Genomic DNA, 58,120 nt, shown 5'->3' on the forward strand with positions numbered 1-58,120 from the left:
TATAGCCTATAAGGCTGTGACCAACCGCGCTCATTGCAAAACTTGTCTAGGCCGGTTAAGTAGGGCTGTGCAAAAAAATCCGATATTTTATATCCGATCTGGATCAGATCCGCTCCGATCCGTAAAAATCGGATATCCGAAAATTCGGATCGGATACGGATCGTTATTTTAAAAAATCCGAATATTCAGATCGGATATCGGATCGGGAATGTTAAAAATTCGGATATCCGAATCCGATCCGGATTTTACAAAACTACGTCGTTTTGACTTTTGAGTGTAACAACTAACAATAACCCTAAGTCTAACACAATGTCACAATTAACTCAATTACTCAACTCTGTCTCTCTCATTCATCTCAGTCTCTCTCGGCTCTCGCTGGAACTCGAAAGTTGGAAGCCTGTCTCTCACTCTCTCTCACTCTCAGTCTCTCTCGCTGGAACACGGCAACACGCAGTCACGCACAGCACAGACCTCACACACTCTCTGTCTCTCTCACTCTCAGAGTCTCAGTCTCTCTCGGCTCTCGCTGCCTCGCTGGAACATGCAGTCATGCACAGTCGCACAGACCTCACAGTCTCACACACAGTCACTCAAACTCTAAGACCAGATCTCAGCTCAGTCTCTCACTCGGTCACGCTCTCTCGCTCAACTCTCTCGGTCTCTTTCGCTCGAACACGCACAGCGGCCAGTGTCTCTCGCTCAACTCTGTCAGATCTCAGTCTCTTTGAAGATTGAAGCCCCAAATCGATCGTAAGTTAATTTCTTTAGAATTTAGAGTTACTGAATTTTGTTCATGTCATATATCCCTGAGGCTACAATAAATATTGAATCTACAAATTTGACTACAATAAAACTTTGTTTTTATAATTTAATCTTTATCACCGAAAAAAAGTATCTGGGTATTGTAGTTTGACCCCTAAATCTAATCCACTGGAGAATTTTCCTGGCTTTGTTTATTGTGGAAGGAAGCATGGTTGGTGATAGAAAAGTAGAAAAGGAATATTATGAGAAACTGAAAATGTTTTAATTTGGTTTGTTTGAGATGCATTGTTTGCTTGCTTCACCGAAAGGTGAAGTGCTGACTGTTGAGATAGGAACAAGTTAACAACATCTCTTTTAGTGTTTAACTTTATGCTTAAGTTAAATTAAGTAATGGTGTGATAATAACATCTCTTTTAGAGATAATTTCTATCTAAATCTTTAGCTTTCTAACAAGAATAATGCATGTATTAGTGAACTAATAAGCACCATATTCACATTTAATTTGCAATCCTCGAATCAAAACTGTCACATGTTATTGAGCATATTTTCATTTTCAGTATATTGATTTTGTTGTTAATCTTAAAAGTTGTTTATTGAAATGGTTTATTTGTTTTGTTTTGTTTTGTACAGGAGGATGATGACGAGTAGTTAAGGGAGACAAAGCCATCTGATATGAAGATAAGCATAGCAATTTAGGCAGTTGGTCAATTCAGCTATTTGTTTTAATAATTTGACACATCAGGTGGAGCCTTACGCCCAACAATTTCATATTTTCATGTTCTTCCTGCTGCGCGATTTGATGGCATGTTGGTCCAAATCTGCTGGTGTTAGTGGCTCAAAATCACAGTCTAGATACAATGGTCAATCTGGTAACAAGAAACCATGTGTGAGGCGAGTAGGATTTGGCAATGAAGATTTGAAGATAGCATAGTCATTTAGGCTGTGACAGTGTTTGGACAATATAAGTTAAATGTTTTATGCTTCATGTTAATTTTTTTAGATACTTTTATCATGTAATTGTAAGGGAATTATAATTTCAATTTTATTTCTAGAATTATTTGATTTTAAAAAGAAAATAGTTAAATTCGGATCACATTCGGATATCCGGTTATCTGATACGAATAATCAGATATCCGTAAATCCGGATATCCACATAATTCGGATCAGGGTATAGTATGATCCGAAAATTCGGATCGGATCAGAAAATGCCATATTCGGATCGGATATCCAGATTTGCACACCCTTACGGTTAAGGACTAAAGTGTGGGGCGAATGACATCTTCCCACCCAAAGTTTGCCCTAAATATAATTTTCTAGCCGAAAAGTTTCAAAACAACAATTACCCACTTTATGTTAATATCTATTTGTTAAGTTTAACTGAAGAAGGATATGATAGTAAATTCAAAAACAGTCAAACGGTAATTATGTGACTTTTTCCCCTATATATAAAAAAAAAAAAAAAAAAAAAAACCCTACTCTCATCTTCTTCTCATCTCCCCATCCAACCAAACTGCACAACCAACGCGATTCCGACCAAATGGGATTTGGCCGGAATCTAAAAAGCAATGGTGAATGCGAGGCCATCACCCCATTAAAGAGTGCTTAAATGTTTATGATTCTTCTATGATTTTTAATTCCACATTTTATTACTAAAGCTAATATGATAGAAATATTCACTGAAAGTTTTAATCACTTTACCAAGTTGATTAAACTTATGCGAAATGGATTAATCTTGTTCATTTTGTGCTTATGGGTTGCTCATTCAACATCAACACAAACAAAAACATTCATGGCATAATGTAAAGCACGCAAAGCAAATTTACATGGTTCAACAACTTGCCTACATCCATGGGACCAGGTCCAGATGAAGCTAATCCACTATGATAAACATTTATAGTTCAATTACAAAGCCAAAGTTAAACATTAGTTGAAAAACATTTCCTGTTATATCAACACTTCAAACTTCACCCTTTGGTTGCACTTCGAACTACCACAACTAACTTCACTCCATGAGACCGCCTGGTCAACCTTGAGCACCTTTCAAGGTTCAACACCGAAGACGCACTTCAGCTCCAAAAACTTGAAACTCCGCTAGGCATCACCAATGGAACAACGTTCTAGCCATGAAAAAAACAAAGTATAACAAAGGTGTTTGTAAGCATAGCTAAGCATATGAAACCTAATTCAAAACAAAAGAAACCTCAAAGAATATGCAGAGAACTTTCAGAGGTATATTTAGGCTTAAAATAAAATGCAATGGAAAAGATGAATATAAAGAAACTTGTGCACCAATGCAAGGAGACAGCCAGCCAACATGTTCTTTTTGTGTTTAGCCATTTTGGGAAAGTTTTCATCAAACTTTCTAGGGACCACTATAAAGCAAAACGAATTTTCCTATCCACCTAATGAGCTAATTACAAGTGTACAAGGACCACTTACACATGTCTCAGACGAGTATAAAGTCCTAACATCAAATGGAGACGCAACATGTATACATAAAATCTGGCTGGGCAAGTGTCATCACACGGACACTTAGTGTCATGACACCAGAAAAACATAAAGCGATTATGCATTAACAAAGTGATTTTGCAACATCAAAAATCATTCTCACCACACTGAATTCATAATTTGACAAAAATACTTACGTTCATAATTTTTTTTTTCATGATTAATAAGCATAAATGGTCTTGTTGGTTCTTGGAGTCAATGGTGTTGAGGTTTGGATTTGAGAGTAGAAGAGTAGTATAAACATCCCTTGCATGACTTTCCTTTGTTGTGATTAATGTTATTACTTTTATTATTTGGGTGGTTTTGATTTTCAAGAGATTTTCCTTCTCCTTCTTTTTCTTCCCCCATTGTATTGATATCTTTCATTTTAGGAAAATAATATAGCCACCGACGGTAGTGCACCGAATTTGTGCACCGAATGACGTGACAAAATCCTGACCGTTGATTAATTTTAACTGGGAGCTCCACAGCGTCCTGCAAGCCTGACGTGCGCTTACCGTTCTGACGGGAGCAGGTCACCCCCATCACGTGATTTCCCACGTCAGCCCTTGATTTCCCAGGCATAACAGAAGTCCCCTAGTTTTTAAGATTTGAGGATCAAACCTTGGAAACTAAGTCATGCCGCGATTGGAGGCCCTGACCATTCCGACCTGAATGAAAGAAGCTCGGGATAGGACCTTTTGCGAACCTGACCTCGCGCAAACCTCGTTCGAATGACCTGACAGCCATTGCCCAAGTGTCCTGACTTCATCGGGCGTTCCTTACTGTGCCTTAGAGATGGAGATTTAATGAGGTCGTTTCTGCGCTGACAGGCGCTTTGCGCGTGTCAAGCGTCTGCCAGGCGCATTAAATGTGTGGTGTGCTGATGCGTTACTGCTTTGGCAGAGCATTAATTGCATGACACGCCCGAAACGACAACCTTCATCACAGCAATAAATGCGGCGTGGGGCGCATTTAATGCGGAGAGAGAGAAACGTCGTTTTGATTCCGAAGGGCGGTAAACGCCGGTTCGTAGTCCATATAAAAACCCAGATTTTCCAGATGAGGCCACCAGAATCGCATTTGCCTCAAGCAAGAACTCTCTGCAAACCGGAAGCCTTTCTTTTCCGACTGACATCTTTCTGATACCTGAAGCAAGAACCGTCCACGGTCACATCCCCCAAAAGGTAAGGGTTTTTTGTTCCCTCTTTTTTTTTTTTTTTTGGTGGTACAATGGCGTTGCGTCATCTGATGTTTCATCAGAGGCGCGACGATGGAGTCGGGTTCCTGCCGTGAATGGCGGCTCGAATCTCTGTTAGGTTTTAGGGAATTTGCTCCAAGCCGCCGTACGGGGCGACGTACGATGGCTAAAATGACCTTCTGTCTGTCGGTGTTTCAGACTGTGGAATGGAACCCTCAGCGTCCAGATCCAAAGAAGGAGCTAATTCGTCTTCGCGGGATGTTCCCGTGGACAAATCCCTTGAGGTCTTCTCGGTTCTCACCTGAGAAGAATTCGAGAGGATAAAGAAACAGTTCGGAGTCTGCACGAAGGTGTTCCTCGACGCTACCCGGTCGTCGCGGCATCCCTCTGATGGCCTGGCTGCGATCTTCGAAGAGATCTTCAAAGGTGGGCGGATGATTCCTCTCTACCCTTTTATTAGGTCGGTCCTGGATCACTTCGGGATCGCACCAATGCAATTAACGCTAAACGCATATGTCATCGCAGTTGCGATCTACATCGCATGCCTTGAGAGCGGCTTGGGCGAGCTAACAGCGGTGGAGCTCGGCTGTTTGTATTACCTCAAAAGGAGTAAGGACAAAGACTCCTACTACTTGTCTCGGCGATCTACCATCGCCGAAGGGATACATAGCTATCCCAGCAACACGGGGGCCTATGAGACGAAGTTCTTCTTCTTCTGCTACGACGGCTACTGCCGCTTTCAGAAACCAAGTAGGTCCCTCTTCGCTAGATTCATTAATTGTGCGCTTGCTTTTTCTAACGACCTTCATTCTTTTGCAGTTAACAAGACGACCAGCCTGGACCTGCTCATCGAACCGAACAGGATCGTGTCTTTTGGGGTTCTCCCTAAAGAAAACTGAGATGCGAGGAAGCTCGTGACGACCGCGAACTTGCAGAAGTATGGTTTTTTCAACGACCAGGCATCTTTAGAGTCCCCAAAATGTAAGTTGCACACTGATTCCTTTCTGGTCGTGGAATAATTTTTGTTTAGTTACTAACGCACCTGCATGCAACGACCATGCCTTTGAAAGTGTTCGAGCAGCCCCGGCGAGCACCATTCAACTTCCCTCGATTGAGGAAAGAAAGGGGGGCTGAAGTTGCTCGCCCCACAGCGGTACAACCGGTGTGAATTGCTACGCCTTCCCAGTCCCGTCCTGTCCTGAGTAAGAAACAACCAGGACAGAACAGGTCGCTCAGCCACCACCTGCTCGCCCGAGGCAAAAGGCTCCAGCCCAGCGGTCGAAGAAGAGGAAGCAGATTCAGGCCGACGAGTCAAAGACCAAATCTGAGGAAGAACCACTAAGATCATGGCGGGACGTCAAAAGGAGGTCGGGCAAGGAACCTATAGACGAGATGGTTGCTACCGACAAGACGAAGGACACACCAGTGCTGGATTCGTTGGGGAACCTGCCCAAATACCTACAGTCGATAGTCTACTCTCTGCTTAAGTGTGGGCTATCGGAGTCATATGATGAGTTCGCCGATACGGGTGATGACTTGATGACCACGTCGTTCCAGCATCTAAGCAAGGTAAACGAACTGTTCTTAAAGTTTGTCTACCATTTTCATTCTAACTCACTTCTTGTTCGCATGCTTTGTTTGCCATGAGGATGTCCATGGAGAAAGCTTGGCTGGGGGCCACAAAGGGGCAAATGATCTGAAAGAGGAGATCGCGAAGCTCAAACAGAGCCTGGCGACCGTCGAAGCAGAAAGAACGCAATCGTTTGAGGTGGCGAACAAATACTTGAACCAAAAGGAGGCCACTATGCGGACAGTTGACTTCCAAAAGGTGAAGCTCGAACGACGTGCAGACAAAGTAAAAGAGCTTCAAAGGACAACCGCTAGGCTCTCCAAGGAAGTCAGAGAGAAGGACCAGGAGCTCCAGACGACCTTAACACGGGCTCAGCGAGCAGAACAAGAAAGGGAGGCCTCCAAAAAGGAAAGGCTGGCTCTCGAGGCCGAACTCCAGGAGAGTCGGGGAAAAATTGCTTCCCTGACTGAAGAAATACGGATCCAGTCAAAGAAGATCGAAGATAAGGCCGCCGACTGGGCGATCGGGTCCATTTATACCCTGCGACCAAAGAACCCATATCTGGATATGTCCGACCTCCCAAAGGGGTGGCAAGAGACCTTGTAGATTTTGGCGAAGGAAGATGATCAAGCAGCAGCAGCAGCAGCAACTGCCCGAGGATCTAACCAGGCAGAGGGTTTGGGTCTTGCTTCGAAGGATCCCCCCACGGACCAGGCTTAGTGCGATGAGACCGACTCCATAGGAATTAATAGGGTCTTGAACAATTTTTGTTGTACATAAATGAGATACGCTTTGTTTTCAATCGCTGTTCGCTTAATCATACATGAGTGCAGTTTACAGTTCAGTTTGTTTACATAGGCAATATTACATGCGAATTGTTACAAGCTAACAGGATAATATCCTACAATAAAAAGGAAACTAAAAATCAAAACCTAATTTACAATAAGCACTGAGTTCGCGATTACTGATAGCATGGCCGGAGGTGCTCAGCATTCCAAGCTCGGGGTACTTTGGAACTGTTCAGCCTTTTGAGATGGTAAGTCCCCGGTCTGATCACCTTGTCAACCCGGTACAGACCTTCCCAGTTTGGTCCTAATACCCCCGCGCTTGGCTCTCTGGTTCCGAGGAGAACTTCTTTTAGCACAAGGTCACTGACCTGGAAGTCTCTTCGCTTGACCTTTGAATCAAAGAATCTCTTCGCACGCTGCTGGTAGGCTGCTATCCTTAGTGAAGCTTTGCTACGGTGCTCCTCAACAAGATCCAGGCTTGCTCTCATAAGTGCTTTATTTTCAACCTCATCATACAGGTCTCTCCGAAGAGAACCAGTTCCTACCTTTATAGGAATCATTGCTTCGCAGCCATAGGCTAGCGAAAAAGGCATTTCTGAGGTGGAGGTTCTTGGAGTTGTCCTGTACACCCATAAGACTTCGGAGAGATCGTCGGCCCAATTTCCCTTGGCTGCCCTAAGTTTGGCCTTTAGAGTGTGCTTGATGGTCTTGTTGACAGCTTCAACTTGGCCATTTGCTTGTGGTCTGGTGACTGAGGCAAATTTTTTATGGATGCCCAGCTCATCGCAGAACTGCTTGAACTCCTCGTTATCGAATTGCTTTCCATTATCCGAAATGAGAGTGTGGGGAATTCCGTAGTAGCACACTATATTCTTTAAAACGAAGTATTTCAGCTTTCTGGTTGTGATCGTGGCCAGCGGTTCAGCTTCCACCCATTTTGTGAAATAGTCTACCGCGACCACGGCATACTTAACCCCCCATTTTCCGACTGGCATGGGACCAATAAGTTTGATCCCCTACATGGAAAATGGCCAGGGGCTAGACATCGTTATCAGCTCGTGGGAGGGGGCTCGCTGAATGTTCGCGAACCGCTGACACCTGTCACACCTCTTGACAAAATTGTGCATATCTTCTTGGATCCGGGGTCAATAATACCCTTGACGAACAACCTTGTTCGCAAGAGATCGAGCAGCTGTGTGATTACCGCAGATCCCTTCATGAATTTCCCTCATGATGTAGTCTGCTTCTTCCCTGGTTACACATCGGAGGAGAGGGGCACTGAATCCTCTCCTGTACAGCTGGTCCCCGATGAGTGTATAACGAGCAGATCTTGCTCGCAGGACCCTTGCCTCGACCTTGTCGTCTAGCAAGGTCCCATCCTTGAGGTACTGGAAAATGGGAGTCATCCAGGAGTCCGGTTGAGTCACATTTACGGCCTGTTCGGTTGAACTGATAGTTAGAGCATCGACAAACCGAACAGGAATGCTATCTGGAGCTTCTGAGTCCAACGATGAGGCTATCTTTGCTAGGGCATCCGCTACAGAATTTCTATCTCTGGGAATCTGAGTGATTTCAAAGTGTTTGAACGACCCAAGAGCGGCCTTAGCTTCTTTCAGATAGCGGACCATGTTTTCTTCCTTGGCTTGATATTCCCCTAAAATTTGGTTGATGACCAGCATGGAGTCGCTGTAAACGCTGATCACGGTTGCACCCATTTCTTTGGCAAGTCACAACCCGGCGAGCAGGGCTTCATACTCAGCCTCATTGTTGGTCGCTTTAAACCGGAACCGGAGAAAACCATGAATTCGAGTCCCTTCGGGGCTTACAAGAAGAAGACCCGCACCGGCTCTTTTTCTGTTTGATGACCCGTCGACGTAAAGGTTCCAAGTCGACAGGTTCTGAATACTTTCCCGGATGGCTTCGCCAGGCTGTTGCTCGCTTGGAAGATAGGAAAATTCTGAGATAAAGTCAGCAACAGTTTGCCCTTTGATGGTCGACCTGGGCTTGTACTTCAGGTCGAAATGGCTTAATTCCATGGCCCATTTGAGCAGTTTACCCGAGACTTCAGGTTTCTGGAGGACCTGCCTGAGCAGGTAATTAGTCATTACATAGATCGTATGGGTGTGGAAGTAAGGTCGCAGCTTTCTGGATGCATTCAGCAGAGCATAGGCTAGTCGCTCCATTTTTGGATACCGCATCTCAGCATCCGTCAAACGCTTGCTCGCATAGTACACTGGCCATTGTGCCTTTTCCTCTTCCCGTACTAGAGCTGCACTGACCGCGAACTGAAAGACAGACAGGTAGAGGAGCAGGATTTCTTGTGGAAGAGGCTTAGAGAAGAGAGGTGGCTTCCCGAGGTGTTCTTTTATACTCTGGAACGCCTGTTCGCATTCGGGAGTCCATTCGAATTTCTTATTGGCCTTCAGAACATTGAAAAATGGCAAGCAGCGGTCTGATAGCCTCGATATGAAGTGACTAAGTGCTGTTATTCGCCCATTTAGACTCATGACCTGTTTTTTGCTGGTCGAGCTCTCCATATCGAGCAGAGCTTGAATCTTCTCGGGGTTTATTTCTATCCCTCGCTGATTAACCATGTACCCCAGGAACTTTCGTAACGATACCCCGAATGAACACTTGAGAGGATTCAGCTTCATTCTGTACAGTCGGAGGATATCAAACCTCTCAGCGAGATGTGCAATGTGTTTTGAGGCGACCTGGGATTTGACCAGCATGTCATCCACATAGACCTCCATTGTTTTTCCGATCTGGTCGGAGAACATTTGGTTAACCAATCGCTGGTAGGTTGCGCCAGCATTCTTAAGGCCGAAAGGCATAACTTTGTAACAATACAGCCCCCAGTCTGTAATGAAGGACGTATGCTCCTCGTCTGGCCCATACATCGGGATTTAATTGTATCTCGAGTATGCATCCATGAAACTTAGCAGCTCGTGCCCCGAGGTGGCATCCACGAGCTGATCAATTCTCAGTAAAGGGAAGCTGTCTTTCGGGCAAGCCTTGTTGAGGTCACTGAAATCAACGCAGGTCTGCCACTTGCCGTTTGGCTTCTTTACCAAGACCGGGTTGGTGACCCAGGTCAGGTAGAGTGCATCTCGGATGGACCCATTTCGGATGAGGTTTTCCACTTCTGATTTTAATGCAGCATACTGCTCCGGATCCATTGCTCTTCTTTTCTGGCGAACCGGATTGACCTCACTGTCGATGTTTAACGCATGGCAAATGATGTCTGGGCTGATCCCGACCATATCTGCATGTGACCAGGCAAACACATCGATATTTTTAACCAGGAAGTTTATCAGCTCGGACGCGACCTGGGGGTTGAGACAGCTTCCAATTCTTAACACTTGGCTCGACTCTTTTGGATCAACCGAAACCTCGGACAGATCCTCAACCGGGCCGTTGGGAGGGATTTCCTGGATTCGAGGATCTATATTATCCTCTGTTGGGTCAGGCTGTGGCTCGATCCGACTGATCGCCATAGCCTAGCGAGGCACACATCGCGAAATGCCATTTCCTTTACTTGCCATCTGCACCGCTTTTACGTAGCATTCGCGAGATGCGCTTTGCGATCCGCTCACTTCCCCTATCCCCGTTGGAGTTGGGAACTTCATCTTGAGATGGTATATGGAAGTGACTGCCTTGAAGCTCCTCAACAGAGGTCACCCCAAGATTCCATTGAAGGCCGATGGTCAATCCACGACCAAGAATTCGGTTACCTTAGTTACCTCATCATAGTCGCCTAGCGTGATCGGGAGTCAGATCGTCCCTTTGGGGATCAAGTGGTCTCCTGTAAAGCCATAGAGGGGGATCGAGGCGGACTTCAGGTCGGCCTCGTCCAGGTTCATTCTTTCGAAAGCGGTCTAAAACAGGTTGTTCACAGCGCTTCCGTTGTCCACGAGCATTCTGCGGACGTTATGGTGCCCTATGAGGGGCATGATCACCAGGTCGTCGTCGTGAGGATGGTGCAGGCGAGCTGCTTCCTTTTCGCAGAAGGTGATTGGCTCCTCCTTTTGAGCCTTTTATGGTCGCTGCGATGTGTTCATTACCCTGATCGGGTCATGATATGCTTCGCGAGCGTACCTTTCCTGCGCACCTCGCATGTTTCCTGCGAGGTGCGGGCCTCCGAAGATTATGTTAACACTGTTGTATCCACCGTGATCACGACGCTTTTTCTTTTGCTCCTCTAGGCTCTCTTTTAGAGCAGAGTCATCAATATACTCCTTGAAGTGCCCTTTCTTGATGAGCTCTTCAATTGCCTGCTTTAGAGCTCAGCATTCATCAGTGTGATGCCTGTTGTCCCGATGGAAACGACAGTATTTTTTGCTGTTTCTAGCCGTAGCAAGGGTTTTCATGGGTTCCAGCTCATCGAGCAGGCTGGCCTCCTCGGATTTTTCAAGAATTACAGATATGGACACATTCAGCGGAGTGTATTGAATTCTGTCGCGGTCGCGACAAGGAACAAGAGCATAGGACTTTTTGTGCTTGTAGCAGCGCTTCTTTCCTTTTCGCTGATCGTTAATGTCTCTGCGATCTGCTCTCCTATTTTTCCCCTAACCAGACATACTGCTCGAGGCACTGGGATCGCGACAACAAAGTGCCGCCAATGAATTCTCTATTCAGAGATATTTTTCTGCGAGGTTGTAGAATCTGGTGAGGGAAACATCATCCTCAGCCTGTAATTCTTTCCACAGGTCCGTTTACAGGCGAACTCTAGCTATTATGAGCGTTCAGATGGACTCTTCGGGGGCATGAGCCACCTTGTTGAGTTCCCTGTGGAAACGGTCGATGTAGGATTGCAGGGATTCATCCCTTTCTTGCCTTATGTTGCTGAGATAGCTCAAAGGCATCGAAAACTTCCGATTTGCTTGGAAATGCCATAGGAACGTCGTGCTCATCTGAGGCCACGAACCGATCGATCCTGCTGGGAGCGACCTTAACCACCACTTGGCATGAGAAGTTAGAGTCACGGCCAAACAACGGCATTTTGCAAGATCCGAAACCTGGTGGAGCTCTATCAGGTCGTTGAACTCATACAAATGATCCTGTGGGTCATGGTTCCCATCAAACGGTCGCATGTCAGGCATTCTGAATCCTGCTGGGAGTAGAGCAGCTAACACTTCGGGAGAGAAGGGGGATGCAGAGGCGACCTGGGCCTGCTCGTTTTGTCGCTCTCTCAGCCTGTCTAGAGCTCGCTGTAGCTCCTCAATTTGTGGTAACGGAGCCAGTTAGGGATTGCTTTCACCCATGCGAGTCCGACCCTCGCGATTACGGTTTAGGAGAGTACAAAGGTCGGACTCCTCTTCGCCTCGGCCGGCACTTCCGGTCGCTTTTGACACACGCTGGCTAGAGGCATGTGAAGGCGACAGATGGTGTGGGGTATTTTCACGACCCTCGCGGTGGTACGAACCACCTTGCGAGGTGTGGGGACCATCTGCATAATAGAGATCAGGATCATTCTGCTGGCGGTGATAAGAATCACCCCGCCCAGAACTTTTGTTTGGGTTCATCTGTGAAGTGGCATGGGACAGTACCCTGCTTGGGGCATAGTTTGTGTTCGCTGGCCCATTGGAGCCCGTACGCTTTTTTTTGCCACTTGCTTACCCTTACGTCTACGCGCTGCAGTGCTCGTAGCACGGGCTATTTCCCTTTGTCGCACCTTTACGCGACCTACAGGCGTTTTTGGCGGTTGCACCACCCCAACTGTTCTAAATGGCATGCCCTGGTCCAAACGATCTAGCTTTTGGCTGACCGTCTGGAGAGTATTGTCGAACCTTTCCATGTAGCTTCTGATGGCGGGGTCAAGCTGCGAGGCTGCTGGGATATCCACCGCAGCATTTTGTGGAATTGGAAGTATTCTAGAAGAGGTATCCCCCTGGGTTAGGGGAACTCCCTCAGTGCACTGGTTGGCTTGCTCAAGTTCAGATTGGCGGGCCATTTGTTGCTGTAGGACCAATAGGTTAGAGATTCTCCTGATGAAGAATGAACACTAAATCGAGGGCCCTCCTTCTAGCGCCAAACTGTTGATGCGTGCTTTTGACACCAACTAATCGACACGTGCGTAACATTTTTTGGTCAAGAGACACACGTGATTATGGATGAAATGTCGAGTAAATACAACAATGAGAGCTTTTTAAAGTGGTTCGGATGCTAAGGTAGCAAATCCTATGTCCACTGATAGTTTGTATTAGAATCTGGGTCAGGTCGCAATAGCGAACTGACTTACAAATGATTAGGGAAAAGTAAATACAAAGATACCAGAGAGAGAGAAAGCTAGTTCAGAGTGTAAAAAGGCCGAATCCCCTCAATGAAGGGGTATTTCCTTTTTATAGTGAGATGAGTGCAGATAATCATCATTAAATCCGTGGGTTGGTGTGAATGTCAGGACTAAATCTGGCTTTACGTCACATTGCCCACCTTTCAAGCTGATTTCACGCGATTTGGAGTAGGGAATGGACACGTGGGAGCTCCACGGCATCTTGCAAGCCTAACGTGTGCTTACCGCTCTTACGGGAGCAGGTCACCCTCATCATGTGATTTTCCACGTCAGCCCTTGATTTCCCAGGCATAACAATATCCATCTTGAGGCGGAAATACTTAGTGCTTTTGACAGCTTCAGTTGTGAAAGTTACAATACCTGTAGCCATGAAAAAGTCTCTAGTTCCTCCAACCACTGAGAGATCCCAAGTAGGCGCCCCTAAAGGGTCTGACCCCATGATATTGATAGTACCTTTATGTTTAATACCACTGAGAGCTGAGCTATAGTAAGCTATTGTAAGTGACTTTATCTTAAATACCACCTCCGTTGGTGAGTAATAAAGATTAGACACTCCCAACTTGGATAAGAGATGATGACGTAGTTGACTACCAGGAGCCTTAGTAAAAATGTCTACCCTTTGATCACCACTAGGAACATAGAGAGTTTGAATAAGATCAGCCTGCAATTTCTCTCGAACAATATGACAATCTATATCAATGTGTTTAGTAAGTTTATGAAATATTGAATTCAAGGGAATGTGCAAAGCTGATTGATTATCACAAAACAAGAGAACAGGAGATGATAGAGGATAACCAAGTTTTGTCAATAGTTGCACCAACCAAACTATTTCACAAACTGCAGAGGCCATGGCCATGTACTCGGCTTCTGAAGATGGTCTGGAAACTGTCACTTGTTTCTTAGATTTCCAGGAGATAAGAGATGAACCCAAAAAAACACAAAAGCCAGTGACTGATCTTCTTGTTAGCAAACAAGAAGCCTAATCTGAATCACAGTAGGTAGTAAGCTGCAATGAACCATTTGATGGAAAAAATAATACTAAACTAGGAGCATATTTAATGTATTTCACAATCTTTAAAGCTACATGCATATGAGATTCCTTAGGAGCATGCATAATCTGACTCAACAAGTTCACGGAATAGCTTAAATCAGGCCGAGTCATGCATAAGTATAGAAGTTTACCAATTAACTGTTGATAAGCTGAAGCCTCTTTTAGCAAAGGATCTCCAGTGACATTGAACTGCTTATCATAATCCAAAGAAGTGAACTTCATGTGCTGATCAAGAGGAATAACAACAAGTCTAGTACTTGATAAACCAGTAGCAGAAATTAATTCTAATGCATACTTACGCTGGCTGATTGAAATACCTTTAGCAAACCTAGCTACTTCTAGACCAAGGAAATACTTGAGCAGCCCAAGATCCTTAAGCTTAAAATTGGAATGAAGCAAACTCTTTGTAGCATGTATCAAGTCAGAATTGCTCCCAGTGATGACTATGTCATCAACATAAACTAGAACCACCACAATGTGATTTCTATGTCTTTTGATAAAGAGGGAATAATCTGACTTTGCTTGGTAAAATCCTCCCTGAAGCAGGGTTGTAGTGAGTTTAAAGTTCCAGGCTCTAGAGGTCTGTTTAAGTCCATATAAGGACTTGTGAAGTCTTCAAGCCAAATATTGTCCAGAAGGTTGATGGAAACCTTGAGGCAAAGATATATATATTTCCTCTATTAAATCACCTTATAAAAATGCATTATTGACATCAAGGTGATACAAAGGCCAATTATGAATTGAAGCTAAAGAGAGAATGGTCCTTACAGTCACCATTTTGACAACCGAGGAAAATGTTTCCTCATAATCAATTCCAGCCTGTTGTGTGTAACCTTTGGCCACCAACCAAGCTTTATGCCTCTCCAAAGTACCATTAGCATTAAACTTTAACTTGTATACCCATTTACACACGATTAGATTTTTACCAGGGGACAAAGGAACCAATGACTAGGTATGATTGTCCTTTAAAGCTTTGATTTCCTTTTACATGACTTCTACCCATTTAGGATCTTTGGAAGCTTGGCTAAAATTAATGGGTTCAGTTAAAGAGGAAATTTTGCTAAGGCAGGCTTGGTATGTGGGTGAAAGATGATTGTAAGTTATGGAATTTGAAATGTCAATGAAGGAGGTTTGCCAAATAATTTTTCAAAAGAAGAGAGACCTTTTAGTATAATGGTTGGGCATCTATTAATCAAATAGACTGTTGTTTGAATACAGTAGCCCCAAAGTGTGTGTGGCAGTTTGGATTGAAATTTCAAGGCTCTACAACCTATAAAATGTGTCTGTGTTTTCTCTCCACAACACCATTTTGCTATGGAGAATAAACACATGAACTTTGGTGTTGAATGCCTAGATTTGCTAACAACTCATGACAATTTCTATTAAAAAACTCTAAGCAATTATTAGAACGAATGCATTTAGGTGTTATATGAAACTAATTTTGTACCATGATTAGGAATTTTTTAAGCAATGGAAAAACATCATATTTAAATTGCATTAGGAAAATCCATGTTACTCTAGTGCAATCATCCACAATTGTAAGAAAAAATCTTGCATTTCCAAAAGTAGGTACCTTATAAGGGCCCCATACATCCATATGCAAAAGATCAAAAGCTGAATTTAAAATACTTTGACTTAAAGGAAAAGGTGTTCTGGATTGTTTTGCCAAAGGACAAATTTGACAATGTGAAGAATTGTCAATTGGCAAGTTATTAACCATTTGTTTTAGAATATGATTTAGGATATGCCCCAATCTTTTATGCCGAATATGAAAATCAGAAATTCCCTAGAACTATGAATTGAAACTGTATTCATGGTTGCATTGCAAATACTCGGTGCAAAAAGTATTTTGGCCAAGGTATTGATGTTAGAATTGTGAGATGATGGTTGTGTGAAAGGCACATGAAAATATAAGCCTTGAAAATTTTTACCAATCCCCTTCAACCTGCCACTCCAGAGGTCCTGGATTAAGCAAAAATCAGGGTAAAAGGTAATTGCACAATTATTAGATGCAGTGTATTTAGAAACAAAAAACAGGTTATATTTGAAGTCCGACAAATGCAATACATGATCCAGACTAATCTTATCATCTATCCTAACAGATCCAGTGTGCTTAATTCTTGTTTTGGCTCCATTTGGTAGGCCAACATATGTTTCTAGAGTAGAAGTTATGTCAATAGGTGCACTTAAGCTAGACAATCAACTAGTTATATGATCTGTTGCCCCTGAATCTATAATCCAACTTGTAGTGTCATTAAAATAGGATAAAAGTGATGTAGCTGTACTTGCCACATTAGCTGATGCTGAAATATTCTCCTTTCAAAGAAGTTGAAGTAGCTGAGAGTATTGTTCTGCTGAGAGGATTGTGCCTAGTGAATTTGAATTTTTTTTTGGTGATTCCATAGAAGTGTTGGAGGTTGTATCAAGCTATGTATGTGCTTGATTAGCTGCTACCCTATTCTTTGATCCATTCTTCCCCTTGTAATCAGTAGGATAACCATGAATTTTATAACATGTATCCCTTTTGTGCCCCGATAGATGACAAAACTCACACTCTATATAAGGCTTTTTCCCTTTTTATTTGGGATTATGATTTTGCCCTTTCTATGTGTTTTGTGCATACAAAGCAATAGTTACCTATTAGCCAACATTATTTCCTGACAGTATTCTCTGGCTTTCATCTTGGTTGACAACAAAGTATGCTTGTTTTACAAAAGGCAAAGGTGATATCAATAGAATTTGGCTTCAAACCATAGAATAGGTGTCATTTAATCCCATTAGGAATTGTAGTAATCTCTATTGGTTTAAATGTTCAAGGTAAGCCTTAGCCGATATACTATCAGGTGGTGGTAAACTGATTAGAGAACTCAATTCATCCCACAATGCTTTCAATTTGTTGTAGTAGATGGCTACGGGCATAGTACCTTGTGTGAGATTAATAATCTCTCAATGAATTCCATAGATTCTTGTACCACTCACTTTATGATATTGTTCATGTAGATCCTGCCAAACCTGATACGCACTAGTGGAATATACGATGCCATTAAAGATCTCTCTTGAGACTATATTGAAGATCCACGCCAAGACTAGTGAATTGCATCGTTCCCACTGTGCTGGCTAAAATTGGATGGTTTCTTGCATGTACCATCAACAAACCTAAGTTTATTTTTAGCCCTAAGTGAAATCGTCATGGCTCTACTCTAGATTCCATAGTTTTCAGTACCTGTAAGTTGTTCAATTACCAAAACAGACCCCGAAGTATCAGATGAATGAATATAGAGTGCCGAGTTCGTATCTGAAGGGTTCATCGTCGATTCACTACTTGAATTCATCATTTACTGAGCTAATTCTGCAAAATAGATCGAAGCATAAACTGAAACAAAGAAATTGATGAGCTAATCAAGATCAGCAATTGAGGAAACGAAGTGTATTCTTAGGAGATCAAACCCTAAGCTCTGATACCATATTAGATTTTGGTTGAGAAGAAGATTGTAGAAAGAGGAATTTTATTATTATTATCAAAATGTTATTGTACAATACACTTAAGTAGCAGAAAACACTAACTAACTGAACCAACTCAACTAATTCAGTTAACCACAGTTACAATTTGGTTAACCACTGTTACATTTAACTAAACAAAACTAATGAGGTATACTTGATTAAGTTGAGCTAAGAACTGAGCTATAGTATGCTGTTGTAGTAAGCTGCTGTAAGTGAATGTATCTTCAATATGAAAGATGAACTAAAATATGTAAACAATTGAACATAATTTGAAGTAAAAAGAAAAAAAAATTAAAATGTTTAACGTGATTTTGTGAATAACTTAAGATATGTATACTGGTACTTTTTAATTTACTTGGTTTGGCTTGGTTAAAACTTAAAAGAATCTACTAAATCTTTACATGGAAACGGATAAAACCCAAGGCCCAAGGTAACTATGGTGTTTGGTTTAGCAAAGTGGAAAAAGACTTCTCTTATAAGCATAATCACCTTGTTGATGCAAAAAATACACCAACTAGAGCGATCCGATTGACCTTGGTAGAGTCAAAACGGATGTGTGCGTGATTATAGGTACCCAGCAATGTGATGAATTGGAAACATTAAAGTAAATAATACAGAGAGTTTTAAAGTGGTTTGGCAAGTTATACTTTTAAGCCTACGTCCATTGATCATTGTATTTGCTTTGAGAGCTTACAATAATAATCCTAGTGTAATTTGCTAATCTTTTTCTCATCGTTGGAAGGTGTTTATATACAAGTTTTGTATAAAGGAAAGAGAAAAAATAAAGGGATTACGATTAAGATTGAAATGCAACTCCAATATTCCCACGATTGAGCGTTGAGATTGTGCCAAGATTGCTATCGATCTAATCCCTTCCGAGATATCTGGGATCTGAAGTTAGCTGTGAGTTGGTTGAACAACTGTAGGGATTTTTCGCGACTAGCTTGTGCTAGGTCAAGCTACAACTCGACGAGCTTATGCTGGGTCGAACAATCGATCAAGTAGAACTAATTCTGGGTCAAGTTTTAACCTCGCAATTCTCCGAGCTTGATGAAAATCATGCACAACATTTTCCCCCTAGTGTTTGGTGCTTGTTTCGAGCTTCGAAGACTATTACTTGATTTGATATCAAGCTCGGACTTCATCAGTTGTGTGCTAAATGTAGATTCGGTCAAGCTTCATGAGTCAGACTCATCTTCAATTGATGTACTCAACACTTGGCTTTTCCTCTGCTGTGATATTCTTAACAAACTCGGAATTTGAAATGAAAGGTACATATGTAACTTCCAAGCAGTCATGTCGCATTAAATGCGACAGCCTTTGGTACGATCGAAACGACGTGCAATGACGGTTATGATTGTGGTAGCCTGACAATTGATCACCCCTCGTAGATGATTGACACGTGATCACTAAAGGTGGAAAAGTAACCCGCCCGGCCCGGCCCGGCCCGGCCCGCGGCGGGTTACTTGTTTTGGCGGGCTGGGCTCAACCCGCCCGCCAACAAAGGCGGGCCGGGTTAGGCCCGCCAATTAAGGGAAATATGCTGGCCCAGCCCGGCCCGCCAGCCCTAACCCGCCGGGTTAGGCACGGTCCGGGCCGGGTTAGCCCGATTTTATTATTTTTTTTTTTTTTTTTTTTTAATTTATCTTTTCAAATAATAATTTAAATATAATTATTTTTAGTAACTTTTCAAATATCAATAATCAATTCAATATTTTTTTTTTTTTGTTAACATTCAAATATTAATTCAATTTTAATACAATAAAATTGTAATATAGAAAAATTAGACTTATCATTTATCAAAAAATAAAATAAGAAATTACAACAATTATTGCCTCGTTAAAAACCTCACCAAGAAAAACCCAATGGAGAAAAACTTAGTAAAGAAAAAAGAGTGCAATAATTGACAATTAATTTACAAATTACATTTTACAAACAAACTAAATTGGGGGTGGTTCACTAGGACCTTCCTCTGTATCATCTATATTACAAATGAAATGATTCTATTAAAGCATGTCGATAACCTCGTATTGATCTGATGGCGCGATCGTTCCCAATCTCGAAGACATGTGAGGACTTCAATCATTTTTGGAGCAAGTTTAGTCCTCCTTTCATTTAAAATCCTCACTTGCACTAAATGTTTGTTCGGATGAGACGGTTGAGACAGGAACAGCGAAAACATCCAAGGCAAGTCTTGATAATACCGGAAAAATACATTTTTGGCTCTCCAATACTCTAAGAGATCAAAGTGACCTGTTGAAAACATTCGGGGGTGCCAAATATTGTTGAAGTCATTACTCTGCGACTCCATGGAGGACAGCATATTAGTGTTGTGTTGGTGGGTGGTGGTGCGTCTGAAGAGGAGGCTGTGCTTCGGACTCGGGTCCTCTTCGGCCTATCAGTACTTCCAAGAGAATAAGTCTCATTTGTTTCTTCTGCTACAGCTCTCTGGATATTTCGCCTCTTTGCGACTGCGGTTCCATACCTGTTCATATTGGAAATATACTTCGAAGAGACTATTTTTTACCTCTCCTATTTGATTGATATAGATCGTTTTGTAAATTTTCAACAATTGTAAGACCATTTTCTAAACGCGTAATTTAATTCTAGGATCAAATATAGCACCTAAACATAAAGAAAAGGAACGGGTCTCCATATTTCAAAAATTTTTTTTCCATTGCCTTTATTGGTGCATGTAAAATTTCCTCATCTTTGTTTTTTGTAAATAACCGGAAATTTTTATAATTGCATGTATTACCAATGGACTAGTAGGGTAATACACACACCGAAAGTTGTAAGTGGCTTGGTAAAAACATTTGAGAAAAGAATGAAATACTTTAGCTATCTTCCAATCATTTTCTACCAAATGATGAGGACTCTATTATTGCTACAAAATAACTAATTATATTAGCATAAGGTAAACATGAATCAAGCATAAATAAGGTACATTCCATCTAACAGGCATTCTAATGCAAAAGTTCTAGGAGACATATTTGATTTTATACAAGCTTCTTGAAATTCGCATTTCTTTTATTACACTAGTAATCAAGCTAAAGATTCCCTAATTCATCAATATTTTTTTTAATTGTTTTCATACCACTTTTCACAATTAAATTAATAACAGACATGCACAACGTTGGTGAAAAAACTTCAAATTATATATAAAAGATAATATTTTGAAAAAATTCTATAGCTTTACTATTAGAACTTGCATTATCTAAAGTTAAACTATCACTTTATCAATAATATCATAATCTTCTAAAACTCAATAATTTATTATAGATTTCTAAACCACTATGATCCACATCTATCTAAATCCTAATAAAGTTATTTAATTTAAATCATTATCAAAATAATGACTAGTCACACAAATATAATCTTGTTTAGCTCTACCACTCCAAAATAAGCGTTAAAGCCACACAATGACAAGTATGAAATTATTTTTTAATTCTAATTTCATTTTTTTACAATTTATTAAATCATTTCTAGTTGCAGTTTTAGAATAACTTTATCTGGAAAAATGAATTTTGAACAAATCTTTCAAAATATTTATCTTCTGCCATATTAATAGGTTGATCAGATGCCGCAATATATAAAGCTAACTGTTCTATATACATCAGAATTTAACGCCAAGTAGTACCCATATTAGTTATTTGAGTTTGATTGGTTTCTCTATTTCCATGTTGATTAATAGTTTATTAGCATGCCTTTTTAAAGTACTAGTACCATTACCTGAATCAGCTTTATAAACATTTGCACAATATTTGCATCTTGCTTTCTTGACTTGAACGCCATTTCTGTCTCATAAAACTTGTCGAAATGCGCCCAAACGTCTGATGTGTGTCTGTTTTCGCTTTCGACGGCAGTTGATGATCCGCCTCAGCTTGAGATGAAGTTGGACGAGGACGACGATTACGAGGCGACTTCTAGAACCACGGGCGCTGTTGGAATCGACGCCATATTTTGAGGTGTATCGGATTCTGAGACTGGGATTGGGACAGCGGGACTATGATCTCCTGCATTCATAGTAAAATCAGGGACTAGGACTAGGATAATAGTTTTCTTCCTCATTGAAATTGATGGGAGAGAAATATCTATCCATTGTAGACTTGTAGTTGAAAAAAAAAAATGATGTAGAAGAAATAAAAAAAGAAAGAGATTTGGAATATGGAAATGGAAATATGAATTGAAAATTGCAAAACCTAATAAAAATTAAAATAAAGCAAATTGATAACAAAATATTAAGAGATAAATGAATAATTGAGAATTGAGAGTGAGAGAATAGAGAATATGAGAAAATGAGAGAATTTGAGTTGTGAAAAATATGAGAGTTAGGTCCAATTTATAGAAAAAAATAGGGAAAAAAAATGACGAAAAAGACCCCTCCAAGGCTATAAAACGGCTAGATTTCAAGGGTAAAAGTGTAATTGAAAAAAATAAAAAATTAATAATTTGTTTTTTTTTTTTTTTTGGGCCAACCCGGGGTTGGCCGTTGCCAACCGCGGGTTGGCCGGGGCAACAGCCAACCCGGGGTTGGCCGTTGGCAACAGCAACCGAGGGTTGGCCAAGCCAACCCGCCAGCAACCCGCCGGGTTGCGGGCCTCTTTGAAAGAGGCCAAAATAGCAACCCGGCGGGCCGCGGGTTACCTTAGTGTAACCCGGCCCGCCCGGGGGTGGCTGGCGGGTTGGGCTCAACCCGGCCCGCCATGAAGGCGGGCCGGTTTGAGCCCTCTTTTTGGCGGGCCGGGTTAGGGTTGGCCCGCCTAACCCGGCCCATATGTTCCACCTCTAGTGATCACGCCTAAGGGCTAGGATTGCTTAACGAACAGAGGACTGAGATTCACTATAGATCGATGGCTACGATCGAATCATGCCCTCTCATCTTCCATGCAAACCACTATAAAAGCGGGCAACCTCGTTAGAAAGTCTACACACTCTGCAAAAGTTTCCAGATTTTCTTACTTATTCAGTCGCTACTTCTTCGTTTTCACGATGATTTTTTGACGAGTTTCTTTCCATCTTTTCAATTTAGTAAGGTTTCTTTCCCCTCCTTTATTTACTTTTACACCTTTTTGCGGTTAAGGGTGGCCATTTCCGTGGCCACATTGAGTTTTTAGGGCTTTGTTAGGTTTTATGGAGTGTATTTCCGATAGTTTTGGGTTTCAAGAAGGTTTATGGTGGCGGCCGCCGGATTCTTGGTAGGTTGCTTGTGTCTATTATCCGACGCAAGCTACCATGGGTGCCTGAACTGAAAGCAAAGTGTGGATAAGTCATCAAATTTTCAAGCTCTGACACATGTTCGCTTCTATTTTAGGTACCTAGAGGCAAGCTATCATCATGTCTTCGTCAAGCAACCATTGTATTGATCGCATGTTTGATTCCCCAGTGGGTTCGGTAGTTCTTGGCGGTGTAATCCCTAAGGCTTCTGAGGATGTCATTGTCCGAAGTTCTGACCCTGACGTAGCGGGCTCTTCAAACTATGCTTCTGTGGAGATTATTTAGTTGAAGAGATCTCCAGTCCATAGGCTATAAAAGGAACCACATTCCTCAATTGGGGCCGATGACCTTAGCCGCATAACTGAAATTTATGCATCTCAACTTTCTTTGAGGGTTTTGGGAGGCTTGTCTTGGAAAAATCCCCCCACCGGTTGTGTGGTAGTCTCTAATACCCTTTTGAGGTATGGGATGTCCATTCTCCCTTATCACTTCATCGACAATATTTTGAGACAGTTCGACATCGTACTTCTTCAGTTGTCGGTGAACTCATTTATCATTATCGTAGGCATGTACATAGCATACCAAATACCTGAGTTAGGTGAGTTATCTGTAGAGGAGGTCATCCACTTGCCTGTATAGGTTAAAAAAGAGTCAGGATCAAACGTACTACCTCTCCAAGGAGAGGAAAGTACATTTTAACGATTTGGTCGACATCCCAAAAAAGATCCTACATTGGGACTCTTAGTTTTTCTTTTATGAGGCCGAGGAGACCGACGTTTTTGCTTTGCAAGCTAGTAAGACTTTGACCCTTGTGTGAGCAAAGAGTGTTTCTAAGCTCGACTATCGGACTAACCAAATTTCTTTGCTTTGCAGTAAACGTCGAGCAAAACTTTCTTCCTATGGCAAACTCAGAGCGGCTTCAGCAATCTTTCCGACAAGGAGCACAACATTAATGAGTTTATCTTGCTTCCTCAATTGAGAGCGTATAGCTTTTGCGCCAACAACACCAAATTCAACACCATTCTTGAAAAAGGTAAAGTGCTTACTTACTCGTTTTTTTTTTTTTTTTAGGTCACTGATTGTTTGCTTCTCCATTCGTAGATATGTGGGCCGAGAAACCAAATGGCTTGAAGAAGAAGACGGCAGCATCCGGGACTGCCAAGAAACTGTCGATCACTTTGACGAAGAAGCAGCTTGCTGATGCTGTCGGGACAGTCAGGCAGGGTGCCTCACATCCAGTCCTCAAGCGTAGCGGTGGTAGGCTTGGGGAAGGTCCAAGTGCCAAGAAGCTTGCGACTACCTCCAACGCAGTCGGGGAGAAGGGTGCCCCCAAGCCCCAAAAAGGGTCGACAAGGAAAACCTCTTAGCCAACTGAAGGCTTGGGGAAACAGAAAGCGCCCAAGCAGCATGATGATTCAGGCAAGAAGAAGGTGTCAAAGCAACATGAAGGCTCCAACAAGAAGAAGTCGATCGAGCCGTAAAGGGGCTTAGGAAAACAGAATGTTGACTAGCAGTAAGGTGGCTCGAGTAAGGAGGTTGTAAGGCAAGCTGGTGGCCCTAAGAAGTCCGTAGCCAAGGACATAGCCAAGAAAAAGTATGTTCTCACGGGCGAAGCTATCATTCCCGTGGGAATTAAATCAAGGTCACCTCAACATGGAGGTAAAATGACGGACGAGGTAGCTCAGGTTGCGCTCGACGCAATAATCAACGAGCTACCTAAGCACATCAGCGGTTAGGGATGTCATCACCCTGCGAACTTACACGGGCATTAGGGATTTGTCTCCTTCCCAACTGTTGTCTTGGGCATGCAGTTTCGTGACAAAGGTATCAGTAGTTCACCCCCCTTTCCTTTTTTTTTTTTTTTTTTTTAATATGTGCTTCTTTTTTTTCTCCACTAATTTTCATTTCTTTTCAGGCTTGCGTGGCGACCAAGCTTTTCTTTGATGAGAGTTATCCCACCTTGGTGGGTACTCATCAAGGGTGGTAGGAAGCAGAGGCTCTAAAAAAGGATGCCTTGGCTAGGGCCGAGGTGGTAAACAAAGAAAAGGTTTTGAAGCAGGTCAAGCTTGAGTGGCTCAAGGAAGAGGCTAAGGCCTTTGGGGTCAAGGAAGGGAGTTCATTGACAAAATCAATGCGAGTGAGACCACTCAGGCAAAAGCTGAAACGAGAGTGATCAAGGCTATGAAGAGTTTGGCACAACAATGGGGTGCCAACAACAAACTGAATTACGAGCTTGCCTTGGCTTAGAAGGCTGCCTTGGACTAGGAGGCCAAGTATAAGAACCATCGCTTGAGCTCGCCAAGGAGGTGTTAAGTCACCAAAGGGCTAAGGCTGAGGCTGAACAGCTCAAACTTGACGTCGAGGAGCTAAACTCAGCCATCACGAGCCGTGCTTGGGAAACGCCGGTCTTCCTAGTGTAGAAATTGTGGGAAGCTCATCCTTCACTCAACTTTTCCTTCCTTCCGAGGGCTTATCAGAAAGAGGTCAATATGATGAAGACTGAGGCCCAAGGCATGGCATATATTTACTCAGACGACTCTGAGCTCGACGGTGAAGGTGAGAATGAGGGAGAGGAAGATGCTGGTGTTAAGCAGAAGGTCAAAGATCTGGCTTCTCTGGCCACACTCTCGCCTATTGCTGCTGCCTTCCTCTGGTCGAGACTCCAAAGGACGTCCCAGCCCCTGCCCCCGAAGAGGCTACCAAGACTCCTGTTGTCAACGATTCTTTTGCCATTGGCGACGAGCTCTCTAGTCCTGTTGGCGATGATGCCCTCACACCTCCAATTGCTTAGAGATTTTTTCGTATCTTTTTTTTTTTTTTTTTCAGTTTAGTTTAGTTTGTAACTAAACTTACATAATTAATGAAAATTTTGTTTTGCATATTTCTGTCAAGCAATTTTTATTTCTGCAGAGTCGTTTTGATCGTCCTAATCGAACTTAATCATAAAAAATTCGAATTTGCTCCAAGTTATGCGTAGCTTACTTTTTGAGAAACTTTTCAAATATATATAAGAAAATCTTGTGCGACAACTCTGAGTTTAGACTAGTTGTCCGTCTCGAGTTTTGGTCACCGGTTTATAACCGATTTTCCTTCGACGTGTTTTACTTGAGTTTTTCCAAGTTTAACTTCATCGATTCGGGAAATTTCTCCCTTCATGAGTTGAATTTTGGCATGGCTTATCGAGCTAAGCTGCCTTTTTTTTTAAATCTTGACTCTGAGTTTTGGATGTGATCACGTGGGTCGCGATTTTGAAACCATAGATGATAAATGATGAACAAAATACTAATAAACAAAAAGTGACAAACAAAATAAAGTTCATGAATAATACCTCTTTTTATTGATAGAATTTTTGCCATAAACGACCTTACAATGAATATGGGAGAAAAACAAAACATGAATGAAACCTGAGCTGCTTATTGGTAATACCCAATGTTTTAAAACCCAACCCGGTCCTTGACCCAGTTAATGGTCTGGGTCACGGTTTAACCAGTGAGTCAAACAGTTGCTGACGTTAGCATCACATCAACGAATTAAAACATTTATAAACCCAATTTTTTATTATCAATTTAGCCCCCACTCTTTTTCCGCCTTCTCTTCCAAACTTTTACCGCTTTCTCTCTCGCTTTCTCTGTGCTAGGGCTTGGATTTTATTTTCCTTTTCTTTATTTTCCGTCTTCTCTCTTTTCGTTTTTTCTTCCTTTGTTTTCTCTTTTGTTTTAATACGCATAATGGCCTCTCCAATTTGTAAGGTTGGGTGTTGAAGAGTAATTCAAAGCCAATATGTGTTGGCTATCATCAAACAAAACACGTGGCTCAAAGTAGACTTTCTCAGTTTCACCATCACCATCCCTCTTCAATGAAGATTGAAGAATCAAGACTCAATTAGCTGCTGGTTTCAAAGATGCAGAGTTGGATTTTAGGGATTTATTTTTTTTACCCGATTTTGACACATTGATCCAACAAGCCAGCAAACCCAAGAGGTAAGAGAGACGAAATGAAGACCCAAGAGTTAAGAGAGATGAAATGAAGACCCAAGAGTTAAGAGAGGTGAAATGAAGAAATCGCAAAATGGGAGAGTGAAAATATGGTTTGGGGCTTGTTGGAATGAAAATTTAGGGAAAACTGGTGAAAAAAATTGGATTTTAGTAAATAAAAAAGGGGTAATGGTTGACCCGATTTTTGGAAAAAAACTGGTTGGACCGGCGGTTGCTACAGTGCCCCAGTCCAACCACGGGTTATTCCGAGTGAAATCACTTTTCTGGGTTTTATGTCAGCCCAACTCGGCTTAAAGGCTGGTTCCCGGTTCAACCAGCCGGGCCGGATTTTAAAACATTGGTAATACCTTTACAAATGTTCAGCATTCCATGCTCGCATTACGGCTTCACCATTGAGGTGTTCCAAGCGGAAAGTTCCTAGTGCAAGTTTTTCGAAGATCTTGAATGGACCTTCCCATTTAGGCCCAAGTGCCCCCAAATTCGGGTTTTGTGTACCCTAGACAACCTTTCTGAGGAATGGGTGCCCACTTCAAAGTCCCTATTCTTGACCTTGGAGCTGAAGTATCGTCCAGCTTGTTGTTAGTACAAGGCGAGCCTTAGCTGAGACTTGGCTTGATGTTCTTCGATTAGGTCTAGCCTCAGGCGGAGAAGATCTTCGTTTGTTTCTTCATTAAAGACTTCTATCCGGAACAAACTAATCCCTACTTCATCAGGGGTTATTGCTTCACACCCATATGATAGAGAGAACGGGATTTCTTATGTCAAGCTTCTAGTTGTCGTTTTGTAAGACCATAAGGCCTTAGGAAACTTCTCAGTCTATCTTCCCTTCAGGGTGTCGAGCTTTTTCTTAATGGTGTGCTTGATTACTTTGTTCACAACCTCCACTTGGTCATTAGCTTGAGGCCGATAAATAGCGGCGAAGCTCTTCTTGATACCGAGCCTTTCGCAAAAAGATCTGAAGTCCTTACAATTGAACTATTTTCCATTATCAGTTATTATTGTATGGGGATGGATGAGTGTTTAAGTAGAACTAATAAACCTATATTCAATAGACACGTTTTGGACTTGAAACCCAAGAGCAAAACCATGAAGCCTTGTAGTACCAAAGTGGATAATATTCTATCAATGAAACTTGGGCAACACTCATTAAGAAAATAAACTTCCCTGCTTTTAAGGACTAAAGTGTGGGCGAACTAAATATCATAATTAGTTATTATATCCTAGAGATAGTTGTCTTCTAGTCTAGTTATTTACTGTTAACTTTAATGGAAACGACTTTAGAAGGTCATTCGTTTTTCTTTTTTTTTTTTCTTTTATGAAATTAATTTAGTTCTTAAATTTTGAATTTAAAAAAAAAACTAAAAAATATCAAAACCAATTTTTTTAAAGGAAATAAAAAAATTAACAAATTAAAAACTAAAAGAAAATTTAATAAATTAATAAATAAAAAATAAGGATAATAATAATAACTTTTAACATTTTTTCCAATTTTTTAATTTAATTATTTTTATTTGATAAATTTTGATATTATTTACTTTGTAAAAAATCATAATTATTTTTTGTCTTCAATTTTAGTTTTGGTAAATTTTAATTTTAATTTTAATTATCTTGTAGAAATAATAATTTATATTTATTCAATTATGTTCTTACCCGTATATAAAATTAAATTTGACTTCAGTAAAATTATTGTTCCTTAATTAAAGGATTTGTAGCTTCTACCGTCTCATTTTCAGCATAAACGATGATATCCTCGGAAATAATTAAGGGAGAGTCTTAAAAGAGCTAAGAGGTCATATAAAAAAAATTGGGCTAATGCAACCCAAACCCAAGATCCCGGTCAAATTTGCAAGGAGCCTAAATCCATGAGATGTAGACATAAATACTCTGAACCGCAGCAACTTGAAAAGTGACAGTGTCAGCATGATAGAGCACACCAACCAGGGCCGTCTCTAGAACATTTGTGACCCTAAGCAGGAGTTACTTGGGACCATCTAATAATATAAGCATATATTAAAAAAATATTTATTTTTTTTTGCCTTTTGAGATGAAAAATCACTAGGAGAGGTGGACAGCAATCGGCAGGTAACAAGGTTAGGTTGGTGGGGGGTTTGGAGAGTAGATGTTGGAAAAGTGATGGATGGTGAAATGGGTGATTTCCAATGCCAAGATTGATAAGAAAAGGCTTGAGAAGTCATGACCAAAAGATATCAATGGCCGGCGATTGGCAAAGTAAACAGATAAGGTATGATAGGGGTTTTGGTGAGAGGGCTGAGGGGAGGAGAGGGTGGTGTCGGGGAAGGCCAACAATGTCGGGGTACATGCAAAAAAGGCTGGAAATGGCGTCGTGTGGTGGAGTTGGGTTGCGAGATTCATCAAAAATTAGTCAAATCGAGGGCTCTCAAGGTTGGGAAATGATAAAATGATAATTCAGTCGATTTTGGTGAGAAAATCGACCGGAACAAAATTGACCGAAATCAACTCCAAACCACTGGCGGCAAAAGAGGGCTGGAGATGATTAGTGGAATGTCAATTTTGGGATTGAATTGGGGGTGAGTAATTTGAGATATGAAATGATTATTTTAGTCTTCCATTGTTAAAGAGATTCAATGGGTTAATTAGGGGTATAAACTAGAATAACAAATTAGAGGTACAAATTGCTGTTTTGTTAAACTTTGGGTGAGGATATATGTAAAAAGTTTATAATAATTTGAGTTTTTTGGCTTTTTTTTTTTTTTTGGGCCCCTTGACTTAGATAAGAAATTATAAACTATTTTCATTTTATAAGATATTAAAAAAAAAAATTATAAAAAAGTTGGGCCTCCATTTTTTTGGGGCCCTAAGCAGGGCCTCACCTGGCTACCGCTTAAGCGGGCCCTGACACCAACAAATTCATAAATACTCTGAACCGCAGATCCAATTTCAATTTCAAGTTTTTCTTATCAGGACTTCATTTTACCAACAACATAGATGCAAGTCTTATGCAGTTTGTAGTTGCAGATCCAAGCCATTCGGATGTTGCCTATGTAGTGACAGACTTCTCACAGTTTTGAATTGATCCCCCGAAAAAACGTTGTGGTTTCTGGAATCATATTCTGAGTTGCTCTCAGTTTAATATCCATATTAGATCCTTTTTGGATTCTTGTTGTTACTCAATTGGAGGATTCTTTAACATGGTTCCTTAGCATTCAAGTTCTTGTGCAGATCTGTTTCTTTCAAGTCAAATACTTGCATATTTTATTTGTTCGGTTTGGTGAAAAGAAGCAGCTGAAACTTAAAGAGAAACGGCTAAAGCCTAAAGGCAATTAATTTAAATCTTTTTTCTTCTTATTTTACTTTTATTTTTAATTGGATCTTTCTTTTTAGTTTATATTTTGGAGCTGAATTATTATAAAGAACAAAAAATTTATATATTACGTATTTCTCAAAATGAAAAAATAATCATTTAAATATTGAAAAATCTTAATAAAAAAAAAGTCTTCAATGATTTATCAGAGTTGGAGCGATTATACCATGTTATGTTAAAAATTCAAGACCGTCGGATCCCATGCGTGCCAAGTCAAAAGAATTCGTGCTTGTCAAGCCGTGTGGCCCCCAAATTTGAAGGCCTAGGGAATGATGATGATTTTGATTATTAGTAATAATTATTATAAATATATTATAATGAAATTATGGTAATTTTATGTAAGATTATAATGAAATTATGTGACGTAATTAGTCAATCGTAATTTATTAAGTGGGACAAAATAAGACTTATTACAAACTGATTAATTACGAAATGTTATATCGAAATTGTGAGAAAAGGGTGTGGATGTATCATTGTCCTTTCATTATAGATGTGTAGCAATACATAAATTCCTTCTTCCTTGGCAAATTAAGAGTAGCAAGAAGCAAAGCACATAACATATTACACAGAAAACATATCAAACTTACTGGTGATGGTGGTAAATATTCTAGTAAAAACTCATAACACTTAATATCCATCTGAGGCGGAAGTATCCATTGCCCGGTAAGTATCAGTCTCAAATGTTGCAATCCCTCTCGCCATGAAAACTCCTGTCCCTCCAACTACTGAAAGATCCCTCGTCTTCTCCATCATCGTATCTGCACCCAGTATACTTAGAGTACCTTTAGCTCGCTCGAGTTGAAAACCAAAGTGTAAGCGAACCAAGCATCATAATCAGTCTTATATCATAGAAATAGAACCCTTGAGCTCGTGCAACCGGACGTGATAGCAGACGATTGTCTTTAGTCATAGGATCATCAAAAAAAACTAAATTCCAAAGTTGAAGTTGCCTAACTGGTTACAGTGATGCTGCAGACGTTGAATAACTGGATCATGCCACAATTCCACCAAAGAGAATGTCATGGTAATAGGCACAAACTGTTTGCAAGGTTTGTGATATTTATGTTTTTTCTTGGAAGCCGAAACTGATGGAGAGATCAGGAGCAACAAAATGATACAGAATTTCACAGCAACCTCTCTCATGGCAAGTGTGGATTGATAGTGTTTCCTTCTTCAGCTTATATACGTTCATTGGAGAGCTCAATCCGTCGCTAATATTTTTTTTCCAGTAAAAAATGATAAATACACAACGACTCTTGTACTCTATCAGAACAAGTAGTAAAGCTTCGGACACGAGCAGTTACAACTTTTAATTCAATGAAGTGCAAAGCTTACATAAAGCTGGTCCACTAAAAATGGCTCAGATTAATTTCAAGCCGGCCGAAGAAATTATAGTCTTTCAATGAACCACATGTTTGGATTATGTTATAAAACAAGCAAACTCATTAAATGCGTTAATTTGGAGCTGCAGCCATAGCAGATGCTGCAATAACCTTCGAAGCCATACAGTTGACATACAAAGAGTAGGAGAATCAAACACAATTTTGCCTACAAACCCTTCTCTGCTTTGGTATCATGCAACCATCTTCGTTTAGTTATATACAGTCATTTTAACTGCTCCTTATATCTAGCACTATTTCTAATGTAAAAAGTGAGAAGGACAGACAATGCGTTATCATTCTAAAATGGTACATCCAAATAAAAAATTATAGCAAAAAGAGAGCATGTCTTCAGTGATATATAGATTGATTAGTACGATCAGTTAAGCTATCATTGGTTAATGATAATTGTTAGCATACTCAACAACTTTGTGGTTTCAGATGAGCATTAGAGCTTAAGACAGTGGTGGTTAAACTATTCATCAAGTGACATGGCAGGATTACACATAGCTGGTTTACCAAGACAGCGATAGACTCTGGCCTAATCGCATTCTACCAAGTTGAAACTATTGATAACTTATACACCTCTAGAAGAATTCAATACTCAAGTTAGCAATTTATGTCAGAGTTTTCGCATAAACAGAGATATCAGAATTTAGCCTTGCTAGGTTGATGAATTACCTGTTTGAGCACGACATAACCCGAATATAATAGACAAGGTACCATATTAGTAACATATCACCTAAGGACTATGCAACTCAAGGTACAGAACTTCTGTCAGGGTGTGTAAAGTTGCATTTGATAGTTTTAAAGCCAATTCACCACCTCCAATTGACATTGAGTTTAGATCTAGTTATTAACTGCAGAGGTCTTCCTCAACGCATTATATGCCGAATTTGTGTGGTTTGGAATAAAATAGCTATCTCCACCAAACGAAGTGTTTTCTCACAATAATCTAAATCTAAAATTTGATAAAAGTGGTAACAACACCAATCCCTAGCTCCGGTGCATGCATTCCAATAGTTTCATAGTCCCCAAAGGTACCATCTAATTCTATTGCTAATCTTCAAGCTACAGTTAACAAGTACAGAAGCTTACCACCTAATTCTATTGCTAAATTACTATTGGAAACTGATAAGCAGAAAGTAAATACACAGAATGTACTACAGTTAACGAGTGCCCCACAAACCCTCCAAACTTTTTCTCATAATCTATAAACAAGTTTTACAAGTTTATAAACAATAGGAGAAAGAAGTTCTTGCAACAAAATGTTGGACCTGCAAAAATATAAAACAAAAGGAGAAAATGACGTTCCTTCCATAAGCACCATTCCTAGAGTGTCAATGGACAGCTTCCTGTAAAATTCCAGTAAATAGAATCATAAAAATGACTTGCTCCCAACCTCATTAGAAATCTTCCCCATCAGCATCCAACTATCGTTTTTCCTCTCGAAAAGAAGATAAAACAAACATCTATCAATCCATACCATGTTCATGACCAACAAACTATATCAATTTCCTTCGAACTGAAGTGTCAACAAGAGGAGAAGAGATGAGGCAGCAAGTAGTCCACTGGCAGGCGAGTTAATTCAAGAATACTTATACCTTGGGCATAAAAAGTAATACTACATACAAAGAAATCTTACAAAGATTTATGTACAAAGTGATGTGGCAAGAAATGAATAGAAGAGTGAACACAAAAGTCAAACTCATCATTTTACTCTTCCATTCATTTCTTGCACATCACTCATTTGTACATAAATCTTTGTAAAATTTCTTTGTACATCTAATATTATTGAAAAAAAAGACGCTAGATTGAAACAAACAACCAATACTTCTTCAAATGTAAAGGAAAATATGTATCCCCTCAACTGATGTGCCTCAAGCCCTTGAGTAAAACATAACCATCCTCCGTTAAAAACATTCAACTGGCAGCACAGAGGTGTCAAAGACTCAGAACAAGAGAAAGAGAACCACCAAATGGATTTACAAGAGAACTCAGAATAACATTTAGCACAAAAATTATCTTTGGCAGCTCCAATCAGGAAACCAACTAAACAAATATAATTAAAAAAAAAAAAAAAAAAAACCACAATAAGATAAGCTTTATGAATTTTCATGACAATTAATTTAAATACAAAAATTACAATCAAGATTAAGCAACAACTAACCGTTGGAACTTCGGTTGCGAATTCTATATTATTCGACCCTTGCTTGGATCATAACGACTTACTTCAACCTTGACTCTATCTCCCGGTAATACACGAACAAAATTCTGCCTAATCTTTCCCGAAATAAACCAAGAATCAAGTCTTCATTATCTAAACGAACTCGAAACATACCATTGGGAAGTGACTCTGTAATGAACCCTTCATGGACCCATTTCTCACCGCTCAAAAACCTTCTCCACTACTCCTTTCACTCTTCTTGCTGCTTACCGCTATCGAAATCTTTGTAATCTTTACAAAACCTTCATTTAAATTGAACTTCACTCGGCTGTTAAATAATTAAAAAAAAAAAAGGTTAAATGAAACGCTAGAAAGATTAAAACAAGTTAAAATGAAGAGAGGAAGATTGCGTACTCGATAGGAGAGGGAGTAGGGAAAAATTGTTGTTGGAGAGGAAGGAGCAGAGGAGAAGATGGACGGTGGAGATTGCAGTAGAGATGAAGCATTTTGAGTCTGATTTTGAAACCCTAAGGAACTGGAAAGAGGGAAGTGAACTGTGAAGGTTTCGTACCAATACCGACCGCTTAAAATCGGTAGTATTTCATTATCTTCTAGTTTTAGTGAATGGCTGGTTTATTTAGTGTGAAAGAGCCTAGGCAGTTAAGTTACACCACCAACTAAAACGACACCGTTGTTTAGGCTGAAATTTCTGCTACTTTTATTTATTTAAAAAAATCCAACAAACTGAAAAAAGAAAAGAAAATTAGCTACAGTAATGACCGAGTAAAAATTTCATCATCATCAGCTAGATTCTGTATCTTGATCTGAAGATCCTGCTATGGGAGACATTCCACCACCAGTATATTGTTGCACCACCAACACTGACGCTGAAGTTGAAAAATCAGGTGAAATCAGCATGCTGCCTACCGGCCCCAGTTCCGGACAATCACTCTTTATATCCATGGCTGCTGCTACCGGACCCTCAGGCATTCGACCAACCAAAAACATGTGGCACCGATTATACTCCTTGATTGCATCAACAGTTTCTGTATTGTTTCTTACTACCCTCACTTCCATCTTAAATGACTCCAAACTTGAATACTTTCGCCTCATCTCATCAAGAAAGTTTTCATCTGCACTGCTCGAATGGTGATCTTTCACATCAGCTCCAACAATCTCCCCTGAAATGCCAGAGCTTGCGAGGAAGCGAATAATATTAACACTGATACCAGGGTGTTCAGCCATGCGTACACCATATGCGAGGGCTTCTGCATCATCATTCCCTCCAAAGTAAAGGACTGTTACAATGGAAGAAACATCGCTGGCAGATACATGTGTGTTTCCACCAAGCCCACGGTCTACTAAGATCCCAACTGAGCATTGTGCATTCTCAAGAACCTTCTTGTTGACGGAATGAAAATCGTTTCGAGTATTCTCCAGCACTCCATCGAACCTCTGGTGCTTGTGAAATGGGAGAATTATCATTGCAGCCCGTTTCCTTTCAGCACTACCACAGATGTCTTCGTGCATATCATGCATTGGTGAGATTGCGGTCATTGGACGGATAGTGACATGGCTCAGTTGTCTGAAAGCCTCGAAAGCAACAACAACTTGATCGGAATCCGAGTGTCTCCCTTTGTTCCAAATGGGTATTCCGTTGTTTCTTGCCTTATGGACCATAAGTATTGCTGATGACCTTTCGGAGAGCTCCATGAGGTGCATTGCATATACACAGAGTCCTTCCTTCTTTTCAGTTCCACGCGAAGCCTCAATCAGATTAATCATTGTAGGAAGATTTCTTGCACTATAGAAACAGGCCAAAATCCGGAGCTGATGATTTGGATCTTTTCTCTTAATAGTTCTATGCTTGTAAATGCCATTACTTGTTCTTTTATTAGGCTCATAGACAGCCATGACCAAAGGTGTGGTGATAAAGGTTGTGAAGATGGCCATGAGAACCATGATTGCAAATGTTTGATCATTCAATACCTGAAACATTAATCGGATAAAACAATTAAATCCAGAAACCAAAAGAAATATGTGACACAAAAGCGTAGAAATGTAATTAACAGCACTCATTCTCAAGGACTAAAAAGCAATTTACCTTTCTGTCTTTTCCAATGTTGAGGACAATGAGTTCCACCAAGCCTTTAGTATTCATTAGGAACCCCAAAGCAAGAGCCTCCTTGAAATGCATTTTGCAAAGGAGAGAGACAGCAACAGTGCCAACAATTTTTCCTAAACATGCTGTAGCTATAACCAAAGCGAGAAACCCCCAAGACTGAAGCCCTCGGATTGTGGCTATATCAGTCTTTAATCCGCTTGAGACAAAGAACAATGGTAGGAAAAGACCTGATACAAGATCCTCAATCTTTTCTACAAGAGCACCAGCAAATGGTCCTTTTGGGACCAAAACTCCAACAATGAATGCACCAAAGAGGGCATGAATTCCAATAGCATCCGTCGCAAATGCACCTACCAAAACAATTAACAAAGTAGCACATACATATATTTCTTTCACTGGCTCACCATCTGGACAGCGCTTCTGCATCCATTCAAATATACGCGGGACAATCAATATGCAGAAAAAGACAAAACCACATCCAGACAGTAAAACCCACAGTGATACAAGGGGAGACTGCCCTGTTCCAGAAAGGCAAATGGCAAGAGCAAGAAGAATCCAAGCAGCCACATCATTTATAGCCGCAGCTGACATTGCCATTCGCCCAACATCGGTAGTTAAAAGCTTGAGTTCAGCTAAAATACGGGCCAAGACAGGAAATGCAGTAATAGAAAAAGCCACCCCCATGAATAGAAGGAATGCACCCCCATCTACACCTTTAGAGACAGTTGCACGGAGGGCATATGAGGTTCCTATTCCTAAAGCAAAAGGTACGCTAACTCCTCCGACGGCTATGCTAAGAGCCTTCTTACCAGTCCGACGCAGGGCCTTTGGATCTAACTCTATGCCTACCAGGAACAAAAAGAAGACGAGACCAATGTTGGCTAAAGTATCCAACACAGTTAGACTTCTTGTCGGAAAAACTGCATTCATATAGTATTTGTTCCTGCCCAAAGCTGATGGCCCAAGTATTATTCCTCCCTGTAAAAAAGATAAAAGTAATACACATAAGAAAAAAAATCTAAAAAATTTAGTCTGATGCAGAAAAAAAATACATATAACTTACAATAATCTCTGCGATGACGCGAGGTTGTCTTAGGGGCTTTAATACAACAGCGAGAAGACGAGTGAGCAAAACCACAAGGCAAATCTGTAGGATGGCGAGAGGAAGCGCAAATTCAAGAGGATTATCACCCTGGAAAACCCCATTAGAGGTAGGCTTCATGGCGGCAGGACATGCACTTGCCGCCATTCTTCACAAAGTAATTGCTAACCCTGAAGGATAAGGACTGGATAGATGATGAAAAATGATTTTTTAGTATATAAAGCAGAAAAACAACAAATGAGGAGGAAGATAACCCCCAACCAGAGATAATAACAATAATTTAGGTAAGTAATAAATTTGGAATAAACCAAAACACCATCTAATACGTAAAATCGAAATCTCCAGTTTTGGAAACCTATCAGCATTAAACTTCCAGGCAGAAACTACTTCATCTTACTATATTAAAACTAAGTGTCATCACTCACCTCTTCCCAATCTTGTAAGTTGCAGGATAATTACAATTGAAAAAAAATTCATCAAATCAAAACAAAAGCATCATTCAGATGGAGGTTACCAAAAAGAAATGCCGGAATTCTTGTTCATACAAATATCACTGAATTCTCGATCACGTAAATATCGCAGCGGTCTTTCTGAGGACGGAAAGATATGATGGGAATAAATAACAGACTAGGTACGAGAATGAGTAGGATTCAGAGTTCCACGTGTATTCAGCAAATAAAACTGAAGCTGTGAAGTGTAGTGTGAATAAATAGACCAGTATTCAAGTATACAAGAATCAACAAAGAGACAAATAAACAGAGAATGGATAGGATTCGGAGTTTCTCGGATCTCAGGTCGACAGTTTGAGTTATTCTAGGATTTTAATACCCCTGAAATTCAGAAAGGTTAAAATAGGCTTAACCCAGCTTAACGCTAATAAATCTGTGTTTAAAATATTCTTCCAATCTTTCACTGTTGCCAATCCAGACTCCACATTACTATCAACTCTAAACCTCAAAAAGATCAGTTTCCATTGATCTGAATATATATGACCTTTGGTTTATTTAACAGCGATGTTGAATATATAAACTAAGCATACATAGCACAAATCATGCATCTATTAATTGGGCATTTACTAAATTGAATTTTTTTTTTTTAATAAATAACACATCAATTTGTACAAAGGATTTGTACATCTAGTATTACTCTTATCTTAATTATAACTGTTGATACAGAAATCTGCACCACCTAAAGAATTTCAATTGACCGTGTCGGAACCAGAATGGATGTGCGTGTGATTTAATGAAAATCGGCAATTAAATAATTAAAGAGAAAATACAAGTAATGACATGAGGCAATTTTTAAAGTGGTTCGACAAGTTTGAATTTTGAGCATACGTCCACTGTTTCTTTTATTGAATGAGAATTACAAATGATGAATTTTTTCCTAAAATAATTGCCCGCCTCCCCATAAAATAAGTTGTGATGGGTTTATATAGCACCCATTTACATGATAGAGTTGAGGTAAAATTCAAATACGTAAAATTAGGAAGTTGCATGATCTTCGGCTATCTTAGTTGGAATCTAAGTCAATTTGAATATTTCCCTTCCAAATTGAGTCAATCTAAATATCTTCTCTCCTAATAAGAAATTATCATCTCCGGATTTCCCGCACAACAATAGCCCCCAGTTTTTAGAGTGCGTAATCGCGCTTCAAAAACTCATTTCTTTGATATGGATGGTTGTAGCACTATAGGCTGCAATCTCAAACTGAAGAGCTTGAATTCTGTCTGGCGCAATCTGAGAGATCTTGAACACGTGATCTCAAGCGAATGAGCAAGCTTATGAGCTCAATCAGAGAGCATGAAGTGCTCGATCTGAGAACATAAAGAGCTCGATCAAAGAGTGTAAAGAGCTCAATCTAAGAGCAAGAGGAGTTCGATTGGAAAACATGAAGAGCTTGATCTGAGAGCACAACTCAATCGTAAAGCATGGAGAGCTTGATCTAAGAGCACAGCTCGATTGGAAAGTATGGAGAGCTTGATTTGATAGCACAGCTCGATCAAAAAGCATAGAGAGCTTGATTTGAGAGCACAGCTCATTCAGAAAGCACGGAGAGCTTGATCTGGGAGTATAGCTCGATCAGAAACCATGGAGAGTTTGATCTAAAAGCATAACTCAATCAAAAAACATGGAGAGCTTGATCTGAGAGTATAGCTCAATCAGAAAGCATGGAGATCTGGGTGCACTATCTGAAGCTGAAGATCTGCGCGATCTAAGAGATCTAGCCGCATGATCTAAGATAGACTTCAATATCTTGACAATGATTGGAGCTGCAGATCTCGGATTTGGATGATTCTTAAACCGTTAGAAAGCTTACTCGAAGATCTATAACTCTTATGTTTACCACTTTGCCAGACTCATACTTTATAATGCTCAATACTCCCCATCTGTCAATGGCTTCAATTTTAGAGTTTGATTTGGTGACATGGATTATAGCCATGGCTGATTTTTTTGCGGTTGGAAGATGAAAAAAAAAAAAAAACAACTACTGGAAAAACAAAGAGAGCTCAAAGTGATTAAGTTTTCCTTCTAACGCCAAAATGTTGATACAGAAATCTGCACCAACTGGAGAATTCCAATTGACCCTACTGAAACTGGGATAGATGTGCGTGTGATTTAATGAAAATCAGCAATTGAATAATTAAAGAGAAAATACAAGTAATGACATGAGGCAATTTTAAAGTGGTTCGGCAAGTTTGAATCTTGAGCCTGTATTCACTATTTCTCTTATTGAATGAGAATCACAAATGATAAATCTTTTCCTAAAATAATTGCCTTGCCTCCCCGGAAAACAAGTTGTGATGGATTTATATAACACTCATTTATATGATAGAGTTGAGATAAGATTCAAATACGTAGAATTAGAAAGTTACATCATCTTCTGCTACCTTAATTAGATTATAAGTCAATTTGAATATCTTCCTTTCAAATTGAGCCAACCTAAACTTCGGATTTCCCGCACAACAATAACCTTTGATTTATCCCATAAGTATAGGCATATGATATGATCCGGTAATCATAATGGCGTATTATATTAAAGACAAATAAATTCCAAGTGATAATTGAATATCTGATTTAAGAAATCCTTTTATTCCATAATTATTTCTTGTGAGTGGAACAATCTGGTAGTACAACCCATCACAACAAACTATGGTTAAAATTCAAATCCAAACCATTTAACAGGAAGCAAGCTAATTTGATTCCAAGTCTTCGTCTTCAGGCGAGTCTTCCTGCGACTCTGGAGCTAAATTTAAAGATAATAGAGCACCATACTGTTGAATAACCAATACTGATGTTGTTGAAAAATCTGATGAAGTCAATAAACTCCCTACAGGTCCCAGTTCTGGGCAATCAGTTCTCTTATTTAAAGCTAAGGCTACTTCACCTTCAGGCTTTCGACCCACCAACAAAAGATTGCAGCCTTGGCTTACCTCACGGATTACACAAATGGTTTCTTCAGCACTTCTCACAACTTTCTCTTCATATACTATGGAGAGATCATGAGATACTTTTGTTCTAAACTCAGAGAGAACCTCTTCATCCGTTGACCTCAATTGGGAGCTGGAATTTTCAGCCTCATCAACTCTAACTAGATTCTCTGTCGTCTCAGGCTCCAGTAAGAAGCGAATGAACACTAAACTGATACCAGGGTGCTCAGCCATACGAGCCCCATAAGCAAGGGCTTCGCGATCATCACAGCCCCCAAAGAAAAGGACTGCAACAGAATAGGAAACATTACTTGCAGATACATGAGCGGTTCCGCCAAGCCCGCGATCAATTAGAATTCCAACTGAACAAGGTGCATTCTCAAGGACCTTTTGGTTCACCCATCGGAAATCAGATCGAGTAATCTCCAGAGAACCATCCAACCTTTGGTGCTTATGGAATGGAAGAATAATAATTGCAACTTTCTTCCTCTCAGCAGTGATGCAAATGTCCTCATGCATGTCAGCCATGGAAGAGATTGAAGTCATTGGCCTTACAGAAACCTGGCTCAGTTGCTGAAAAGCTTCAAATGCCACTACAATGTGGTCAGAATCTGATTGTCTGCCCTTATTCAGAAAAGGTAAACCATTTTTTCTTGCCTTATGAACCCTTAAGATAGCAGATGACCTCTCAGAGAGCTCCATGAGGTGCATAGCATATACACGAATTCCTTCAGATTTCCGAATCCCTCGAGATGCCTCAAAGAGATTAATCATTGATGGAATGTTTCTTGCACTATGGAAACAGGCCAAAATCCGAAACTGGGCTTTTGAATTTTTCCTTTCAATAGTCCTATGCTTGTAATCAACAACTCTTGTCCTTCTAGCTGGCTTATATACAGCCATAACAAGAGGTGTAGTGATAAATGTAGTGAAGAGAGCCATTAGAACCATAATGGCAAATACTTGATCATTCAGAACCTGAAAATATAAACACAGAACACGTTATATCCTTTAGAAAAGGTAACGACCCTAATAAAAATATGGTAAGAGCATAAATTACCTTTCTATCTTTACCAATGTTGAGCACAATTAATTCCACCAAGCCTTTAGTATTCATAAGAAAGCCCAGTGCAAGAGCTTCACGGAGAGGCACTTTGCTAGAAAGAGACACCACAATAGTGCCAACAATCTTTCCAAAACATGCTGTTAAAATAACCAAAACCAATAGGCCCCATGATTGGAGCCCTTCAATTGTAGCTATGTTCGTCTTTAGTCCACTTGAAACAAAGTAAAGTGGCAGAAATATGCTAGATACAAGATCCTCCACTTTTTCGACAAGGACACCCGCAAATGGACCTTCCTTGGGGATAAGCACTCCAATCACAAAAGCACCAAACATGGCATGAATTCCGATAGCATCAGTGAGAAACCCTGCAGCCAGAACAGCAGCTAATGCAGCACAAATATATGTTTCCTTTACTGGCTCACCTTCATGGCATTGTCGAGCCATCCAATTAAAAATCCGTGGAACAATGATTATTGAACAAACGACAAAGGTGCACCCACTCAGTAAAACCCAAAATGGAACAAGAGTAGAATGATTGGATCCAGAGAGGGCAATGGCAAGGGCAAGTAGAATCCATGCAGCCACATCGTTAACTGCCGCAGCTGACATAGCCATTCTGCCAACATCAGTGGTTAAAAGCTTCAGCTCAGCCAAAATACGGGCTAAGACAGGGAAAGCAGTTATAGAAAGGGCCACGCCCATGAATACAAGGAATGAGCTACCATCCACGCCTTCAGAGATACTTTCTCGGAGGACAAAAGATGTACCAATTCCTAATGCAAAAGGAAGGCCAATTCCTGCAATAGCAATGCCAAGGGCCTTTTTCCCAGTTTGACGAAGAGACTTAAGATTCAATTCTAAACCCACAAGGAACATAAAGAAAATAAGGCCAAAATTTGCCATTGTATCCAACACAGTTAGACTCTTGGATGGGAATACAGTTTGCAGAAAACTCTTGCTTCGACCCAGCACTGATGGTCCAAGTAAAATTCCCCCCTGAACACATGTGCAACACAGAAAAATCTTAGATTTTAAAAAGTTAGATTGATTCCAAGACACAAAAACATCAAATTGATGAAGCCCATGTAAAGGATTTCAGGTTTCCTAGCAGTATGCCAACAGACAAATATTTTGAAGTGAAAATCAAGATTACAATGTGCTAGGTTTTTAACAAGATGTTGTCTTTCTCTAATATTATCAATTCCTACTAGTTTCTGTTTCATAATAATATGAGCTGAATCACATGATAACACCCAGAAAACAAAATCAAAAAATGGGATTCTTACAAAGTCAATATTAAAACAATCAAAACACATCAAAGTGAGAGACGTAATATCAAAGCAAAGTTTAAACCATTCTGCTTATCAGTAATGAAACAAGAAAAAAACTTTAAACTTACAATAATCTCAGCAACCACGCGTGGCTGTCTTAATGGTCTTAGAAGAAAAGCGAGACCCCTTGTGAGAACAATCACCAAACATATTTGCAAACTGGCAAGAGGAAGTGCAAAATCAAGAGGACTATCACCCTGTAGTAAGCCATTTGAAGTAGGCTTCATTGGAGAAGGACACGTCTGTCCTAGCGTAGTATTCAAACCCATTTCACCCAAATCGCAGTTTCACTGCAGTCCCTACAGAGAGGGAAATGATGAATGATCTTACACCTTCAGTGTTTAAGAAGTTGGGAACTGGGAGGTAACCCAGTTATTTTAGAAACGTCTACAAATTTTCTTTCTTTAATCCTGGGCCCATCTTCTTGACTTCTTTTACTTGTGCTGTAGTTAATACCGCAATTCTTGCCAGGTTTCAGTAAATAAAAAAAGCATACCTAGTAACATTTTAATCTTGTTAAATTTTTAATAACATCTTAGTCCCCATTAGTTACATTTTGGTCCCTGAAGTTTGCTATTAATAAAGAGTAAACATCTTTTTTTACCCAAATTTTTTTATCTAAAAAGTTTCAAAATATAATTTTATATTCTCTTGCTCTAACGGTGTCAGCTTATATAACGACCGATATGATTTATAATAAAATAATAGATACTGTTTATATAAAATCAATTGTGTGACAACCCATCTTACTTTTATTTTACTTTTTTCCCTTATTTCAATGGTGTCAACTTCATCCAGACCCATAGAAAAGTAGAAGAGACGTAGAAAATGTTGGTTGCCTTCTAAGTTGCTGATGAAAAGTTAATTTAATAAAATATGGCCGCAAATTGTGACCCAACCCAAGCATCAAATGAACAAAATTGAATGGTGAAGACGATGCTGCTGGATATTTTATTCTAGTGTCAGAGTTAGATCTCATGATTCCTTAAATTGGCACTTTAACTGTAGTTGGAAAGATTCTTGGCGCACTATCAGCTTTGATTACTTAGTATAATGATCTTCAAATCCCACTTGAAACATGGTTTTGTAGTGGAGAGTTGTTAAAAGAAGTGTTTTAAAATCTAGCCCAATTGGTTGAACCGGTTCAATCAGGACCCGAGATCTTGACCGAGTCAAGTTACTAATTTTACTATTTATCAGAGAGGAAGAAGAAGAGTAACTTAACAAATAAAAAATAAATAAATAAAAAGAAGAAGTAGAGTTAAGCAACTTGTTGCTTTTCGTGGGAGAGATAGGCAAGTCCGAGTTACCAAAATGAAAGGTGGCAACAGAGGTGATTTTCAATGAGTAAATCGATTGGAAATCACAAAAACTATTGTCGATGATTGGCAAGGTGAACGGAGGAGGGGTGAGATGGGCTTTGGTTAGGAGGTTAAGGAGCGTGTATTTGTGGTGATAAGGAGTGTTGTCATTGCCGAAAACAGACCCTATTTGCCTTGGGTTGTCAACGCCGACGATGGTGTTTGGGGTGTTTTTGCAAGACTTTAAACTTATAGGGACCGATAGAATTTTCAAGAGTGTTTTTGTTAGATTTCAAACCTTTGGACACCAGTTTGACCCACTGGTCAAACCAATTAAACCAATCAACTCGGGACCCAACCATTTTGTCGGTTTCACCCCGGATTAGTTATTAAAACTTTTAACTTGAAAACACTGTTTTAAAACCCAGACCAAATTGGTCAGTTCAACCGGGAGTCTGCCTTGACTCCGGTCTGGTTTAATATAAAAATCAAAAATAGTATCGCTTTGGACTGGTAACAGACCGGCGGACTAGTGCCAACCTGCAGGTCCGATCGAGCCGTTGCTTAAACCGGTTCAGTAATGATGGGTTTACCCTATCCCTTAAAAACACCTATTCCTAATTCCTACAGCAAATTTGCATCTCCAAATTGCAGCTTCATTTCATTATTCTCATTTCAGTCGGGCGGCAACTCCCATTTTCATCTTCTTCACTCTAAAGTGTAAAGCTTACACTTCCTCATCTTCTTCAATTTACTTCCTCCATCTTAATTTGTTATGCCTCAAAAGTCACGCTTATGTCAGCTCAATAAATGTCTTTTTGTACTAACTACCAAGCCCATATCTACTCAAAAATATTCATATCAACCCTATCTCATTTCAAGAGATGAATGGACGAGAGTCTTCCATGTGTCAAGGCAACTTGCAAAACACTCCTTACATTGTGTTCAGAGGTGTATAAATTGGCACTTCTCTTCCCGAAGAGGGAGGCTGGGCCTGGGCATATGAGAGCTAACCATAGTTTGAGCTCAATTCTTTCTCTTTGTAAACACTGTATTTCTTCATCTTTGTATGTCTTACGGGCAATATCATAGAAATAGTCAAAGATCAATAAAATAATAGTGGATGTAGGAGTCACTTGTTTGAGCATCCGAACCACTATAAAAACATCTCTTGTTAGCTTATTATTTATGTTTTCTGCAACATATATAATCTCAGCTCCATATTCAAATTTTATAGATCCATCACATGTAATTTCTAAGACTTTCTTAGCACTTTACACATGCAAGTCGTTGACGTCCAAAATCAAACGTCAACATAATCCAATCTTCTTCATCGAAATCGAAGACCTACACAAATACAGGTAAAGTGTTCATCTTTTCTAGGTGGGTTATGTTTCTAATTTTAGTTTTAAATGTTTACTTTTTATTGAATGACCGAAAAGTTTCTGACTTGATTATAAGTCTTGCATAATCTTTAATGAAAACATATGAAAACGCTTTAAAGATCTGTTGTTTTTTAGTTGATTATTATAAATAGTTATGGGAAAAGAGAAAATCTGTTTTTTTATTGAGGTACATATTGTTTTTGAATCGGAGATGAATTATTGTTATAGGGTTTTGATGTGGTGGGTGTTTTTGTGATTGGTTTTTTATGGCTGTAATGGGTTTTAATTGATTTTTAATCTGTTTGGTTAAATGGGTTTCGGTGGTTTTTCTTGAATCTAGGGTTTTGAAGCTACCCCATTGAAAATGGAAAATGGGGTTGATAAGCCTGTATAAGTTGGGGTTGGGGATGAGAAAGTAGAGGAGAGGGTTCAGACGGGCTCTGATGAGTCAAAAGATATAGAGGAGGTCTTTGAGGAGGCGGTTGATACAAATGACCATGCACTTGATCAGAAAAAAAAAAAGATGCATGGGGTTTAAAATTTCCAGGTCCATCTTTTCTGGTCCATCTTTTATTGCTAACATCACCGCTTCAACCCGCGACCCGGTCACTTTATCAGGTCTCACAACGGATTGGACTTTGAAACATAGCTTAAAAGATGATAAAGGTTTGATTAAGAACAAAATAATCAAAATTAGACCAAAAGAAATTGATTATATACAATTCCCTTCTGGGTTGGGTTTGATTTTTGAACCTAGTACCATGGTAACAACACATGATTGCTGTTCTTGAGATAACCTGAACCTAACTACAACACTTTAATTACTGGCAGAAGCTTGTGTAAGTAAACCAATTCAGAAATTTAACCATCCACTTCAGTTATTGATACCAAAGTGCTTGTAATCAGCCAGATTCTATATCTTCCTTTGGCATCTCTGCTACCTGTGTTATAGATCCTGATACAGAAACAACTCGACCATGGCCAGTGTATTGCTGTACTACCAACACTGAAGCCGAAGTTGAGAAATCTGGAGCTATCAGCATGCTCCCAACCGGCCCAAGTTCTGAGCAATCACTCTTCATATTCAACGCTGCTGCTGCCCGGCCCCCAGGCGTTCGACCCACTAAAAACATGTGGCATTTATTGAACTCATGAACTACGGCAACAGTTTCTGCAGTGTTTCTCACTTCTCTTTCGACATAAGTAAATGAGTCTATAGTTGCAAATTTTTGTTTAACTTCAGCAAGAAAGCTCTCATCTTCCGAAACATGGGACTCGTCTTGCGTTTCAATCTCCCCGGAAATATCGGGGCTTGGAAGGAAACGAATGATAGATAGACTAATGCCTGGGTGCTCAGCCATGCGTGCACCATAAGCAAGGGCTTCCTGATCATCGTTTCCTCCGAAAAACAAGACCGTCATAACGGAAGAAACATTGCTTGCTGAAACATGTGTGTTACCACCAAGCCCCCGGTCAACCAAAATCCCCACTGAGCATGGAGCACTCTCAAGAACCTTCTTATTGACCCAACGAAATTCGGTTCGAGTAGTCTCCAGGGACCCATCGAGCCTCTGGTGTTTATGAAATGGGAGAATTATTATTGATGCTCGTTTCCTTTCAGCACTTCCGATAATGTCTTCGTGTATATCATGCATCTGTGAGATTGCTGTCATTGGACGGATAGAGACACGGCTTAGTTGTCTAAAAGCCTCGAAAGCAACAACAACTTGTTCAGTATCTGAGTTTTTTCCTTTGTTCCAAAAGGGTATTCCGTTCTTTCTTGCCTTGTGGACCATAAGTATTGCCGATGGCCTTTCCGAGAGTTCCATGAGGTGCAGTGCGTAAACACAGAGGCCTCCTTTCTTTTCAGTCCCACGTGAAGCCTCAATCAGATTAATCATTGAGGGTATGTTTCTTGAAGCATAGAAACAGGCCATAATCCTAAACTGAACATCTGGATCTTTTCTCTTTACTGTTTTGTGCTGGTAGAGGGCATTGATTGTTCTTTTTTCTGGCTTATATACCGCCATGACTAAAGGTGTTGTTATAAATGTTGTGAAGACAGCCATCAGAACCATGATTGCAAATGTTTGATCATTCAATACCTGAAATATCAGTCGAATAAAACAATTAAGATTCAGAAACCAAGCATTGCAAATGTAATTGCAAGTTCCTATTTTTAACATAGAAAAAGCAATTTACCTTTCTGTCTTTACCAATGTTGAGAACAATGAGTTCCACCAAGCCTTTAGTATTCATTAGGAAGCCTAGGGCAAGAGCCTCCCGCACAGGCACTTTGCATAAGATGGATACTACTACAGTGCCAATAATCTTTCCGAAACATGCTGTAACTATAACCAAAACAAGGAACCCCCAAGACTGAAGTCCATGAATTGTGGCTATATCAGTCTTCAATCCGCTTGATACAAAGTACAATGGAAGGAAAAGACCGGATACAAGATCCTCAACTTTTTCTACCAGAGCACCAACAAATGCCCCTTCCTTTGGGACCAAAACTCCAATTATAAATGCCCCAAAGAGAGCATGTATTCCAATGGCATCAGTAACAAATCCCGCTAGCAAAACAATAGACAGGGTAGCACAAACATACAATTCATCCACAGGCTCTCCCTCGGGGCATCGCTTCTGGATCCATCTAAAGATTGGAGGGACCATGAATGTGCAAATTAAGACAAAAGCACACCCGCACAATAGAACCCATAACGATACAAGGGGAGAACGCCCAGTTCCTGAGAGAGCAATGGCAAGAGCAAGTAAAATCCAGGCGGCTACGTCATTAACAGCCGCAGCTGACATGGCCATACGCCCAACATCAGTAGTTAAAAGCTTGAGTTCAGCTAAAATACGGGCCAGGACTGGAAATGCAGTAATAGAAAAGGCCACCCCCATGAATATAAGAAATGCAGGTCCATTTACACCCTTAGAAATGGACGCACGGAGGGCAAAAGAGGTTCCTATTCCCAATGCAAAAGGTAGACTAATGCCTCCCAGGGCTATGCTAAGAGCTTTTTTACCAGTCCGGCGAAGGGACTTTGGATCTAATTCTAGGCCTACAAGGAACAGAAAGAAGAGGAGGCCAAGGTTCGCTAACGTATCCAACACAGTTTGACTCCTGGCAGGAAAAATTGCATTCATATACACCTTGTTCCTACCCAAAGCTGAAGGGCCAAGCAATATTCCTCCCTGCGTAAAGAAATCAAAAAGTACACTATGATCTTCTTTGTTCACGGAAAACTCAAAATCGGAGCGACTTTAAACAAAATCTAGGCCATTCATTCTCTTTTTTTTTTTTTTTTTTTTTTTTTAATAGACTTTTTTTAATATTTATACATCTGTCCCACATGAGAACTAAAAAATGGTGAAGATAACGTAGTAATGGCATATTCTCCACTAAACTCCCTTCATATTCATAAGTCATCTTTAAAGATCAACTTTCAAGTTTCTAAATTTGTCATTAATTAACAGATAAACACATTTTTTAGTCTGGTTTATTATTAATTATCTTACCTGCCCAGTTCTGACTGAAAATTTAATATATCAAAGATCAATCTTTCCCAGATAAAATAATCATGCATTATGAGTTCAAACACAATTACATATGCTGACATAAGATTCTACCATAAACTAATAATATCATAATCTTCTCTGGATACATAGATTAGTTGCCAAATTTTTTTTATCATCCATAAAAAAGAAGAATTAAACTAGAGATTCTGAAGAATATTGCAGAAAGATCTAAAAGAAAAAGAAAAAGTCAGAGAGTTTAGGTAGAACATTTTTTAAAGTGTAAAAAGATTTACTAAATTTAGATGAAAACTGCAAAAATAGAACTTAGAAAAGAAGGAGGAGAAGAACTTACAACAATCTCTGCAATGACACGAGGTTGTCGAAGAGGCCTTAGAATTACAGCGAGAATGCGTGTGAGCGTAACCACAAGGCATATTTGAAGAATGGCAAGAGGAAGTGCATAATCAAGAGGATTATCACCCTGAAACACCCCATTTGATGTAGCCTTCATTGCCTTACATGTCTCTGAATCTCCAGCCATTTTGCACCGACTTCGTGATTACTCCCGACTCTTGAAGCAACAATAGTTCGCTATTTCAGCACTTTCTAGGTCCTGCAAAATAATGAACATCACATGACTTTCTGTCCAAGATTAAGAAAGCCCAGAAGAAAGAAAAATTGGTTAACTCTCAGAAGACTTAAGTTGATGAATTGACATAATTGACTTCCTTGAAATTTCAGTGTCCAATCATTTTTTGCAAGATTATTATAATTCAAAAATCCAGATAAATAAAAATTTGAAAATAAGTACAAGGTAACTTTTTTCAACTTTGGAAATCATTACTATCAGCATTTACACAATTACACTCAATCCAATATTGGTGGCGTAAAGTTAATTGAAAAATGTAACACCAGCATTGGTTGAGGGCCTAAAATTGGATATTCCCATTACTGCCAACATTTTGATTCATTCAAATTTCACGGCAACCAAACAAGGAAAGATTTTGACCAAAGTGTATAATATTAATATAATAAAATCCAAATTGCATCTCATCGTCTAATACGACAAAATAAAAAATTTAGATCAGTAAAACGTGTATTCAGGATTCCGCGGATCTCTTTTGAAAAGTTGACAGCTGACAGGAGGAAAAATGCGACTGCCGAATGAGAATGGCAAAAAAAAACAAAATTCATGGCGGTGCTATGACCGTAAAAGGTTGACAAAGGATGGGGCATTATTGTCTTTCCGGTTGAAACTTTGCAAAACAAATGGGAAATTTGCATGCAATGTGTTTCAAAAGACAGTAATGTCCCTATTCAACGCAGGTCGGTTGGTTCTTTAATCTCTTCACCGAGATAACCACATAATAGCGGTAAAACAGAGGAATACTGCAACTGGTGATTGCGTATTATTTGTTGAATAAAAATCAGTAAATCATAAAGGTCTCATTTGCATGCTCTTAAGGAGAGGAGAGAAAAAAAAAAAACTAGGACTTTCCAAGGCTGAACCTTTGCCTTTCTTGCTGATGCATATGCATTTTCTCGAGAACCAAACAGAATACGAGAGGAAAAGAGGAAGAGATGGGGGAGAGAAATGAATCACCTGTAGAAAAATCTGAAGAAAGCATGCAATTCTTTAAACTAGTGTCGTTTTATCTTCATTCCTATATAAAGAATGAGAAGTAATCTCCTTAATGTTGTTTGAATATTTTAAGAATGGACGAAGATGATAACAAAAGAAGTGGGATATTACACATATATATACATGAGCATGGAGATTATAAAAGAGAGAAGGAGCGAAGGTGGAGGGACGTCAATATCAGTTATGCCCTTGCGTGTGTGGAGAATTTTGGTTCTATTTATTCAGATAATTTGGTTTATTAGTTTTGTTTTTTTTTTAGCAAGTTTTTCTTGGTAAGACTAAGCAAATCAAATACATTTGTGATTCGACTACCTCATCGGTTGATAATTAATTAATTCTAAGTGACTAATTCCTTATTTGGAGATTTCCGAATTCATATACCTAATCTTTTAGGTAAAGTCAATAATGGTCTCTCCTGTGATTCAAAGACAAAATCCTTTGAGTATAGTTAAACTAACTCCGATAACTAAAAGATTTTCCGAATTCATATACGTAATTTTATTTATCTTATTAATTACTATATTAATATTGTTAGTGAACTTATTTTTGAGATGCTTATATTCACTATTATTCAAGTAAAAAATTAAGTTTAGACCTTATAAATAAATAAATAAAATTTCATAATTTTATGCAATAATTTAACAATCTATTGAATTTAAGGGATTGCATCAAAAAATTATATTTGTTCGAGGATAATTTAATTTATAGTGATTCTGCAATTGATTAGATCATCAGTATCCTTCGTGTCTCAATGGATATATATCTTTATAAATATGTAAATCAATTAATCTAACAATCTATACATGATAAGTTATTCGTATTACATTATCAAAAAATCTTAAGTTTATCCACGCTAGTTTATGGCCAACCCACAAAATAAACAACTAAAATCAACGACTTTTCTCATTCACTGTATCAATTGATTATATGAACATAATTAGAGGTCAAAACTTAACAGCAATAATTTTAATAAATTAAGAAGAAAAATAATTGTCAAAAGCAATGCATCATATGATAGTCACATAATTTTAGTATCGAATCAATTATGTAATACTATATAATATAATCTCTCTTTTAATCATGCCCTCAGGAAGTGTATACGGCAATGATAATATAGCAGCCATTTTTCTTCTTTGTGGTTCGTTTATTCTCAATCATTAATGTCACCAAGAGGATTAATTTATTGAAATTTGATAAACTTTTAATTAAAAAAAGAAATTAAAGTGGACAAATTCTAATGAGACTTACACGTGTCGTATAAAAACTCAACATTATATTTAGCTAACTCCAATCTGACCAATTCTCAGAAAGTCAACCTAGACAATTCGGAAAAAAAAAAAAAAAAAAAAATTCATATCATAAAATGTGATGAAATGTTGTGCATCCACCGTACACGTTTCCTTCTCCAATAAAGGAATGTCACATTTGATGCTTTAATTTTATTAATTTATTGGATGATGATCGTGGTGGCTCAAACGTGTAGCAACAACAACACTTCGATCCACTAAGATTTTATTATTTTAATTAACTAGTAAAAAGGGACAATTAAACATCATATTTAAATGTTCACACAAGTTGGAACCAATAGTGGTGGGTCAATAATTTCATTAAAATATAATCCAATGTAAGATGTGATTATTATAAGTTATTTAATGTTTAATAATAAACACTTGGTTGGAAATTGAAAGGAACAAACTACAAAGGGTAAGTGTATATTGTATAAAGGATATTCTAGAGAGAGGGAGAACAATCACAATTAATTAATGATAATAAATTCACTTAAAGAAGACTTTGGTATAGAAAACGAAAGAGAGTAAGAGGGTTTATAATTTGATTTTTCATTGATTTGTGTGTAAAAGGTAATATTATACTTACAATTCAATCTTTTAAACTTTTTCTTGTCATTCTCAATGCGACAATTCGTAATCAAACAATTTGTAAAGGAGTCTTATATGCTTGTTATAAGTTTTACATCTAATTACGAGTTATCGCATCGAGGTTATGAGAGAAAATTTGTAAATTTGAAACAACCCAATCTTTATTGTTTGTAAAATTTTAAGCAACTAATTTTACATTTTGAAACTTCTTAATAACATGAAGGGCGAATGACAATTTCCCACCCAAGGTTTGGCGTAAGTAATTATCTCACCTAAAAAGTCTGAAAAAAAAAAAAAAAAAACCATTTTTCACTCATCGTTTGAAATCTGTCCTTCAACTTTAAAGGATTGGATGATAAATTCATTATTTATAAAAATCAGTTTATTATAAAAATCAATTTTTTAAAAAAATAAAAAAACTTGCGTAACCCCTTTTATCTTTCTGCCCCACCCCGCCGCCCCAAATAAACATTCAACGGCTGTTGTATTTTTATTTGTGAATTCTGGAAATTGGGTTGTATTGTCTCATTCCCGAATTGAATTATGGAAAAAAAAAAAACAAAATTTAATGGTTTTTGACATTCAAAATTTGGAGAACAAGCCACTGGAGACTTGAAGAATAAAGACAAACAAAACACATTCACCCTTGCACAAACTAAGAGAACATCACATGGAGAGTTTGAATTTTTTTTTTTTCCCTTCTCGATTTTTGATCGTTCAATCATTGATTGATAGTATGTAATTTGTGTTTTGTTTTGTTTTGTGTGATTAAATTGTTTAATGGATTATTGATTTAGATTGGAGGTGTTTGAAATTTGTAGTGGTTTGTGGGGGTGGTGATTGCTGTATTGGGTGGTTCTTGTTTAGGTTTTCAACGGCCAAAGTATGAAACAAAGCCACCATGAAAAGTTGGTTTCAACAAGCTTTTCACGGCAGGTAAGCTTGCTTTTTGCTGGTGAAGCCACACAGCACTAGATCTGACTTGGTATTGCGCCGACAAATAGAAATTGGTAGTAATTTGGGCTAGCTAGATGCGATTTCGATCGAATCGCATCTGGTCGGGTGCGATTCCGGTCAAATCGCATCCGGCCAAATCGACGTGGATTTGGCCACGCTAACGGCTTGCCGAGTTGATGGCCACCAAAGGACTCCAGTTTTCACCATCCTTTCTGCGATCCCATCAATTTCCCCAACAATTCAATATACAAAACAGATGTTTTAAAACCCGCTCCGGCCCGGTCGATTTAACCAGTTCGACCGGGAACCGGCCATTGAGTTGGGTCAAGTTAAGCAAAAAACCGGGATTAATGATTCACCCAGATTGACCCGTGGTTAGACCGTAGTTATTATAGTGTAATACTTTCTTTCTAGCTAGTATATTCATAAAATAATTAATAAAACTCATTAAAAAAATATATATATATATATATAAATACACATATAAACGAGTAATAAAGTATGGGCCCATATTTAATTTTTCTTTATATACAAATATGTACAAAGTATAATAAAAAATAGCAACTCGACAGTGTAGCCCAACCCTTCCATTGCATGACGTTACGAGCGACCGCAACTCACCTATTACTTGCAAAAACATTGAAAACAACGGAGTGATCACTAATTGTTTAGTAAGTAAACCCACTATGCTACCCTTCTCTTTCCATTGCTTAAATTCCAAATTTTATTTCCTTACTTCGTATTTCCCGATTATTCTCTATTCTTTCTCTGTTCTTCTCTCTGTTCTTTCTCTGTTCTTCCTCTATTCTTTCTCATTCTTTATCTGTTTTTCCCTCAATTTTCTAATTTTTTACTACTCATGATAATGAGCATGGTATTATGCATATTCATGATGCAAATGCACAAATGCATAAATTATGCATTTTCTTTTCTATTTTTCTTATTCTGTTTTCTGTTTCTTTTTCTTTATTTCGTTCTTTCTATTCTTTCTTTTCTTTCTTTCTATTCTTTCTTTTCTCTTTTTTTTTTTTTTTCCTATTCTTTCTTTCTTTCTTTTCTATTCTTTCTTTCTTTCTTTCTTTCTTTCTATTCTTTCTTTTCTTGCCGATCAGACTCAGTTGAAGTATGGATTTGGAGCCTTGACCGTGTGAGTGAATTCTCTAATTCTGGGTACAGTCCTCATCCACACGCACTTCTAACGAACTGTACAATTCTTCTTTCTGAATTATGAGGCCGCTCACTAAAGGCGGCGTGCATGTGGGACTATGTCACTCACGGCTCCCCATCGCAACAACCTTCTCTTCTTTTTATCTTTTTACACTTTTTTAAGTAAAAAAATTCAGATTTGACTATCTTTAATATTCTCATTTCTTTCTATTTTCTCTTTAATACATTTTAGTGCTTTTTCCTGCTCTTATGAATATGTATGCATGTTGATGGTTTTATGCTTATAATTCTTTTTAATTTCTCATGTTTAAATGCAATTATGCATTATGGAATGCAAACATGTCATTCTCTACCATCTACAAACTCATTCCAAAGTAACACATAATCATACTCATACATGCACTTCTCTTTGACATTTCATCAAATAATTCATGTGCACAAATTAACACTAATTTGGCTACACTTCTTTCTTTATTTTAGGTCACCAAAAATTTGGCATAAACTCCTCCATAACTAACGCCAAATCTGCCCAAAATACACATTTCAAAATTTTCACTTCAACTCTTCCAAATCTCAACCAAACATTCATCAAGTATCACATACACCACCCCAACTTCTCATGGATATGTTCCAATTATTATTCAACACCAAATCCATCAACAATTCTACATATAACACAAATATATACATAAAGAAAATTGTCTACACAACATAACTTTACTTACCTTTGATATGAGCAAATTCAACCCTTTAAGAATCTTCCTTGCTCAAACTCTCTTCCTCTTAAATCCTATGAGCATAAACCATCAAAATCAACACTTTAAAAATTAAAAATCATTTCTTAGTGCAAGGATCTTACCTATAGATGCTTGGATTGAAAATCCATTCAAAAATACCCAAGATCTATGAATTTCTTTTGAAAAAAGAAGTGAAGAAATTGAGAGGATTTGGAGGAGAAGTGCCGTGAAAATGGGTTGAAGAGTGGCTAGGGTTTCACTCTTCAATCCTTGATATAACATTAAATTATATATAGTTTCCCATTTTGCCCTTGCACTTTCTTTAAAATTTCATCTATGTCCCCTAGTTAATTACCATAATGCCCTCATTTTTATTGCATTCTCCATGAAATTCTATTTCTTTTTACTCCCCACTTTTTCAACTAATTTTGAGTAAAAAGACCATTTTACCCTTAATGCAAGTTTAATGCATTTTCTTCACATTTTCCTTAAAATAACCTTAGCGAAAACCAACTAAAGGTATAAGAGCATAAATTAAATTACGTACCTCCATGTGGGCGTTACATGTAGTGAACCGTCGGTCTAACCGCTTTTAAGCCAAAACCGGGTTACTCTTAACCCCATCCTAATTTGTAAAAACCTAAATCTAATTTCTCCTTTTCAGTTTTCATTCGACATTTTCTCTCTTCCACCTGCATTTTCTTCATTTCATCTTCATTCCAGCTTCATTCTTCACTTTAGCTTCATTTCATCTTCACCATTTCTGCATTTTTGGCAATCGTCATCAACACATTTTTGGCAATTAGTGTCAACGCATTTTCGACAGTCGTCGTCAACAAGGTAACGATCTTCAGTTCTTCTTCGCCACTTTGGGTGGAATTAAAGTTCAAGTTCTTAGAACTTTGCCTATCTCTTCCACAAATCCTTTCTCTTCACCTCCACAACCAAGCCTACCACTACTCTCTTTTCTTTTCTCATTCACTCTCCACCAAGTGCACCTTAACCTCTTTTTCTTCTCTTAAACCTGCCGCTTGCTCCATTTCCTCATCTGAGTTCAGCGGCTCTCTCCATTTTCACCACAACAAGTACAACTTTCGCAGTGGGTTTGTTGTGGCCATGGCCGCATTTAGGTCTGTCCAGAAACCAGAGGAGTGGCGTGCGGTTCTTTCGCCTAAATAGTTTTCGATTTTGAGGGAAAAGGGAACTAAGTATGATTTATTTATTTTATAAATTTATCATTTACGCATTCATCTAAATTTTGGGTTTCTTAAAAACTTGGTAAATTGCAAATTATTGGAATGCTTTGTGATGAAAACTTGGTAAAGAAGAAATGCATGCTAAGAGATTGAGTATAATGATTTAAAAACAAAGAAAATTTCAGATTTTTGGGGTTCACGAGCAACCTATCGGGAAAAATTATATGACATAATTTCAATTGTTTAAAAAAATTGTAGTATTTGGTTTTGGGTTGTTTTATTTACTTAATCTCCCCAACAAGACAAGTTTTAATTTTTATATTTTGCAAACTGCAATTTTTGCTTGCAGTTTTGCATTGACGGAACATTGCAGTTTTGTTTGGATGGTGTTGGATTGTATTTGCAGCATGATGACATCACCGGTTTGACCCGTCGGTCAAATCGGTTCAACTAGTCAACCCAGGACCCGATCACTTTACCAAGTTTCGCCCCGGGTCAGTTATTAAAACATTTTACAAAACATAACCTGTTATCCCAAATAACAACAATATAACAAAACAAAGGATGGAAGTTAATTGCTACTTGATTTTTACTCTGTTGGGTATGAAAAAACATTGGGGGCCGAGGGTTTTGGGGTGGTAGGGAAGGAAAGAAAGATAAAAGTGTTTGAATTTAAGGGTTTTTTTTTTCCTCATATGTAGGGGCAAAATGATATAATTACCTTTGACTCTTTTTTAAATTTACCATCATTTCCTTCTACGATTAAAGTAAACGGACTAATCTTAAAGATAGTGAAAATTTCAAATTTCTTTTTTCAAACCTTTTGGGTGCGAAAATTTCGCCAAACATTGGTGAGAAATTGTCATTCTCCCTAAGATATATGATTTCCTCTGTCCAGTAGTTAGTAAATTCACGTTTTATGCACGAATTATGCGCCCAACCGTATAATTTGCGTATAAAACACGAATTCCTATATTTTATAAGCACAATCGAATTATACGCGAATTATATGCACTAGTCGTATAATTCGACCGTATTTTTAAAAATAAAATTTTATTATTTAATGAGTCAAAACGACATCATTTTAGGTGAAATCTGATCAAAACGATGTCGTTTTATACTTTGTCTCTTTTTTTGGCGTCCTCTTCGTTTCTTCTTCTCTTTTCTGCGCGTGCTTCCTCTCTCCTCTTTTTTGGCGCCCTCTTCCTCTCTTTTTCTCTTTTGTTGGCGCCTCTACCTCTCTTCCTCTTCAACTATTCTTCAACAAACACCTATAAGGAAATTGTTCGTCTTATCTTCTTCTTCTTCAACTTAATGACAAATAAAATCATTTGTTTTATTTAATAATTGGTCCGCTTCTATAATATTTGTAATAATTGATTATGAATCAAATAATATATTTTTTTATAAACTAAAATATTATAATTTAAAATGATATAAATCATATACCTATAAGAAAAAATAGAGAATGATTAATTCAATGATCATAAAAGTGCTAAAATCAGGATTAATATTGCCGTATT

General features: G+C 39.0%; 3 protein-coding genes and 1 pseudogene across 3 annotated transcripts; all 4 read right to left on the bottom strand.

Moving 5' to 3' along the window:
* Nucleotides 1-6,348: 6,348 nt before the first annotated feature.
* Nucleotides 6,349-31,230, bottom strand: LOC116139847 (annotated as a pseudogene).
* Nucleotides 31,231-34,554: 3,324 nt separating this feature from the next.
* LOC116139848 (cation/H(+) antiporter 18-like) lies at nt 34,555-37,127 on the bottom strand. The gene is made up of 3 exons (XM_031425490.1): nt 36,942-37,127; nt 35,858-36,856; nt 34,555-35,742 (listed from the first exon to the last, which is right to left on the bottom strand). The coding sequence occupies exons 1-3, from the start codon at nt 37,125-37,127 to the stop codon at nt 34,555-34,557; spliced, it is 2,373 nt and encodes a 790-aa protein (XP_031281350.1).
* A 2,860-nt stretch (nt 37,128-39,987) lies between these two features.
* Nucleotides 39,988-43,081, bottom strand: LOC116139900 (cation/H(+) antiporter 18-like). The gene is made up of 3 exons (XM_031425533.1): nt 42,876-43,081; nt 41,471-42,472; nt 39,988-41,388 (listed from the first exon to the last, which is right to left on the bottom strand). The coding sequence occupies exons 1-3, from the start codon at nt 43,074-43,076 to the stop codon at nt 40,174-40,176; spliced, it is 2,418 nt and encodes an 805-aa protein (XP_031281393.1). The 5' UTR covers nt 43,077-43,081; the 3' UTR covers nt 39,988-40,173.
* A 3,084-nt stretch (nt 43,082-46,165) lies between these two features.
* Nucleotides 46,166-50,728, bottom strand: LOC116139948 (cation/H(+) antiporter 18-like). Its single transcript, XM_031425592.1, has 4 exons — nt 50,625-50,728; nt 49,374-49,634; nt 47,696-48,697; nt 46,166-47,598 (listed from the first exon to the last, which is right to left on the bottom strand). The coding sequence occupies exons 2-4, from the start codon at nt 49,560-49,562 to the stop codon at nt 46,396-46,398; spliced, it is 2,394 nt and encodes a 797-aa protein (XP_031281452.1). The 5' UTR covers nt 49,563-49,634; nt 50,625-50,728; the 3' UTR covers nt 46,166-46,395.
* Between the last annotated feature and the right edge of the window lie 7,392 nt (nt 50,729-58,120).

This window comes from Pistacia vera, unplaced genomic scaffold (assembly GCF_008641045.1).
Source record: "Pistacia vera cultivar Batoury unplaced genomic scaffold, PisVer_v2 Contig36, whole genome shotgun sequence".
Taxonomy (NCBI): domain Eukaryota; kingdom Viridiplantae; phylum Streptophyta; class Magnoliopsida; order Sapindales; family Anacardiaceae; genus Pistacia; species Pistacia vera.

Coding starts and splice junctions, on each gene's coding strand:
- LOC116139948 (XM_031425592.1), bottom strand. CDS start 49,562: ATGGCTGGAGATTCAGAGACATGTAAGGCAATGAAGGCTACATCAAAT. Junction 48,698..49,373: donor GTGTCATTGCAGAGATTGTT/GTAAGTTCTTCT, acceptor TTCTTTACGCAG/GGAGGAATATTGCTTGGCCC. Junction 47,599..47,695: donor ACATTGGTAAAGACAGAAAG/GTAAATTGCTTT, acceptor CTGATATTTCAG/GTATTGAATGATCAAACATT.
- LOC116139900 (XM_031425533.1), bottom strand. CDS start 43,076: ATGGGTTTGAATACTACGCTAGGACAGACGTGTCCTTCTCCAATGAAG. Junction 42,473..42,875: donor GCGTGGTTGCTGAGATTATT/GTAAGTTTAAAG, acceptor ACATGTGTTCAG/GGGGGAATTTTACTTGGACC. Junction 41,389..41,470: donor ACATTGGTAAAGATAGAAAG/GTAATTTATGCT, acceptor TTATATTTTCAG/GTTCTGAATGATCAAGTATT.
- LOC116139848 (XM_031425490.1), bottom strand. CDS start 37,127: ATGGCGGCAAGTGCATGTCCTGCCGCCATGAAGCCTACCTCTAATGGG. Junction 36,857..36,941: donor GCGTCATCGCAGAGATTATT/GTAAGTTATATG, acceptor TCTTTTTTACAG/GGAGGAATAATACTTGGGCC. Junction 35,743..35,857: donor ACATTGGAAAAGACAGAAAG/GTAAATTGCTTT, acceptor TTAATGTTTCAG/GTATTGAATGATCAAACATT.